Source organism: Anastrepha ludens, chromosome 6 (genome assembly GCF_028408465.1).
Source record: "Anastrepha ludens isolate Willacy chromosome 6, idAnaLude1.1, whole genome shotgun sequence".
NCBI classification, from domain to species: domain Eukaryota; kingdom Metazoa; phylum Arthropoda; class Insecta; order Diptera; family Tephritidae; genus Anastrepha; species Anastrepha ludens.
Window position 1 is genome coordinate 9,897,768 of NC_071502.1, and position 72,089 is coordinate 9,969,856.

The 72,089-nt window shown below is 37.5% G+C and overlaps 1 protein-coding gene across 2 annotated transcripts; it reads right to left on the minus strand.

Moving 5' to 3' along the window:
- Nucleotides 1–1,739: 1,739 nt before the first annotated feature.
- On the minus strand, nt 1,740–59,613 carry LOC128867687 (serine proteinase stubble-like). 2 transcript variants are annotated; one of them, XM_054109129.1, is made up of 6 exons: nt 34,714–34,939; nt 25,250–25,426; nt 6,239–6,826; nt 5,704–5,881; nt 2,291–2,588; nt 1,740–2,222 (listed from the first exon to the last, which is right to left on the minus strand). In XM_054109129.1, the coding sequence occupies exons 1-6, from the start codon at nt 34,937–34,939 to the stop codon at nt 1,926–1,928; spliced, it is 1,764 nt and encodes a 587-aa protein (XP_053965104.1). In that variant the 3' UTR covers nt 1,740–1,925. The 2 variants fall into 2 exon arrangements, with proteins under 2 accessions (XP_053965104.1, XP_053965103.1); XM_054109128.1 differs by lacking the exons at nt 6,239–6,826; nt 34,714–34,939 and adding an exon at nt 58,777–59,613.
- Between the last annotated feature and the right edge of the window lie 12,476 nt (nt 59,614–72,089).

Sequence of the window (72,089 nt, forward strand, 5' to 3'; positions counted from 1 at the left end):
ATTAGGAAGTAAATGGAACTTCCAAAGTGTGCGGTAGTGTCATGTGCATTACCGTTTTGTCTGTGTATGATATGGTCGTGAGTCATTAACTCAAGCGTCCGTATTTGTTGGCGGTATGTCTGAGGCGACCTTCTCTGGAACACTGTTTTATGTTAGCTTAAGCACTTGTCGGGATGTTCGGTATGATCAGACGCGGCACAGGGCGTTAATATTATTTTGCAAAATGCAAATAATACCAGTTAAATTAGTCTCACTTGGCTGTCTTCCAAGGATAGTGGCTAACTCCTTGCGTTCTCTTGCGAATCTTGGACAGTAGAAGTCGTGCATCTTCAACATTCTCTGGGCAGGCAGGATAGAGCGATGAAGCGGAGAGACCAAACCTATGCGGATAATACTGAAATCACACGTGTTCGCTCAACATCTGGAAGAGGAAGTAATCCACTTCTCCGTGTCTTCGCCGTAACTACGTGTTAAGACCTGACAACATTAAGAAATGACAGCAGAAGGCAGTTTAATAGAGCGAAAGCGACACGAGAGTGTAGAGACTGGGATTGCTAGTAAAGTAAACTAAGTATTTACAAAACAAAAGTTAGGAAAGCGAAAAGGGCTGGTTGGAGGACGTTCTATGGAGAAATCAAAGGAACCACAGAGGCTTCTAGACTGCGTAAGATCCTTTCAAAAAATCACTATTCCGCCGGATACCTCCAAAAACTGGATAAGAGCTGAACTATCTGGAGTGATGAAACTTTGAAGCAACGAATCACCTAATATATTAATCGACAATCGAATACAAAGATCTAATTCTGACGTACTCACTGAAACTAGGATACCCTGGGCAGCGAACACCTTTAAACCATTTAAGTCACCGGGTCCAGATGGATTATTCCCGTATTACAACATTCACTAAACTATATTATGGAGTGGTTAATGGCTATATTCAAGGCTGCCCTGTTCCATCAGTATGGAAAGAAGTAAAAGTTGTCTTTATTCGCAAGGCAGAAAAGAGTTCACACACAACGCCCCAGGAATTTAGGCCACTTAGCATCTCCTCCTTCTTGCTAAAAACATTAAAAAGAATAATAGAAGAGTATATTAAAGCTAACATCAAACCTAACAAGCTTAGTATCTTACAACAAGCGTACTGTAAAGGGAAATCTACAGAGAAAGAGTGCCTAACTCACTTGCTACAGAAATCGAGAGTTACTTTATAATAAGGAATACATACTTCCTTAATATCGAGGGCGCGTTTAACAACATTCTACCGAATACCATAATAAAGGCACTGACTGATTTCGGGATCTCCGAGGCTCTGGTTGAGTTCATCAGAACATGCTCATGAGCAAATTTGTGATCGCAACCCTAGGTGCAACGAAGATCAGAAAAAAAGTCAGTAGAGGAAGAACTCAGGACGGTGTGGTGTCCCCTCTCCTCTGGATGCTGGCAATGATGCGGGGTGTTCATGCTTATAGCGTTCACGTTATCGAGCGTGCGCTGTATAATAAAAAAATTGCTATAAAAAAATGGAACTGTGGATAATTTTACAAGCAATTATCAACAAAAGATATAGCGTTTTTTTAATATACATACATACATATATTTCGCTTTATTAATATTCACTTAAACCTATTAAAAATCGTACAAAACTCGCTAAACCTAATATAAATTATTAAGATACTCGGAAATATATTAATTCATATATTACTAATCTTTTCGGAATGAAATATGTTGGAAAATATGTAGTTGCTCAAAAAAGTTACAGTATTTTTGTATTTGCATATTTGTTGTGTAGTGTTGAGTTGAAGTTAGAAAACTATGAAAATTGAATTTTCGAACAATGCTGAAATAATTAAATTACAATTAAGTAACGAGTCAGGTGGCATATCAGAGCTCACTGCAGTCTTTGGCAAGTGTGAGCCCATGCAGCACTACGCATTGTCGTTGGCCATCACTTTGTTGATCCACGGCACAAATTTCTGTATATTCGTGTAAACACCCGGCAGATGTTCGCGGCCACAGCCAATACCCCAAGACACCAGGCCAATTAGCGTCTTTCGGCCATCCAATGTTAAGGTTAGCGGGCCACCAGAGTCACCTTGACATGAGTCACGTCCACCTTCCTTGTAGCCGGCACAAAGAAAAACATCGTGTATCGATTCACGGCGACCCGCCGCGCGAAACCAACGTTGACAACGATCATTCGAAAGCACCTCAACGTCGACTTCCTTTAATGTGAAAAGAAAGAAACAAATTTTATTTTCGGTCGTTACAAATTTGTTGTGTTCGCATTCACCTGCAGCACCGAGGGCACAGTGCTTTGGCCATGCCGCGTGCGTCCCCAACCAGCCACTGTGGCCATTTTGCCCACCAACTTGGTGGCCGGTGGTGGCAGACAGACAGGTATGATGTGCTGTTTGTAGACAACATTTCGATCAAGTCTGATTAGTGCCAAGTCGTTTTTGAAGTCTGCTGGATTGTAATGTGGATGGACTTCCTTGCGCTCGATGCCGTACTCCTCATGATTGAGTCGCTCTTCTTGGCCACGCACATCCCATTCGCCCAGACGGATTTTCATGTTCGAGTTGGCGGTGCTGAGAAGAAGAAGAGAGATGGTTCAAATTTATTTTTATCGAAATGTGCTAATGTCCACATTTATTATAAAATACTTTTGTATATCAGAGTGCATTGCTCGCCAAAAACAAAAATTAAAACAAAAAAAAAACAAAGAAACAGAAGAATCCATACAATTCCAGAAAATTAAAAAATTTATTACATTTGAAGACTTCCAACAAAATATTTCGAAACAATATAAATATTTATGCGAGATTAACACGTGGATGTAAATGACGTCTTTAGCCGTCCTATATAGGTACTTATTAATAAAAAACAATTATTAAAAGGTATATCATTGCTAAATTAATTGTCTCCTAAATCCTTAAACCTTCTTTTAATAATAAATGATGTAATATTGTGCGGTTATTGACACAGTTATATTGTTTCAATCAATTGCGATAAGAGCGCTGGTAGAATTTAACAACGTGAAAACAATTATAATTGTATTTTTTTTTTCAAATAAGCTATACTTAGTTTGCAGTCTCTTTTTGAATGCAGTTGGGGAAACTTCACAAATTGTGGTGAAATTTGCATTTCTGCTTTTTTCGTTTTTTTAAGTATCGTATTTTCTTGCCCTTATGAATCGTTGCGGAAGGAAAAGATTACTAATGAAGGATTGCTGCGAAAGTGAAAGGCTTTCCTCTTCAGATAGTGATAAAACTGAACAAAGTGCAGATATTTTTGTTTCTCGCCGTCGACAAAGAATTCCTACAGTTTATACTTCTGATAATGAAACGAGTAACAATAATGAACCAAGTGTTTAAATCTCTCTTACCTTCCGACAATTTGGAAGAAATTGAAGGTAGTATTCATTCCGAAAACGGGGAAATATTCACACTGCAAACCAAACGATTTCAGGGCCCATTAGCCTAACCTCTTTTTGCTTAAAGACTTTTGAAAAAGTCTTAGATGAGCAAATCAAAACCAAACTTGATACTAAGTTGATCTCTGAGGCACAACACGCCTACACTAAAGGGAAATCGACTGAAACGGCACTTCACTCACTGGTGCAAATACTGGAAACTTTCCTTCACAATAAGGAGTACTCTCTTGTCGCATTTATGGACATAGAAGGTGCTTTTAATAATATTGAACCCAACGCTATTCTGTCTGAAATTGCCAAATTGGGTTTTAATTACTCCATCCGGAAGATGATCGAACAAATGCTCGAAAATAGAATAATCACTTTAGAGCTTGGGTTATGCCGCATGAGAATGTACGCCGTCAAAGGCACTCCTCAAGGCGGAGTACTTTCACCCCTTCTCTGGAATCTCGCTGTAACCAGTTTGCTTCAAAATCTCGAAAAAGCAGGCTGCAAGGTTGTAGCCTATGCAGATGATATTGCTCTCTGCGTGTCAGGCAAACACCTGAATACCCTCACTGAGCTCATGCAACGCTCAATCACTATTCTGTCAAAATTGTGCACCGAATGCGGACTAAATGCGAATCCAGCAAAGACAGATCTTGTTCTCTTCAATAGGAAACAACAAAATCCTCCACTGCAAACAATAACTTTAAAAAGGGAATCATTACTTCTATCAGATTCAGCTATTTCAGAGTTATTCAAGATAGGAAGTTGAGTTGGAAAGTGAACATCGAAAACAGATGTAAAAAAGCTTTCACAGCTCTTTATACTTGTAAGAAAGCTATAGGCAAAACCTGGGGTTTTTCACCTCGGATCATTTATTGGATATATACCTCGATCATCAAATCGATACTCTTCTACGGTGTGGTTGTATGGTGCACAGCACTCGAAAAACGGTGTAGAGTAGCCACAATTGATTGAGTCCAAAGAACAGCCTGCCTCCTGATAACAGGATGCTTAAGTACAACACCTATTAAGGCTCTAAATACGTTGCTTCACTTGCTCCCTATCGATCTGGCTGGCAAAGCGATTGCAGCGAAAGCAGCGACACGCATGAATGCTACATCGAAATGGAATAAGTATCTTGGCCATTCGGCCATACTGAACAGGAATACTGTTATCTCTTCCGACATAGCCTATCATGTAAGTCTTCCATCATCACCCTTGCTATTCTCCTGTTCACTCCCAACTAGGGAAGATTGGAAGACAAATCTTACCGAAATCGATGGCCCTCTGATTATATATACAGATGATTCAAAATGAGACGGTAAAGTGGGTTTTGGAATCTTTTCCAATTCCCCTCACATCAATCTATAATTTAGATTACACGACTACTGTAGTGTATTCCAGGCGGAAGTATGCGCTATCTGGTACGAGTATGCTGCGAAAACTATCTTAGAAAAGAGAATATCACTAGAGGATATCCGCTTTTTCACTGACAGTCAAGCGGCCGTTCGAGCACTCAGCACTCCCCTTATACCCACTCAGATGTGGTTCGATCCTGTCTCTTATCTCTTAACGAAATAAGTGTTCAGAATTCTGTCCAAGTTATCTGGATACCGGGTCACAGTGGATTCGAAGGTAACTGCAAAGCTGATGAGCTCGCAAGAGCTGGAGCTGCGCAATCAAATGTTAGTAACTTACCCACAATCCACATTCCACTCTCAACATGTAAAATGATAATTGATCGAGAATTTCACAGCATTGCTGATCGGAGGTGGCGAGTGGAAACTATCTGCGTTACGACCAGGCAAATCTGGCCATCCTACAATCTGAAACAGACAAAAACCCTTATAAGTCTTTCGAAACACGAACTAAGGCATATAATATCTCTCATCACCGGTCACTGCCTTTTGGGCACTCACGCTCGTCGGCTCGGGGTTCCTCAAAACGACCTGTGCAAATACTGCGAGGACGAAGATTTCACAATCAATTTGAATTTTCTTTGTTTTATTTCAATTTAAAATCCGATACTTCAAAATTGATCACTCTTTGTATATGATACGCGTACTACTTCTCATTACTGTTATTATAATTAATTTACTCAAACTCACTTAGTCCAGTAGTTTAAACTAATTAGTGAAACTAAATAAATAATTAATTTTCTCTACTGTGAAAAAAAACCAACGAACTTCAAATGAAGCAGAGAGCCCAGGCGACTATGCCCCTCAATTATATGATACTTAAGCTGCGCTGCCATCTTTCCGCAATTGGCTTTTAATACTTACGTGGCTACACAATGCGCCGCCGTGACCACCCAGCGATTTGAGATAAGCGCACCACCACAGCTAAGCTTGCGCGAGAGAAAGCCACTTTTGATCAGCGCCACCTGCCAGGGATGTGAACCAAAGCCCGTCGAATGCCCGCCCACTATGCGATTGGAACGCGCGTACACTTCGCCACAGCCTGAAATAAGGAGAATAAAAAATGAAAAATCAAGTGAATAAAATTAGTTAAAAATTTACATATTTTATTACAAAACTTTCAAAGTAAAGACTGTGCAATGCGCGCAAACCATGAAATTCAGAAGTTCGAAAAATATGAAAATCTATATATGTAGGCGTGTCTACATAAGTGCAGAAGCGTTCAAGTGCAGTATAGAAGATATTTACATACAAAGAAAGAAAACTCTAAAGTGAAATTATTTATAAGTCAGAGAAATGAACACAAAGAGATGTACAGAGTTTCCCTTCAAACAACTTAAGAACCCAAAAAAATAGTAAAAAAGTGACAGATGTAGAAACATCAAAACTGCTTTGGTACCCGGCACTGGTCGATAGGTGCTTCCATCTGGATAAATGCTGCCGCCGCCGCCGCCATTGTAGTCTTCCGCCGCTTCGCCCGCATTCAAGTCCAACACATTGCCCACCGCATACGGCTGTGGATGTGGCAACAACTCATGCGGTCCAAGCTCGGCCGAATGCACAGGTGGCCGTTCCACATCGAAGAAAGTGTCCAAATGATTGGTGATGCCAGATGGCGAAGCGCCCAGGCCAAGATGATTTGTTTCATGCTCCCAGCTGCTCGATGATGCAATCGCGCCGCCGCCGCCGCCACCACCTGCCGGTCCTGGACGATAGATGTGTGGCTTATAGGGCCGTTTTGTGGCATACGCTGACTGCGTGACTTGATACTGATGATTGTTGATAGCGGTGGGGTAGGTATGGAGTGGTGGGCGTGACGCTATGTTTATTGAATGTGCGCTGCTACTTTGTGTCGCACCGTGGCTGTTGTGTAGATGGTGTGCGTGTGTGAGTGGCGAACTACTGCTGCTGCTGCCACCATGCAGCGGGTGCGTGTTATGGGCCGTCGCTAGGTCGGGGTAGATGTCGTGCAAGTGTATGATGTCACCTAGATTGGTCGAAGGGCGATTATATACATTAAGCGATATTTAGCGTTAGATATTTAGGTATTATAAGCAATTGTTTGAAAATAACTAAGGAGGTTTGCAGATTTCATAAGCAGAAAATATTTACATTTTTTGGCGCTTGACTAGCAATAAGGTAAGTTTGACTTTAAATATGCACGCGAAGAAAAAACATAGCACATCAAACATATTTGACTATTTCTTAATTAACTAATTAATTTATTTATTTTTTAATCTTAAATATAGGGTTTTTCAATAGGTGCGCTTAAACTTTTTTCCGATAGGGAGGGCGAACGACGCAATATTTTTTATTTTTCGCTTGTCATTTGTAAACGTCATTAGTATACATTTCATCATGGAACGCTACACACTTGAGCAACGATTGCAAATCGTGCAAATTTTTTATGAAAATAATCGTTCTGTTGCTACTACTTTAAGAGCATTACCGCCATTTTAAGGTCCATTTAACAAGCCGTCCCGTTTTGGCGTTATGTGAAGTCATTGGTCTACAGTAACAAGCCGGCGACGATTTGTGAGCTCAGATCCAATATTGAACGCGAAATTGCTGGAATTTCGGCCGATTTATGCAAAAGAGTGGTCGGAAATTGGGTTCAACGATTGGACTTCGTAAAACGTGCACGCAGTGGTCATGCAAAAGAAATCGAATTTCTTACTTAAATGTATATGTTCAACCCGATAATAAAAAAAAAATTAGTTAAAAAAGTCAATCTGTTTGTGTTTTATTCAAAAAAGTTCAAAAGTTGAAGCGCTCTTACTGAAAAACCCTATATTTCCTTCTAAAAATACAGCCCATTCCATAACAAAGACAATATTAATCCAGCCCTCAATCTTTGTACAAGATTTATAAAAAATCGTAAAATTTTCACCAAAATTTCAGAAAAATTTTAATCATCTTAGGGTGCATTGTTCTGTAGCCCTTTAAATTTTATGGCGATAAGCAAGTCTGGACTGGCTCAAAATTCTTGTTGATTTCTGATAATTTTTTCCATGACGGTATTGCGTATTTTATCCACATAAGAACCAATTTCGTGGATTTGTTTCATGGAGAAAATGCTCAGCACCGTCCGCGATAAAATCAGCGAGATTTTCTAACAACTCCAAACTCACACTTTATTAAACTAAAGGTGAATAAACTATAAAATTGCATATACTACATTTTCGAAGTGAAACTTCTTAGGCATCGATGGACGAGCGGGAATGGAGAATAAAATTTCAATCCCATGCAACGTTTTGGGCATTTTCGTTCCACAAGAGAGAAAAAAGATATAACGTAGAGGAAAAGGAGAGAGAGAGAGCTATACCTTATATATATATTAGATACACTTAAGGCTATTTTTCCTGAGTTGTCCTTGTGGCTGCTAATTTCTCTTGACAGGCTACTAACAGGCAGTACTTTTTGGCGCTTGTTTGTTGATGCAAACTTGTGGGAAATATATTTTTGGTGCCTACTTTTTGGCGTTATATTTCGTTGGTGCCTACTGTTTGGGGCGTTTTTTGGTCCCAATTTTATTTGGTTTTTTTTGTGCTTACTTTTTGGCGCTTACTTCCGTTTTCTGGCTAGTGCTTGTGCGTACTATAAAGAGCTATCCATTCCAGCGTCGGATCTATTGGTATTGCCTTGCGGTAATTTATGCCGTTGCTGCAGTCCTGGAATCGCTGCGTTTGTGCGGGTGATAAACGCTCGGATTAGTGCGCGTTGTTGTCACGGTTTGTGTCCGCCGTTTACCTACACCGGTCGACCCTTCTCCGTTTTTGTAAATTTTGTCTATTTGTATTCTCTGCAAATGTTGTGAATTTATTTAGATATATATTCTTTCTCTCTCTCTCTCTCTCATTCTCCCTCGGGTCTCTCCCTCTTTCCTTGCCTGCCTTGAGTGTTTCACTTCTGTTATGTGTACTACGCTAAACGCGCTTTTTTATTTTTTTTTCAAATACTGATAAAAAATTTTAAATTTCAATGAATTTTTTTCGAAATTTCTTTAACATTACACACAGTTTTAAACCGGCATTTATAATATTAGTTTATTATTATAGAAGAAACTATATTTAAAAAAATAGAATATATGTATGTAAAATATGTAGAATTGAAAAGTAAATAAATAATTATTCAAAACTGGTCAACATTTTGAGGTGCTATATTTTTTCGAGGCCTGTACTGCTTTAAATTCACAGCATTTGCTTAAGATAATTTTTTTAATTTTGATAAAAATAACATCGTGTATGGCCTTGGGAGTTTAGCGTAAGTGCACTAGGATGCCATCCCAGAGGTTGTGGGTTCGAGTCCCAAATAAAGCATGATCCTCGCACTTTTCCAAATTTACCTACTTTCCCTGTTTCTAAAAAAAAAAATCTTCCAATTCCATTCCTCAACCCAAAACACTTATCCTTTCCATTCTTACTCCCGTACAAAAGTCTGCACATTATTTGCATTCAGGCTGCTAAAACAAGCAAAAAACAAAGAAAAACACACAGTTACACATTGCATTAGTAGCGCCAGCAAGAGGAAGCGGCCAACAGCGGTAATAGCGCGGACACACCGAATTTAGTGAAGTCCTCAACCTGTGCGATCCTTCTGACAGAAAAATGTGAAACACAGATGGCGTACCAAGCAGTAACAAGGCGTTGTTCCTAAGCAACAACAGATGGGCATTTCCATGATTTAGGACTGGTAGCGGCAGGCTAATCACCTACCCTGTCGGAAATCAAAGCAGAATAACGAAACCAACGCAATACTGAGTCTTGTCGAGAGGAGTGAACGAGAAAAAAATATTAGATTTAGGTTGATTGGAAGTTTGCACTTCGACCTCATGGTCTTTATTATCCCCTACTCATCACAGTGTCTCATCCATACGCAGTTCCCTTATTAAACTTAAGATAGAGCTGGGTTGGACTGAACGTCTGTGTTTTCCTTCTGGCAACAAATGGCCGAGATGTCTCAACCTTCTCCGCGTTATTGCGCTGCACTCAAGGAGAAGGTGTTTGGTTGGTTTGGATTGATATGAGATTTTTAAACTTTTTTTGTTTGTATCGCCCCCATTACGACTTTCGTTTGGCATATCATCATAGTGTGGTGCTAGCTAACCTCTCTTAGCTTTAGCTCTTCACTCCTACACTTCTCCTTGATGATGCGTTGTCCCATGGCAAGGAAGGGCTGTTAATTATGAGGTCGCAGTCTCTATTGTCAATACATCTGCTACTTCGTTTCCCCCGTGTCCTGAGACCCAAATTCGCCAGATGCGATTGTGCATATCTAACGGAATCATTGTTTTTTTAACTCGAGAACCAATGAGGATTTCATTTCACAGGATAATCAACTTTAGTGGTGCCTGACTGTCGTTCAGAATGGAATTTGCTCGTTCCGGAAGTTCCTCTTATAAGTTTATTTCTGCATATAAACAGATGGCATACACCTTCGCTTGAAAACTGCATGGAAAACTACCCAACGGCACTTCTTTTCAAATTTGATCACCTTCGTGATATCGTCTGTGGATAGTTGGGTAAGTGGGAGCTGCAGAGTCACTAATTTCACATCCTTAGATGATATCCCTTTTCCTTTAACAAAGACTTCCCTAGTAATAATTAACAGTGCATGCTTTGCTGATTGCTGAATAACTGTATGAAGCGGCATCAGCTCGAGCATCACCACCATTGCAACCTGCTGCCCGCACTACCCAGAGAGGACTCTCAATATCCAAGCAACGCCTTCACATGTTATCATTGGTCTTACTACCATGGGGTACAACCATCAAAGCATACTTGAGATATCATACAAACCCAAGATTTTCCTGCAAGACGTTTACAGATCAAGAGAGATGTTCTTGCTTTGGACAAGGTGTATATATGGATTTTTGTATGGGATGGCAATATTAGCGGAACATTTTGCTTCGAAAATTTTATAGGGATGCATTTCGAAACTCACTTTTGGATATCCCTTTTTTAGTATGAGTAAAAATTCAATAACTAAACGCATTGTGATTGTATTTAAAAAAGATTCATATAAAAATGCCAATACAAGATACTTTTGCAAGTAATATTTAATATAATAAAGAAATATAAGACAAATACTAACAAAAATTTGTAAATTATAAAAAAAATTTAAACCGAAAAAAGTTCGACTAAATGAGTTGATGTATTTGTAAGTATTAATGATGCAGTTTTCCATTCAAATGTGTCATAAGAGTTGTATTGCTGCACAGCTATTTACAATGGCTAACAATGGTCAACAGGACAAGATCAATGAACAAAGTCATTACTCGGCGAGTAAGCACCGCCATCAAAACTGGTACAAATAATTTTCCCGCGGTCACTGCTCATTCATCTCACACGATGTGAGATTGAGGCATCTTTGAACATTAGTAGGACGAGCAATAATACGATTTTGCATAACCGCCTTGTGGTGAAAAATATGTTTTCTCATTAGATTCTATAGAATTTAATAAGCACCCTGGAAACACGACTAGACAAAGTGCTGCGAAAATAGGTTCCAATGAATTCAAAAGTGATGATGCAGAATGTTTTGAAAATCAAATTAGCCCCAAATATAATTGTTAGATTTATGTTTTTTTTACTCCTGCGTCACTTAGTGGATAGAAACAGACTTATAAACAATCACAAATATACTCACAGAAGCCCTCGAAACTTTAATTGACATCGGTTTAGCGATCATCAAACTGAACTCTGTGAAATTTTTTAAATGCTGATTACCGCACATGGAAAAACATATCGGAAGCCCATCTCATAGTTGGTTTGTACCCCCATATGTAGTTGGTTTGTACCCCAACCTAGTCCAACTTATCCTAATCTCATTCACTCTCTTCAAAATAAAATAAGGTTTTTTTTTTTGTATTTTATTAAAGGGTAACGCTTCAAATGGAATTCAATACTTACAACAATACTGATTTGCCACTGATATAAATTAACAATGTGAAATTAATCAGTTTTTTTTTTAACTGTAGACTTATGCCCGCAACGAATTTGATGGGCTGGTCAGTAGTAAAGCGTTTACCCTGTGCAACATTTGGCCTCACATAAAACAAAAACTTACGGCAATAGAAAATTAGCCAAACTTTCTTTGACAAAACACACACACTCCTTTCATTTTCGATGTCAGTACAGAAATTTTACATATATGTGTCTGTGACGAATGTGTTGAAAGATTTTATTAACATCCACTCAACCGCAAAATTAGCTACGCGTTCACCTCAAGTCAAATGGACGTCAATGTGACCTGAACTTCCGACAAATCGCAGAAAAAATTATGCAATGAGTTGAGTAATAGAAATGTAAAATACGAAAGGTGAAATATAATTATCGGTACTTTTTGGTGAAAAAAAGCTCTCTCTTCGTGTCGCAGCTGTAAATTGATATCAAAGTAAGAGGAGGTAATTTTTATAAAATAAACCAAAAAAAAAAAAACAGTAAATTTTCGCAATTTTTCACTGCAAAGGCTAATTAACAAGTAGCTGCCGAAAATTGTGACAAATATTATGACAGACGTAAAGTTGATTGAGCAGTTGGCCCAACTATTGTGTCATAATGAACTTCCGTGTGTAGCCTGGGAATTTTTGGTGCTAATTTGCCGTTGGATGCTCAAAACTATGCCCATTTCGTTGGCTGTGTGACAGAGAGTAATGTCTAAGCTATAAATAAATGGCTGTGTTATGTAAGAAATGGGCCAAAACCGAAATTAGTTGGAAGCTAGGCTTGTTAGATAATTATAATAATAACGGTACTCGTTTATTGCTTCGTATATTATTAAATTGTACTTAGGCCAAGCATCTCTAACAATTTGTGGTATGTACTTTGATGTGGGATAACAACAAGAGGATTTTGGACTTATCAAAACCTCCTTTAGAAAATTTCAAGGAATATAGTTTTGAAGCGCACTAAATTTTAGACCAATAAAGTATAAGTTTGTAGTCGCTCGAATCTCAAGTGGATATCCCACTTTTTGTTTTGTAGCCTAGGAAATTCTTTTTTGTAGAAAATTCTTTTCTTGCATATCACGCACATGTTCGGAAGTCTATTATATGGCAGAAGATGCTCAACATCTCAGCGAAAAAATTGTGAAGAGTCAACGTGTTGTTTGAGCAACTTCAAACTTACATATATTCTTATACCAGTATTGAATGAATGGCAATCAGAGACTATCCCCACTTGCGTGGAGAAGGACTTGGCTTCATTGGTGTGTCCAACTGCCGTCGGTTAGTAAAATTTCATACTCGGAACTTTCCTAGAAATGTTTATAAAATATTGTACAGTAAATTTTGTTTTATTTTTAAGTTTGTAGAATTTTTGTGAATTTTGTACAAAGTTTAGAGCTTTGATTTATATGGTTTTGTTGTAGAATACACTACACTACAGACACAAGTTTCTAATTTGCTGAAGTCTTTAAGTCGCTCAATAACTCATTGATTTTTTCCTAGGCTGTATTTCGTGTTTTAATATCTCTTGAAAAGTCATGAAGATTGCATAAATTACTGATAATAGCCTAAGCTCTTATTGAGGTTATTCTCCAAAGCTTCTCAAATATGTGGCTTTGCTAATAACCTAGTTAACCCTCCAAGAAGTACGAATGTTCTAAAAGAAATATTCCTAACACTCCAAATAAAAGCAAATTTCTTTCGATCAAAGATCGGTGAAAGGAAAACGAAATACATCGCAACACATTGAAAAAAAGCGCCAGACCTTACAATTGGTGGTCATAAACTTGAAAGCGTGGATCAAATTAAATACCTAGGACTGCTTCTCTGCAGAACGGATGGTACAACTATTATGGCACTATCCAAGAACGGGTGCAGGCTGCGAACACAGCGTATTTTGCCCACATTAAACTGTTAAAATGCGTGCTCTTGAGTAGAAGAACGAAAATCAAAATATACATATAACACACTGATTCGACCAGTGCCAGCATACGTATGTGAAACGTAGGCACTGAAAGTGGATACAATTTTAAACGGTGTGAACTTCAGCGATTTGTTAAATCGCAGCGCATCTGATGGCAAGGACACGTTTGCAGAATGCCAGATGAAATAATACTAATGCACGTATGGTGAAGAGTAAAGAAGGTGACCGCGGAATGTGGTTTAGACGACGTTGAGGGCGATCGACCAACTACCGTGGTATGGCTATGGATCGAGATGTATTGAGTAAAAGTGTGGGTGAAGCTAAGACTCACACCGCGTCTTTTTAAGTAAGCATTTTCGTGTAAGAGCAATAAGTACATTTTAGAACTAATCAAGTCCAATTGTGCACTAAAATTTCAACGTAATCTTTAGGTCGCATCTAGCCGAATAACAAGTATTGTACAAGGTGGCACAAAATTAATCATCCTTTTCGTGCACTCGAATGCAGCTTTGAAATCAAAGAAAAGATGGTGTGTGTCGATTCTTCTTTCATGGGTCTTTTCCAAGATTTGGCGTATTGTGAATATTTGGTCGATGATAGACTTCCCAGGTCTAAAGCCACACTGATAAGGTCCAATCAGTTGGTTGACGGTGGGCTTCAGTCTTTCACACAATACGTTCGCTAGAACCTTATAGGCGATATTTAGAAGACTAATTCCGCGGTAATTGGCACAGATTGCAGGATCGCCCTTCTCATGGATTGGGCAGAGCACACTTAAATTCCAATCGGCCGGCATGCTTTCATCCGACCATATTTTGCATAAGAGCTGATGCATGCACCTTACCAGCTCCTCGCCGCCATATTTTAATAGCTCAGTCGGCAGTCCGTCGGCGCCCGCGGCTTTGTTGTTCTTTAGCCGCGTTATCGCTATTCTCACCTCGTCATGGTCGGGTAACGAACGACAATTCCGTCGTCAACGATTGGGGTATCGTGATCCTCACATTCTCTGTGACATGCGCAGCTATCACTATTTAAAAGGTTCGAGAAGTGTTGCCTCCAGAATTTAAGTATGCTCTGGAGGTCAGTCCCCAGATCGCCGTCTTTGTTCTTACAGGAAAATGCCCCGGTCTTCTTTTCTTAGCTCTGGCTAATGAACTTAGAAAAGGCAAATATTCGATAGATAGGTCTATCCACAGACTTGCTACCAAACTAGGTTTGACTGCCTTTCGAGTATTTCTTATTTCCTGAGTTAAAGCTGTGCATACAGTAAATTTCATCGAAATCAGATAACTACTACACTGTGTTCAATAATTATTGCATATATTTGTTTCTTATTTCATATTAATATGAAAGTTTATATAAGAAAGGAAAATAAAAATCACATATCTTTCATCCGATTCCAAAAATTAAGCAATAATTAGTATAATCAATTATAATCGGTCTTGCTGAGTTCTAAGTCTAGCAGGGGGACCAAACTCAGTCAAAGTTGATACGAATTTGAGCGTCTCTTCCAGAACCCACGGCACGGTAAATATCGGAACTATAGTAGAATTAGAAAAAATTGTATTTTATTATTTGATGTTTTATATCCACAATGGGTTTCGAGTCCGGGTCGTACCGTATGATACTCACGCATGGTAACACGCATTCAGTTACGGCGGTCGTCGCTGCACTCTGTACCGCCCATTTTTATGGATACGTGAATCACTTATCCTACCATTTTTGGTACAAGAAGCCCCTATTATGGGCAACAATATAACCTAGCCTAACATTTATAACGACGATTCGTTAGTTTACTGTGTTTTAGGTATAAGTAGGTTGCTAGCCTTCCTGTTCTAGTTTGTTGATAGTTGAACTATCCATATCTCCAAGCAGGTGTTTGGCTGTTTTGTTCCATGAGTTGTATTTTATTTCCGACTTACCCCGCATAATGCCGAGGCTTCACCGATCTGGTGCCCTATACTCCAAATACTTAAAGGATCTTACTTATATTTATAATATTTATAAAGTGCGCTTCAGAACCAGTCATAGCAAAGGGACCTATTGACAATTGTCGCATTCTCAACATTTTTTTATATGGAGGAAAACGCCAACACTATCAGTAAACTAATTCTCATAAATAGACGTGATTTTTGAGCTGCAACAAGTATGAGGTTATTGTACCGAAACTCAATGGGGTGAATGGTAATATATAAAACTGCTTACTCTAATTTTTTCTACAAGTGCTGATTAAAAGAAAAAAAAAATGTATGAAGATTCTTAAACTTTTTTTAATTTACTCGAGGCTTGAAACTAAGATTTATATGCTTTTTTTAAGGTAGTCAATCATATTATAATAGAAAAATTATAATAATTAAATAAGAAAGAAATAAAATGCTAAAACTTGCCAATAAGCGCTAGTGCTAGAGTTATGAAGGGTACCTCATTTAATGCAAATATTTTAATCAACCAGGCAGTAAAATATTTCTAAATTTTTTTAAATTATTGTAAAAATTAAACGATAAAAGAACTACTTGAGCACCTCAAGCAAGCGATGTATATCAAAAAGTAACTACAATGAAATTTTATGCAAAACTTCACAAAATAAAAAAAAAGAATGGAAAATACCCGCACAAATTTCACTTTCAAATGCGGTAGAAAATGTTGAACGAAATTTGCAGCTGTTTATTTTATTTGCCCTAAAAGTAGGTGTTTTTTATTGTTTTTGTTTTTAATTACTTTAGGTTTAACATTCGGCTTAATCTCATTTTATAGCCAAAATTCGTGTCTGTATTTGTGTTGCTTTATTTATTTTATATTTAATTCTCTACTCACTCCAGTCACCGCTACAGTCGTCAATTTATGCTTCGGTGCCGCAGACAATTTCATTTATGTCCCAAACAAGACCTAACTGTTGATCCACGCGTACTTCACCTTCGTTGCCTGCGCTTCTGCTTTACCTGGTTTTTCACTTTTTATTTCCCTCAAAAAAAGTTTGCTTCTTCGGCCATTGTCTTGGCATTACATATGCACCCGCAGCTATAATAAAGCGAAAATTCCCAGAAAACTTCAAAGTTCACTCACACACACACACACACACACTCTCATGCGCTCGTTAAGCGGAAATGGCAAAGTCGTTGGAGAAGAAAGTGAAATTAAAAGATTAAACAACAAGATTAGTGGAGTGAAACAGAAAAAAAATTGAAAAGAAAAAAATATAAATTAAAATAAATAAAATTAAAAAAAAGTAGAATCTACTCCTTGTGGTTCGGAAAAGTGGTGTCGTAATAAAAATAATTCACTTCCGTTCACAAGTGGGAGACTTCATTTAGAGACGAGTAATAATCTTTATTGGTGTAAATAACAGTTATTTAAATTAACACAAAATTATTTCCAGCTTAAAAAAATTCCTGGTGCATTATGTGCCGACTCATAAGTGAAAAATTCAAATTTCCTCTTTCAAAATATTAGATTGTGTGAAAAGTTCTGAGCATTTTTTCTTTTTCTTTCGATGATTTGATTATAAATGTGGCCACATTTCTCTTCGCACCAGGTTCAGTGCTCTCTGTGAACATAAAATATCGCATGATAGAAAAAATTCTCTAATAGCGGTTGGCAAACGGCAGGCTATTTTTATAAAAGGTGGTTAAATTTCAAAGGCCGATATTGAATATAAACCACACCGAAACGTCAGTTTTTTCTGCATTTTATTTGACATTTTACAATTTCAGATTAATTCAATTTTAACCACGGAAAGATGCACAATCAAGCAATGCGTTAAAGTTATTCAGGCTTATTATGAAAACGGGCGTTCAAATCAAAATGCAAATCGGGCTCTTCGTGATTTTTTCGGTCAATTTAATCGTCCAAATGTGCGAAAAATTGTGCAAAAGTTTGAGCAAACCGGATCTGTAGGAGATGCAAAAACACGAGTGCATGCTGGTACAGCTCGTACTGCAGAAAATATTGCTGCTGTTCGCGATAGTGTGGTTGAAGAGGCGTCCACCTCAACTAGTCGTCGTGCCCAACAATTGCACCTCACGCTTACAAGGTGCAATTGACTCAAGACCTAAAGCCTCTTGACCATTTCAAGCGTCGTCAATGGTCAGAATGGTGGCAGGAAATGGCAACAATGAATGACCAATTTTCGAGGGAAATCATCTTCAGTGATGAGGCACATTTTCACCTCAGTGGATTCGTCAATAAGCAGAATTGCCGCATTTGGGCGAATGATAATCCAAGAGTGATGGCCGAAAAACCAACGCATCCACAAAGAGTGACTGTTTGGTGCGGTTTATGGGCCCGCGGCATCATTGGGCCGTATTTTTTTCCAAAATGAGGCCGGTCAGGCAGCTACTGTGAATAGTGTTCGCTATCGTGAGATGATAACGATCTTTTTATGGCCCGAATTGGAAGATATGGATGTGGACGATATTGGGTTCAACAGGATGGTGCCACTTGTCACACAGCTAACGAAACAATGGCTGAGTTGCGCGAAAAATTTTATTGCCGAATAATCTCACGTCGCGGCGATGTCAATTGGCCGGCAAAATCATGTGATTTCACACCGCTAAACTTCTTTCTATAGGGTTATTTGAAAAAAAGTGTACGTCGATAAGCCAGCAACAATTCAAGAGCTAAAGTATGAGATAGTTCGGTACATTAATGGCATAGAACCTCAATTATGCCTCAGCGTCATCGAAAATTTGGATCATCGGATGGAGGTGTGCCGCCGAGGCCGCGGCGGCCATTTGGCCGATATTTTGTTCTATTTGTAATTAAGCCATACCAATATTGTCATAATAAAGATAAATGGCAATAATTTCTTAAAAGAGTTATATTTTATTTAAACTCAACACCGGTCCTTGAAACTTAACCACCCTTTTTTAAGAAAAATATTTAAAGGCATATTAAAGTGACATACCTCTGATCAGAAAGTACGGGGAATGCTTAAATAAAACAAAACAGAGTTAAGTTTGAGGAAATTTCATTTTATCTCCTTCAAAATATGACCTGTCTGGAACAACACAAATGTGCCAACGTTTAACCCAGTCCTCCATGCACTCCTGGTAGGCCGACGAAGGGATGGCCTTCAGCTCCTTCGTCGCATTCTATTTGATCTCCTCTATCCATTGAAATCTCCTTCCAGGAAGTGGTAACTTCAGCTGGTATTTACTTGGTGGTCGGTCAAATTCGTATTCGCGTTATCATCATGAAAAATCCAAGAATTGGTTGCCCACATTTCCCGCCGTTTGCGACATACAACTCTCTCGAATGTTTCAAAACGGATAAATAATATTCTTGACTGACTGTCTGGTCCGACAACATAAGAAAAAAATATGGACCGGTTCTCGGTACTTTTTGATCATAGGGTATATTCCCATTTAGGTATGTATATAAAGGGTATAAGTATGTATGTCTATAAAAAATATTGTTTTGTGTGGCTATAGGCAGATATCTTCATGGGCGTATAAATAAAGTTCAGTAATAATTATTGTAAGACTCAACTATTATAAGCTCTGGAACCAAAAATGCTGTGCAAAAACAAAAATAAAATAAAATAATAAATAAAAAATAATTAAAAAATAAATAAATAAATAAATAAAAGAACAAAAGACATCCCAAAAATTGAGCTTCACGTTACAAAAGACTTAAGCGAGCAACTTGAAACGGCGCAAATTGTGGAAAAATTTTGATGGGAAAATAAACGCGCAACTTAGCGAGTGAAACAAATAAAAGAGCAATTAGAAAATAAAATGAAAAATATCAAAACCTAAACAGCCCTCATACGGGTATTGTGGAAAATAAAAACAAACTCAACAAATGCAACAAAAACACCAGTAAGCAAAAATATGGTGAAGAGCAATGCGTGGAAGTTATCAGAGCACAACGCCAATGCATGCGCTTTTATTGTTGTTGCTATTTTTGTTTTCCCCCATTGCTTTTGCTTATACGGCGCGCTCGCTGCTGGCATTTATTGATATTGTTACTATTTTATTGTGGTTATCGTACGGGTTTTTGTTTGTTTTTGTTTTGCTGTGTGATCGGTTGCATGCGCATCGAGTTTTATATAAGAAAAATGCTTTGTCTTAATGCAAAAGCTATCAAAGCAAATAAATAAAGGAAAATATGTAGCAAAGTAAAACTTAAAACTCGCGCTGACCAACGTTGAACTGTAGACGTCAATCAGATGTTCGTTGAAGTGGTCGCAGCGCAGCAGGGATGTTCAAACTTTGTTCAGACTTTGGCTGAAAAGGTAAACTTTTTTCAGACTTTCTTGAGATTTTGTATGTTATTTTGTGTAGATTTTTCAAACGTAAATTTTTAAATAAGTTATGCTGGCGAACATTACGAATGCATGTTGACTATTCTTTTAAGTATTATTTTAAATGCTATTATTTTTAGAGTTGAAATGTCAGTAAGAAAAAATATTGTTCTTGCTCTAACCAAAGCCATATAAATCGAACTTTGCACTAAATTAAAAACAAAAATCGGCAAATTTCGTTTAACACATTGAGTGCCATGTCGAAAGTTTTTGTGCGACAGCTAAACCTTCCTGGAGTGCCATGGCGTTCAAAACACATGACTGAGGTTTTTTAATATTACTGAAAATTTCATACGCTTGTGATGATTTTTACAGAACTGTCATATTTTATAAAATTAAGTATAAAATACAAAATTAACTACAACGCAAATCGTAGTGGCTCTGAACGAAATACATACCCTACAGCTCTCACACCATTTTCTAAGAAAAAATCTTGGGCTCCTGTGGAGATTTTTGCCAATCAGGCTTGTCTCTCCTCAATGTGTTACATTTATAAATTCTGCATGGAATTAGAAATGTATTTACTCAAATATTTGTATTTCAATAAATAATGAATCACATTTTTTAGAATTTGGTTCATTTATCTTAGCTCGTGTTATTATGTACTTATATTGTCCTAATTTTAAGATTGATACGCATTTAGATTAATATTGGCTGTGTGGTCTTTAAGAATATTTTTTGATCTCAGACTTGTAATAAAGAGAAGTAAATGTAGGTCTATATTATGTAAGGCTCTTGTAATTATAAATTCACTAAAAGAAAACTATTCATTAATTTTTTTCAATATGCCTTTTTCCCTATTTATTTATTATAAAGGTGCTTAGAAGTGCTATAGCACTACGACTTTCATAAAGTCAGTAAAAAAAAAAATAGTACACAATTATGAAAACTCATTTTCTCTCTCTTATTAGCCATACATCTTTTGAGCTCATTAACAACATCTTATGAAATACCCTAAGCTCATGACTGAGCATAACAGAGAGTTAGTGAAGAGGAAAGGGGTACGTCAAATAAAAAGGGATATTTATGCTTCAAATGAATATACTGCGACCCAGACCTCACATATACACCTTTAGATCACCAGTATATTACCAGAGCGAACACAAAAATAGTATCAGCAGCGACACCTTGTTTACGAGGGCTGAAACTTATTCCCATATCCAATAATTTCAAAAAACATATATATAATATATATTACGTAATTGTTTAGATATCTCATTGCGGAGAGATTTTAGCAAAAAGTTAGAGAAAATTACTGATTCCTATTAATTATTTTTATAATCTATCTGAATTATAATCTTAGTTTGTTAGGGTGTAATAACCCATTGATTTGCATAAATAAATTAAAAAAAGCGCAATCATCAAATCAATGTTCTCCATTTAAACTCTTCGTTTGCAGGTGATTGCTTCTCAGCTGCAGAAATAAAAAAAGAGCTCACTACGATTATGTTTACACCAAAGTAAAACTTGCCAGAAAAGTGTACGAGACACTACAATGGTAACGTACCAATGTTGATGCGCGCAACTAATGGCAAATGTTGGTAGTAACTCTTATGAATTTACTTTGATCAAAATCAAAGCGGATCTTATTCAATGTTGAACGATCAAGTTCTCATATTTTTAGTTTGCGATTGTGACTACGATTGATTTAACGCCTTATTTTTCTCGCATGTAATATCTCTCTCCTCTTAGAATCATGCTATCTACCCTTTTTGAAGGTGGCGTCTTTCAAAAGTGACGCCTAGATGTCAGTAGTGAATAATTCCTAGACTCAACCGTTGTTACGTTTTAATGTCATCTTTAGCATTTGTTAAATTTACAAGACAGATTAATGAGTTAAAATTATTGAACTTTGTTAATAAAATGGTTGATCTTAAGAACAGCATATCGCAAAAATCTTTTTTTTCTTCGGTGAAAATAATCGTTCAAATGTGTCAACAATTCAAGGATTCTGAGGAACATGAGAAAAGGACTGGCAGACCAAAAACTAGACGTTATGTTGAAAATATAGCTGCTGTGGCGCAAAATGTTGCTACAAAGCGTTCAACATCGGTACATCGATATCTCCGTCCAACAATTAGGCATTTATAAATCGATTGGTTCGCGGAGTTTACCTACAGTGTGCTCTTGGTGGACATTTAAATTATGCCATTTTTGACATATAATAGTTAAGCGCCATATATTGAATAAAAATAATGGAACCTGGAAGAATCTAAACTCTTAATTTAAAATTTTAAAATTACTTAATATTTCACTATTTCAATTTACTTAGTATAATAATGACACTCCTATATTTCGTCAGTTCACTAGTAATAGAAAGCATAGCAGCTGCTCTCTTTCTCAAGTAAGATTTGCTTTGTCATTCCTCTCTTTGTAAGTTCATCTTCGTACTCTTGCAAGCCAGGCTGAGTTAATTGGAATAAGCTTTCTGTGCTGCAGTTGATTTTGATGACGGTTGATACAAATTTTCGAATATTATTTTTAAATTTATTTATTTTATTTATTTTTAATTTGGGTAGACCGTAGAAATACATAAATACAAATCAGTTTGGACCTCCAATTTTTGCTTCTGTAGATGAATTAATCTGCTTTGATAAGGCAGGTAAATGTGACGATTTACGGCAGCATTTCAGGGAAACCAGTATGAATATGTACTGGATTTCTTATTAAAGTTATAATTTATCCGAGAGATGCCACCCTCAATGTCATCTACGCGGAGCCCTAAGAAAATGGCTAAGTTAGGTAAGTTGGTTTAATTGTGCAAGTGAATGCCATACGAAGCTCCTGCATGAGTCTGCTGGGATAATTTATAAATAGGTAAACCTATCACGGATATCCCGAGACAACTGAAGACAACAGGACAATAATTGGCATCCGAGTATAGCATTCTTCGGAATATAGTAGGTAAACATGGTGTTGGTTCCCCAATGAATATCGCACAAGGTCTGTCGATATTTAGATGGGCCCAGTGATTTTCACATATTTGATTTTTTCTCGAAAATTATATATTTATTCCTCAATATCTATTTTGTTCGCTGCAATTCTCCATTTCGCGCTTTTTTTGCTTTTCTCTTTCTGTTTTGGGAACAGAAAAATGTCGCAGGAGCACAAGTCCGCTAAAAATGATGGCTAGACATGATTACGGCCTTGCATTTTGCCAAAAGATGTAAATTCCGTGAAAAAAATGTTTTTAGTAGTAAATAGTCTTGAGCACATTGCAAAATGGCTGATAGTCGTAACATTTGTTAGCTACTTGACAAAAAAAAAGGGCGTGTAGCGTAGAACACATAACAGAAGTGAAACTTTCAAGGCAGACAAAGAAAGAGGGAGAGCCCCGAGAGAGAATGAGAGAGAGAGAGAGAGAGAAAGACCCGAGGGAGAGTGAGAGAGAAAGAGAAAGAAATAATATATATCTAAATAAATTCACACCATTTGCAGAGAATACAAATATACAAAATTTACAGAAACGGAGAAGGGTCAATTGGTGTAGGCAAACGCCGGACACAAACCGTGGCAACAACGCGCATTACTCCGAAAAAATTACCGCAAGGCAATACCAATAAATCCAACGCCGGAATGGATAGCACTTTATAGTACGCACAAGCACTAGCCAGGAAACGGAAATAAACACCAAAAAGTAGGCACACAAAAAAACCGCCATAAAAATTGGGACCAAAAACGCCCCAAACAGTAGGCACCAAGGAAATATAACGCCAAAAAGTAGGCACCAAAAATATATTTCCTACAAGGTTGCACCAACAAACAAGCGCCATAAAGTAGGCAGTGTTATTTCTCACTTGAAATTAGCAATCACAAGGAAAAACTCAGGAAAAATAGCCTAAAGTGTATATAAGGTATAGCTCTCTCTCTCCTTTTCCTCCACGTTATACCTTTTTTCTCTCTCGCGGAACAAAAATGTGCAAAACGTTGCATGACTTTGAAATGTTTCTCTCCATTCTCGCTTGTCCATCGACGCCTAAGAAGTTTCACTTCAAAAAAACAAAATTCCGCAAAATTTTAAAAGTTAATTTTTTTCTTTCAAAAACGTACTGCCGGGATTGATCAAAGCGATGATGGCTTCCCATAAGTCTAGAGTGCACTTCGACTACCCCCATGGATGCCCTTACTCACTCAAGCAGACCTCATTGTGTACGAGATGTACTCAGGACATCAGAAAATAGCTGGTTGTAGTCCTTAATGCGGTATTCTGGCACGCTTGTAGCTTTATCGATTACAGACTACTAATTACTGGTAGTCATTTATTCCAATTTAATTCGCACCCGATAGATTTTCTACAAGGTAAGTCTCGCCTATTTCACATAAAAAGTTCAAGACGGATCTCAAGTAAATGTCGAAGAGGAATTAATTCGAAAGTTTTAGAAAAGCGTACCAGAATATTACGCAAAACTTTGTAACCTCTGTTGAAATTGAATTTTGGCAATTTTATGAAAAAATGTAATTTAATTTTTGACAATGCCAGTGTCTTTAGGATATTATAACTCCCTTTAAAATTTAACAAAAATGTAGTTCTAATCCTCGAATGGCTCAAAGTATGACTCAAAGTCCTGAGAGTTTTATGGAGAGAAACGGAGAGATTGATTTTAATTATGTTATCTATGCACGGCATAATAATTTACCTTACAATCCGTCATAAGGCTAGAAAAGTAAGCTCATGGGGCCATCAATCAACAAATAGGCACATAACTATTTTTTATTTATTTTACAGAACACAAATAAAAAATTTTATAAGTATACTTTTGGCACTTTTCGCAAAAAGTTTGTGCACACCTGCCACTGCGCCAATGCGCGGTTCAAGCACCCACAGCCACCTTCAATCGAGCTCGTAGCGGCTGCGTATGCGCAATACATCGACTTAAAAAGTGCAGCACGTTGCATGCACGTTTCAATTGTGCCACATATTTACTTGTACGAGCGTACGTATGTAGTTGCTGCAACTGTTGTCATTTGCGAAACTTCGCTTCAAAAAGTGAACTGAATTAAATCTATTGCGCAAAACAATTCAACGAAATTATTCAGCCAAATTACATAAGCGCAATTCGCCAGCCATTATAGCATTTTACTTAGCATAAAATTCCAAATTATTTGCAGGCAAATTCAGAGTGCCTGCGCTACCGCGTTGCAAAATTACATTAAAGGCATTCAAGATTATTTCATACTTTTTTCTTTTGCTTCGACTATTCTAACTTTACGATCTGCTTCCACGCATTCTACTCACTTGTGTTATTCACTTGACCCGCATGCGTGTCCTCGGCATCGAGGTCTTTATCCACACAGCACGACCAAATCATGCCGCCCGAACAGAGGTCAAGCGGCTTACCGCCGCCCAGTACACACGAAATGGAAAGACCGCACTCGAATTTGTGTCCACGAAAGCGGCAAGTCTGCGGAATCACTGAAAAGGAAAAACAAGAAAACGGGGAGAAAAGGAGAAAAAGAAGAAATGAAAACGGGTTAATAGAAATTGAAACAGTGTGTGGTAAAGTGGTAATAAAGATATCTTGGAGTATAAAAGCTTGAATGCATGTACAGTGAGTGCCACTAAAAATCGTATAGCTGAGTTTCTGTGATGCTTTCGTATTTCTTTTGCTTTGAGTAATTTTTTATTAAAACACAAATTATAACATAAGAACTAGAGGACAAATCAATGTTATATATTAAATTTCAAAAAAGAAAAAAAAAATTTCCAAAAAAAAACTTATTAAATTTTCGAATCACGAAAAAGTTTGAAAACTTTTTCTAAAAAAAAGCTTATTAAATTTTCAAATCATGAAGAATTTCAACTGCTCAGCGGCAAAAAAAGAAGGGTTTTCTTCATCGCATCGTGACGAGTGATGAAAAATGGATTCATTACAGCAATCCAAAGAAAAGAAAGTCATAGGGACTGTCCGGTAATGCTCCTACATCGTCGGCTCGGCCGAATATTCACGCTGCCAAGGTTATGCTATGTATTTGGTGGGACCAAGTTGGTGTTATTTATTATGAACTGTTAAAACCAATCAAAACCATCACTGGGGATCGGTGTCGACTTCAGTTGATGCGATTGAGCCGAGCACTGCGCGGGAAGCGGCCGCAATACGCGGAGAGGCATGAAAAAGTGATTCTACAGCATGACAACGCTCGGCCTCACGTTGCCAAACCCGTTAAAACCTACCTGGAAACACTGAAATAGGAAATCCTAACCCACCCGCCATATCATCCAAATATTGCGCCGTCCGATTAGCACTTGTTCCGATCGATGGCACATGGTCTAGCTGACCAGCAGTTCCATTCATATGAAGACATCGAAAAATGGCTTGATCCGTGGATAGTCTCAAAAGATGAACAGTTTTACCGCAACGGTATACGGGATCTACCAGAAAGATGGGAAAAAGTAGTAGCGAGCGATGGGCAACGGTATACGGGATCTACCAGAAAGATGGGAAAAAGTAGTAGCGAGCGATGGGCAATACTTTCAATGAATAACTTGGTACCGAACAATTTTTGAAATAAAGAAATTGTATAGGCATTGTTTTAAGATCTTTCAAAACAGCATACTCCAAAAAAAAAAAAAAAAATGTAAAAAAATTTTTTGATTATGTATTAAAATTTTACACATGAAAAAAATATAATTTGGGCGAGGCCTATTTTTAATGATTGGTCAAACCCCTATTTTCAAAAAAAAAATGAAGAAACATTTTTGTGAAGCTGTTTTCAAGAATTCTCCAAACTATTAAAAATATGATGAAGGAATTTTGTCGAGTTTTTTTAATCACAGAAAAAAAATTTTGAACTACTTCAGACTTTATTTTATTTTATTTATTATTATCTCCTTATTATACCAAAATATTGTCTGGCTGCACCGAAATTTGATTTTTGTTTAATTCCGATAAAAAAGTTTCAAATTTCATTGAAAAGTTTTGAAGATATGAATAAATTCGATAAATTTTTTTTTCAATATTTTCCAAATTGCATTCTCAAACAAACGAGTCTTCATTTTGATTTTCTAAAACTTCCTGGTTTAAATAAAAAGCTGCAATTATAAATTTCATTTTCTACTTTTTTCAAGACTTAATAATAACTTCATTCTCTACAAGAATGGAAAAATGTATGACCATATTTGCCCTCACTTCTTTCAATATTTTCAAATGCTGCATTAAAAAAGTAATATTTAATGAATAATAAAAATTAGTATATAATGATAAAAAAGTAATAATTTTTATTTAAGGCAAAAAAATATGAAATACGACGAAATTTTGTCAGTTATTCTCTGAAGATTTGTTTAACCCCTTGCGATCGGCAAATTTCTCTTATGGGAGTACCAGCTAGTCGGAACATATTTGGCTTTTAAGAGTTTTTTCTCCCTTAGTGATTTAAAACAAATATATGAATGCCAGAAAACACACAATTTGTTGAAACTGATTCATAGCGTTAAATTTCAAAGCAAAATTACTGATCTGAACTCTACTGAGCCCGGAAATCTTTTCTGTTCTATTTATGACTTCTTGTCGCCCGACTGGCGCCATCGACTTTTACGACGTCTTGCGGCATCAAGGGCAAAGGGTTGAAACTTCATAATTAATAGAAAGAATAATAATTAAAATTTTGATCATTATGAAATTTTGTAGAATTTCCTCACTATTTTCCAGACTTACTCCAAACTGCAAGTTTCAGTTTTGACGAAATTTTGTCGAATTGTTTGAAAATGTTCAAAATTTTCTTATATAGAAACTATTGAAAAATTTTGAAGTATTACTGAATTTATTTTAAGACGCATCACAACTACAGCCTACAAAAAAAAAAATATGAAATATTTTTTGGAAAATTTAGCCCAATATTTTTCAATATTTTCCAAAACTGAATTCTCAAAAGGAGTTCTCAACTACGCTGAAATGTTGTCTCTTTTTTTTATAGATAGATTTGCAAAACTTATTCTCAAGGAAAATCCAATGTGAAATTTTTGGGCTTTATAATTTTAAAAAATGTTAAATACATTTTTTTTTAATATTCTTAAGCTGCATATTCACAAAAACAAAATTATTTCTTTAAAAAAATTGTATTATTAAAAAAATATAAAAAAATTTATGATAAAAAGAAATTTATTTAGAAAAAAAAATTTATTTAAAAAAAAAAAATTATAAAAAAAAATTATTAATATAAACAAATAAAAAAATTTATTAATATATAAAAAAAAGTTTATTAAAAAAAAAATAAAAAAATTGTATGTATAAAAAAATGTTTATTAAAAAACCATTTATTTATAAAAAAACTTTGTTAAAAAAAAAAAATTATTCAGAAAAAAATGTATTTACAAAAAAATTTTATTTGAAAAAAAAAATTTATTTAATATATATAAAAAATAATATATTTATTTATGAAAAACATTTAATAATATAAAAAACGTTTTATTAAAGAAATAAAATAAAAAAATTCTATGCATGAAAAATATTTATAAAAAAAAAAATTTATAACAAAAAATGTGTTTATAAAAAAAATTTTATTATAAAAAAAAATGTATTTATAAAAAAAAATTATCTATAAAAAAATTTTATTTATAAAAAAAATTTTTTGTTTATTAAAAAATTTAATTTAATAAACGAAAAAAAACAATTTTCGATGATGTAATAGTTATTTCTTTTAAACTACATTTTAAAACAAGAACTTTATTAGGGGTGGCATTTCGCTAATCAAAACAGAAAGAAAACAATATGCCTAATCAAATTTTGTCCTTTTTGAAGTTTTCTAAAAAGCTTTGATTAAGTTCGAATGTCAATTATTGTTTTATACACATATGTGGAAAGTATTACAAAGAATCCACTGTACGATTTTCAGTGAGCCTCACTGTATGTTCGTAACGCAAACGTTGATACGGGAAAATTATGAAAACTGGAAAAGCATAAAAAAATTACATGAAAATGAGAAATGTCTTTTTAGTGAAAAATAAGAGGTTGAAATTCACGTGCTTGAATGGCTAAGTGTTAGGCACACATACACACGAGAATGAGCAACACATATAGAGTACCAGCGAACAAATTTCATTTGGTAAATTTACACGCCAGCTCTTTCTTATTTAATGCGAATTTTGATTTTTACTTGGCAGTCTAATAATTTTTGAATCGTTCGATTTATTTAATTAACTTCTATTCATGTCTTGTGTCATGCCAATCACTTTATTGTATAACAAAGAGTTCAAGAGGTGAATGAAATAATAGCAGTTCAATGAATATTCAGTGGCAAATCGCTCTCTAATTAACATATCCATAATAATTATGAGCGGTCAAATAGTTTTGCGAAATGCGATATTGTTCACCGAGATTGAAATTATTGGATTTTTGAAACTTCTTTTACTGAATTGAATGCCATACTTTACTCAAAGGTAGATGTATATCTCCCTCAAAGATGAATTCAATGAATTTTTTTGGGTGATTTAGAAATGGGAAAGAAGTCAGAAATCAAGTAAAGGTGCAAGTTACTAGGGTGCTGCTTTTCTGGAACCTCGACAATTGAAGTATATTGATGCTGCAATGGCTGAATAAATTCTTCAAAACATCGAGCGGGTTCAAGGGCAAGTGAAAATAGTACTACAAAACGGTCAGTGCAGTGAACTTTCCTGGACAACAAGTCTCTATTGCCAAATTTTTCTGAGAGTGTACTTTTTAAGTTTCAGATGAAAGCGAGCACTGTTGTGCAAGGCGCATTGTTTTAATATCCAAAGAGTCTGGGTTGGACTCTGAACAATTAACAGCTTTGATCATTAAACAGTAAAATAAATGGCAAAATTTGTAGCAAAAGTTCAATCAAAGCCTTTCAAAAACTAGATACTTTTGATAGCGATGCGGTGTCTGACGTTACTCCCTAACCCGCCAGCTTAGAATGAAAGTAAAATAAATTATTTTTATAAGGAAAATTCGATTTCAATTAGCAAATCAAATTTAAGGTATAAAATAATTTTTGCATGTAATATCCATCTCTTTTTGCTATGGATAACTGCCTGGTGCATTTTTGCCCTGATAAAGGGTTCTCGTTAAAAGCATCACCGAAATCAAATAAGGCGGATACGAGAAATCAGAGGAGAAACTTGGACTGAATACTTTCAAACGATGTATGGGCAGCCTGTGGCTATTAAATCCACGTTCAGCAGAAAACAGTAAACTACTTGATAAGCGAGGCAGCTTAGCAGGATCTAACTATACCAGATATGATATTTGATACCTTATACATTCATGATCTTATACCTCTGTGTCTAACTTTTCTGCAACCGATAGGTAGGTAGGGAAATGGTCGAACTACCACTCTGGCACTCGCCAAGTAGCCTAAAATGCCGTTTTGAAGCCATTATGATACCTCTAAACAGCAGGTATCTACAGCCGGTCAAAGCTGTTGATGCACAGAAGAAGACTGATGGGATTTAGGTCGTTGGCGCAATACCCCAAACTGTCGAAGAAAGGAGCGTGAAGTGATCCTATTCGTCTAGCTACCCAAGGTGGACATTTGCAGAGAAAGTGCTCAACAATTTCCAACCCTGAAAGGTACCCACAGGGAATCGTCAGAGCTATCGGCGTCCTGTGTCTATCGTATTCGGGCCAAAGAGTTTTCGAAATAGCACACAAACGAATGAAGCCCCATCTGTCATGCGCTTTTCTGAGAAATAAGTTGTGTAATTTCCCTTTAACAACAGTCTGGATGATGCCGATGTCTGGGTAGGGGACCGCTGAGACCAACTCAGTGAACCCCTTCCTGGCAAGCTCATCAGCTCCTCAGCCAGCTCAACAATTTCATTTATTTCTATGTTCCTATGTCCTGAAACCCAGGTCAGAGAAATGCTACCTGCACACCCAAGAGATTTGATTTTCTACTTACAAAAGTTGACTAGTTTTGTTCTGCACCATGGCGTCGTCAGAGCCTTGATCGCGGCTTGACTATCGAAAAAAATGTTAATATCTGCCTAGCTCCCATGTTCCTTAAGTATTTTACATTCCTGCAGGATCGCAAAGACTTTTGCCTGAAAAAAACCTGCAGTTTTCGGCAGTTTTAAGGAGATAGAAAAATTGGCTGATTTAGAGAAAACCCCTGGTCCGGCTCCTGATTCCATCTTGGAGTCTTCAGTGAAGATAGAGGCTTTATTGCAGATTTTCCCCTCATTCCAATCCTGACTACTTGAAAAGATTGCCTTATCACGACCCTTAAACTACAGTTTGCGGATAGAGATATCTGTCCGAAGTTCAGAGAAATACGGTGTTAACTGCTTAAAAATGCTACTATGTCCCTTGGTAGAGGGAGATAGCCTCCAGAGGGCAACTTTCTTTAACCTGATTACATTTTGAGCATCGATGGAAACAACGTGAAAGTCTATGGGAAGTAAGTGCAAAACGGCCTTCAGGGCAGTACTGGGAAAAGTTCTACTTACTCCGGTGATAGAGTCTTTTGCATCTTCCCCAATACATAGAGTTCTTTGCACCTTCCTCAATTTAATGACATTGTAGCCCTTCTGAAGAGCTTGTCAGCTACGCTGATCATCCAAAGCAGGACCTGTGGCTTGAGTCCCCATTTTTTGTCCAACATAGATTTGCAGGAGTAGAAAGCTATGCTGGTCTTCTTTACTCGATTTTCAATGCGTAGCTTCCAATGGAGTTTGCAGTCAAGTATCACTCCAAGGTGCTAACTTCCGATGAAAGCGGAAGAACGTGGTTGTTTAATTTGAGAAGTCTAAAGTGTGTAGGTTTATATTTTCTGGTAAATATCACCAGCTCCGTTTTTTCGGAGTTGGCTTTCCAAACTTGAATAAAATCTCAGCTATGACTGAGGGAAACGGTCCCGATACCATTAGGACCACGTCAATGACATTACTACTTCCTTAATGTCACCCTTATTATCATTGTCAGAACTTCGTCAATAGCAAATAGCGAAAAGAGAGGCGAAAGGGCATCACCTTGCGGCGTCCTTCTGTGCACGAATCTAGTGACTTTAGTCCCATCTCCCACCGCATTAACCAAGCAGGGACGAGACCCAACAACAGATAGGTATTTTAGTCTTTAGTCTGTCTAACGCAGTGACGATTAACTCCGCCCTGATGTTGTTAAAAGCGCTCCCTATATTTATGAAGACGGTCAACATGAATTGTTTGCCCTGCAGAGATTTTTCCACAGTCTCTAAAACCTCGTGCAAAACTGTTCCCTTCAGGTGCGCGTGCTGCGCTGGAGATAGTTTGAATTCGATATACACTCGGATGTGATAATCAATCAATCTGTCAAACAATTTTAGAATACATGAGGTAAGAGTTATAAGCTGAAATCCTTGGATGAGTCGTGATTTAGGTATGAAAACAACCCTCATTGTGTTCCAGTTGGCGTGGACATAACTAAAAGTCATACACGCCATGTAGATTTCTTGCAGGGTAGGAACAACCAACGTATTTTATGCCACTCGTGAAAGCTGTTTTCTTTGGAGGATCATTACCGAAACAGTTTATCAACGTTTCCACGATTTTCACACCATTGAATCCATTTTTAATGCAAAATATAATACAAACTCAGTGTTGATAATTCACATCTATTTTTAGAACTAAAAAATCGAAAACACGTGCAGAGTTAGTATTTTTTAAGATGGCAACAATATTTAGAAATATCAAGCAATGGCGATGAAATTTTGGGGGGAATGTTAATCACAGGTGTGGCAGAACTGGCAGCAGAACTAAACAGAATCAGTTGACTTAGAGCGTCACCTGGCGGTTACTGGAACTTTTTGGTCAAGTTGGTACGAATGACCTACATCGCCACTTGTAAAAATGTCAACATTTTATGATAATTTCAGAAGGCAAAATAGATTAACGAAACCAACGCAAGGCTGAGTCTTGTCGACGCGCTATGCTCCCGAGTGGAGTGAACAAGGAAAAAAATGATAATTCTACGCCACGTGGTATACATATTCTCCGTTACTCCATTGCGGAACATCATAAAATCGCTTCAAAAAAGTGAAGAAATAAAATTTTTTTTGCGGAGTTAAAGCAACCAAAACTAACTGAATAAAAAAATTTTCGATCAGACACCACACGCAATAGATCAGATTATAATTGATTTAATATTATTTTAAATTTTGAAGCCTCATCCAATACTTCATTCCTCAGAGCAGCGAGTACGAGCTAACGAAATCCATAACCTTCTGTAGCACAGCCAAATTCGTGTGGTCAGAATGGAGCATGAGGAAACCGCAAAATTTAACGGAGTAGAAAAGATGTTTTAATATCCAAAGAGCTATTTTCAGACCAAATTCTTATAGGAAGACAGCGAGAATAACTAGGTTATATCAGATTGACTTTTGCATGATTTTTGCTAGGACAAAAAAAAGCTAAAAACTAGCAGCAATCTATTTTGCGACTGCCTTGCCCATGTAGCGTAATGCAAGAGTTTTGGGTGCCATTGCAAACCAAGTTGTCAAGTTATTCTACTCTACCGACTGCTTTAGAAAGTAGTAAGGGATCTATAAGCTCTTAGAGAGAAGAGTTTTGGGTTTAAGCGTGGCGAGAGAATTGTTAGCAGCCCACCAACCTAATCAAATCTAATCTGTGAATGCAAAGCAATCCTTAAAGATTGTTCAAGAATGTAAGAAGAAGCTAAATTTTGTTGCAAGATGAAATAAACTTATACTTATATGGGTTCTAGTACACTCCCTCGGTGACTTCAAGGAAAAGAAATTGCGGATGAATCGGCCAACTGCGAATCAGTGGTTACCCCACAGGGAACAGAGTCAATAATCTGACTCAGTTTTACAGGAATTGTGAATTGGATTAGCGATTATGTATTCAATTGACATAAAGAACAATGTTCCGGTCTAGAATGCTGCAGAACTGAAAGATGGTAGAAATGACGTTCTGTTGATGGTCGGTATTACCACAGCAAACAATTCATGGGGTCAGCGTATGAGCGTCATTGGAATCATTGATAACCCGATTTGCTTGTCTTTCTTAGAGGAGGCGGATAGCACTGTGCATTTTCTCTGTGAGTGTCCTGCCTTTGCTAGAACAAGACTACCAATTTTTGGTTTTAAGGTTAAGAGAATGAGTAATATTCGTTCTCTGAAACTGGAGGGTATTTTCTGATTTGTCAAAGGATCTGGAAAATTCTCACAGCACTAGCTATCTCTATCTCAGTCTCTGTTCTACTATACATTTTTCTGTCATTTCCCTCCTTTACTCCTTTCCTCCTTGACCATCTACCCTTTTACTTTCTAGCGCCTTGAACGCACTGGGCTTTTTAGCCTGAGTCTTTTAGGAGTTACCACTTCCTCGGTGCTACTTGGCTCGCCTTTTTCAAATTTCTATTTCAATCTGCGAAACAATCACCAGAGCCTTCTGCTCCCTGGCTTCCTATTAGTTTTCTTTTCTTCCTTATTTCCTTTGCAGTGGTATCACACAGGATGCATTTGATTTTCGTCCAAGTGCGCGCTCTCTCTCGGCGCAAGAATTTCATGAATTTCTGTGAAGCTAAGCTATTAGCGAACTAAAGTGGGCTGTGAAAAAAAAAATGAATTTTAGACTGAAAGTAGCTAAAAGCGATTAGAGCGGATTATACGACGCATCAAACCACTGAATTAAAAAAAAAACTGAACCCAATAACTGAATACCAAAAAGAAGTAGGTGGCACCAAAAAATTAAGTTTTTTCTTAATAAATAAAGCAAAAAAAAGTAAACACATTCTGTTAAACTACTTCTCGACAGCATTTCCATGACTGAACCCTCGCTATAGTAACCGCCACCGCTGCTGCTGCGTCTCGACAAGGCGTCCAATATCAGCATGTCGTGCTCCTGTGCTGGACTCGGATGCGCCAGAGCGCTTATGATGCAGGTGTGTAGTGTTAAGCAAAGCACAAGGGAAAACACTCGCAACCAAGTATCCATTTTGGCATACCGTTTTCGGCGAGTGAACTTTGACATTTTTGTAAATATTTTTTATATATTTTTTTTAATATAAAACAGTATATTTTTTATATTTATTAAATCCTTTTTCTTAATATTTGTTTTTTCTTAATACTTTTTTAATATTTTTTAAATAATATTTTTTTTAAATATTTTTTTAAATATATTTTTTATATTTTCTTTTAAAGTTCTTTTTTAAATTAGTTTTTCTTAAGCCCTTTTTAATATTTTTAAATAATATTTTGTTTTTAATATTTTTTTCAATTTATTTTTATATTTTTTTAAATTCCTTTATTTTTTAAATTAGTTTTTCTTAATACTTTTTTAATATTTTTAAATTATATTTTGTTTTTAATATTTTTTTAAATATATTTTTTATATTTCTTTAAACTCCTTTATTTTTAAAATTTGTTTTTCTTAATACTTTTTTAATATTTTTTAAAAAATACTTTTTTTTAATATTTTTTATCTTTTTTTAAATTCCTTTATTTTTAAAATTTGTTTTTCTTAATCCTTTTTTAATATTTTTAAATAATATTTTGTTTTTAATATTTTTTTAAATATATTTTTTATATTTTTTTAAATTCCTTTATTTTTTAAATTTGTTTTTTCTTAATTCTTCTTTAATATTTTTTAAATAATATTTTTTATTTTTTTATTTTAATTTTAATACACACAACACTTCACAGCAGCAATATTTTGAGACGCGAAAATTTACAATTTATAGTTGAAACTTAAAACACACTGCACGTTGAGTATCGCGAATTCCTGCGTAGCGAGGACTTTCACTTTCAATGCCGTCACTCGAGCATCAAAGCAAGAAATCACCGCAAACGACACCAGTGGTGTACGAACCGAAAGCAAAAGTAAAAACGGAGGCAATGGCTAAAAACGCGGCATGCGGCAAAAGTGGCAATAGCGATAACACAACAACACTGCGTAATTACACCGAAACTTTCTTTTCTTTATTTTGGGAAAATTTTATTATTTGTTTTTCGTTTTTGCAAAATAAATTAAGCAAGCCGAAGCTGACTTTTCGTGCGGTGGTGGTTTCAAGTAAATTTGTTTAATTTTCAAACATAGCTAAAGCCTTAGATCCTTGCTTTGTTGCACATCCCCTCACCTGCTTTTATGTTAAGCAATTTAAAAGCAGAAAATCATAACATTTTTTTCTATTTATTATCTAATTAAAATTAGTTAGATTTATTAAATTTGATAGCATTTTCTTATATCAACTTTTCGTTTGCCTTTTAAAATTCACCAACTCGCTACACTTGCCACCACCGCATGGCTTCGCTTGCCACAGTAACCTTTCGGTGGAAAACTCAAGTCAGAACTAAAGCCATGCAAACACATCCAACGAGCATGAGGCAGCTACACAACTGGCTTGCCACACAAACATGCAGCATTTACGCTGTCAGTAAAGTGGTAAAGAAATGAGTCAAAGCGCGATGCGTAAAAGGCAGCGAAGAAATCAAGTTAACACATTTAGCACAACTTAGGCTTTGTAACTTCTTTCGCCGCATTTCTTTCACTCATTTTGCCACTCAAACAGAGCAGCTACTACTCTTATTCTCTGGCACTTGCAAGTGGGAAAATAATGTTGGACAGCTGCCTTGAAAAGCTCTGCGTTTTCACTCGAGCAACAACTGTTGTGCTCAAGTAGCCTAAAAAGCGGTAGTTGTTGTTATTTTGTGCTTTGTTTCGACAGCATTCAATGCTTGATGCGCTCAAGTTCGTTGCCTAACTCTTTTGTTTACTTTGCTCACGCACAACAGCTGTGCATGGGAAAAAGCTGCCTTGCGGCGGAAATTAGCAGCTCACGGCATCATAACAATAACGCACACCTTAAAGGTTGAACAAGTTGGTGCTTATACAAATTATGTACACTACCTGGCCATTGAATTATGACCGATGATAAAAATTACATATTTATGGCTTTGAGAGCGAATAAAAAGCAAACGGTTTTAAAGCATTCAAAGAAGTTTACAGAAGTTAAAAGCTTCTTGATATTTTTGCATTAAAAATATTTATTTTAAACTAATATTTCGTAGCTCCCCCCCTGGCTACGACGGCCGCAATTGTGTTATCTTCATCTTAAGATTTTGGTCATTATACAGGGCCCGCCATCTATCGTTACGGATTTGAACTAGGTATTATTTGAAGAATGGTAACACTTAGCTGTCATCTGATTTGACAGAAAATTAGTTTTATTCTTCCACTGAACGAAAATGGTTGTGTATACGCTTAAAGAACGCTGGGAAATATTCGCTTCATGGGCTTGGGATCGGCTCGAAGAAGATGAAGACTTTTACCGAAATATCATCTTTTCGGATGAAGCTCATTTTCATCTCGGCAGGTATGTTAACAAGCAAAATTGCCGCATTTGGGGCTCAGAAAACCCGCACGCACTCGAAGAAAAGCCGATGCATTGCACTGTTTGGTGCGGATTTTGGTCGAGAGGCATCATTGGTCCATTTTTCTTCGAAAATGAGCGAGGAGTGGCCGTAACCGTCAATGGAGAGCGTTACCGGGCCACGTTGAACGAATTTTTGTTCCGAGAAATTGAAGAGGAGGATATTGGTGGCATTTGGTTCCAACAAGATGGCGCTACTTGCCGTCAAAGACCAGTGTTATGCCAACAAACCAGCAACAATTGATGCACTGAAGACCAACATACGCGATGTCATAGCTGAAATACAGCCGCATACAATCGAAAATGTGTTGAAAAATTGGACCGATCGTATGGGATGGTGCATGGCTAGCCGAGGCAGCCATATGAAAGAAGTTGTGTTCCATCATTAACCGGAAGGATTGTACTTCAAAATTAAAAAAAAAACAGTTTGGAAAAATATTGAGTAGTTTCTTTTTTATAGCATTTTTAATTTCGTAAAGTTATATGGCGGACCCTGTACCACACATCTTCGATGTTTTCCTTAAGCTGTTGCATTGCGGTATTATTTCGCTGGTATACTTCCGATTTGGGGTATGCCCAACAATTTTCGATGGGGTTAAGGTCCGGTGAATTGCCAGGCCATGGCAAAACCATTATTTCTATTGAATTCAGACAATTCATGCTCATCCTGGATGTGTGACATGGAGTTCCATCTTGCATAGAGGTGTATTCGCCTTTCGGACACTTTAGGGTCTCTAAATATGGTATCAAAACGTTTTCCAGCACCTCCAAGTACTGGACAGAGCGCACAATTCCCTCAACAAAATGTAGCGGATGAGGTCTCTCTGAGGTTATACAGCCCCAAACCATAACACTGGGAAGTATTTGACCCTTGGAAGCACACAATCTTCAGAATATCGTTCCCCGGCTCTTCTGCGAACAAAATTGAATGGTTTTGTGACCGCTTCCAATCGGCATTCATCGCTGAAGATAATCTGTAAGAAGAACAACACAACCACATCTTCTTACTACTGCTATTTGACAAAGGAAAAAAAAATGTTTTTTTAAACTTACTTTTTTCCAATATTCTGCGTCGAAGTCTCTCTGAAGTTGTGCCCTAATTTTCCGCCGATTTCGCATACAGGGTGTCAGTTGAGGCTTTTTTGTTGGTCGTATGCAAAAAAGTCCATTTTCGTATAAGCGTCGTCGTACCGTTCTTTCCGAAATATTTATTCCACATTCCTGAACCTCTCTTAAAATCATTCTACTTGAAGCATTTCTATTCCAGAGAACTGTTTGCACCATTTTGCGATCCTGCCTGGTTGAGGTGATGCATTCTCGGCGACAATTTTGACGAATGTTTGAAGTTACCGCTAAAACGTTGTTGGTATTTTTCAACTTTTGGCAACATTTACCACGTACGCCTCGGATATTCTAACGGTTCTCGCTATGTCTGCATAGCTCAGGTTCTTGGCTTTCAAAAGAGCTGCAATTTCTTGCTTTTGTCCCGATGTCAAATCCGACTTTCGGCGCATTTTCTAAAAAAAACTGGTAAAATTGAAAAAAGGATAAACCACGTGACAAATTCAAAAGATATGTATGTGTATTTTGTACTTACTGTTGTTATATTTTAGATGTATTAATATTCACTATTCAATTCTTTCACTTTTGAGACGCTCTCAATTAGTTTTTTTATGCTCCTCACATATGAACGAATTAATTCGCACTGGCACTTGCACACTTAACTCTTCACTTATAAGCAAAAAAACTGATCCTTTTCTAGTCGTCGCAGACCAATTGACCGTAAATTCTTAGAAACATCTAAGAACAGTTTAAAAACCTTTTAATACCCTTTTTTATTTGCAAGAGCCCAAATTAGATTGAAAATTTTACCTGATACTTGAAGTTTTCAGCAAAAATGCCATCGGTCATAATTCAATGGCCAGGTACTATATTATATATCTGTTGTTGTTATTGTAATGTGTTGAGTTAGGTTCCTAAGTTCGGTCGAACACTAGCGAACGCAGGTGAAATTTTTGCAAGATAACATTTCTTAGTTTTTGCTGCTTTATTTACGTTTATGTCATTCTGCATAAGCTTATTGACTTTTTTCGAAATAACTAAGTTTCTGTATTTTTTTTTTTGCTCTCGACATGCTTACTTTGTCTAGTTACGGGTGTGGTTTGTATTACATCTAATATAGATAAACTAACTTTCAGTCTTTCACTACTATTTTTGTAGGTAATTTGTCATTCGTAGAAGTTTTTTTCTTAATTTTCGCCAACAGCGAAATAGACGAATAGTTGGACCTCAAGCGTCAATTAGCTTTCAGTTTTTTTTGAGCATTTATCTGGTGTTTTCGTTTGTCTTGTTCTTTTTTACTCTATGTTTCGCTGTACGTACTTGGGCAAATGTGTGCTCATTAACATGAAGCGCTAAATAAATACCATCTTAATTTTTTCTTAGCATAATGGAATTTTCTCTTAAAATATAATTATTTAAGTACTTAATATTTTTTGTTCTACGGGACTTCTATGCCGCTACCAGTAATACAGTAAACGACTATTAGCACAGTAAAAGAAGTTTAGATTTTCTGATGTATGTGTATTAGTGTTCTGGAGATGGCGGCCACGCTCGGATTGACGATCAGGAACACAGAAGGAGTAACCACATTTAGAAAACCCGGTTGTGAAGGAACAGCGCCAGATATTACGCTCATGTCTGATCCTATTCCGAGTCCTAGTAAGGACATGGACCCGTGAGGAGTTGCCTGATCTCCCATCGGGCGCGTCCCACGTGGTGGATAGGGAAGCGGTGTGTGACCTTCCCTGATGGGGTAGGTTCAACACTGATGTGATGACTCCAAGTTGGCATAGAATCAGGGAACCATCCGCGAACTAAACTGGACAAAACTGATGAAGGGCATGGAAAGTCCTCGAAGACTTCACAGGCAGCGACCACCAATATATTTCGTTCAGAGTAGAACATAAGGGAATATCCGGGGAAAATATAAGGAAAAGTTGTATCCGGAAGTGGAATGTATCAAAGCTTAACCGAGAAGTGCTAATAGCCAGCGTTGATGGACATTCCTACAAAGACACAACCCTTAAAAGCGCCACACAAGTGGTGAGAACAGAAATGCGTCTAATCAAACAAGCGATGCCGACTCTGAGAACGAAAAAACATAAAAGCTTTGCTTGTTGGTGGACTGAGACGGACTGTCTTCGTCTCAGACTGAAATACACCAGAGCCAGATGAGTCGTCAAAGTCAGTGTGGATACAGAAGCATACAAGAGTGGAAAAAGGCCACTATTGCGAAAAGCAAGAAAGAAAAATGTGAGGAACTCCGGGCAGAGAGGGAATTTTTGCAGAAATCTGGAAAAAACAGCAACTTGTGCTAATAAGCAAGAAGAAAGGCAGCACGAACCTCCCATCAACATATCTGTCATATGCATGCTCGATAAAGCAGGCAAGCTCCTGGAAAGATTGATTGAGCTGCAATTGGCCGTAGCCATAGATAACGCCGGAGGACTATCAGCACGGACAGCACGGCTTTAGACGCGGAAAGTCTACAATAGAGACAATTGAAACTGTCATAAGCAGCATACGAGCAACGCAACAGGGCAGTATACAATCCAGAAGTATAGTCCTCCTTGACAACTTAGATGTTTGGAACGCTTCCAATAGCGTAAGATGGGCGGACATATTTGCCGCCTTAGAATTCAAGGTTCGAAATTCCGGCATACCTACAGCGCATAATAAGGAATTACTTACGAGACCGCAAACTCGTCTATCAAACCCAAGAGGATTCTCGTTGTATAGATGTCACATCCGGAACGGCATAATGATCAATTCTCGGTTTAGCATTGTGTAATATTAGTTACTGACGAGATATTCAATATAGAAATATCAGTTAGTACCTTTTTAATACGCAGACGAAATCGTAGCAGTCATCACAGCACGAAACATTGAAGAAGCTCATAGAAAACTTAACGAAGAAATGGTACGAACACAAACATAGATTCACGTAGCCTCCAGTAGCTACAGAGAAAACGGAGCTAATACTACTAACCAAGAACCACATCCCTTTGGAAGTTAGTTTGCATACTTGCTCAAATACGACAAGCACAAAAAAGTTTCTAAAATACCAGGCACAAGACTGGACTCAAGATTAACTTCAGGGTCCAAATAAAAATGAGAGCAGAGAAAGCCGCTAAGATGTCATACCTACTCAGTAGACTGAAGGCAAACAAATGGGATCCAATCTAAACGAAACAGGAAATAATGATGGCTACCACGCTCTCCATTCTCTTATACGAAGCTGAACTGTGGGCAGATGCACTACAGGTAAATCGCCGATGTAAGTTTTTACAATTGGTACAACGAATGGCAGTTCTGAGTGTTGTGTCCGCCTACCACACAGTATAAGGACCAGCTGTTCAAGTAATAAGCGGTTCAATGCCGATAGACTTACTAGCTTTTGAAAGGAAAAAGTTATGGGCTTTTAAGAAACAGGAAGTTAAAGAAAGAGTTAGCAAACCTGTAGTGCTCGAAATAAGGGATGTTTTCTTCCTAAGGCTATGGCAAGACCGCTGGATTAACGAAACACGCGGCAGATGGCCGGCTAGTCTCGTAAAAGACCTCGCCACATGGAACAATGGAACTTCGGCGAAGTAAATTTTTACACAACCCATTTACTTTCTGAGCACGGGTATTTCGAGAAATACCTGCGGAAAGCGAATACCCCACAAACATATAAAGGGATGTCACCGAAGATGACGCTGACCACACATTCTTCTATGCATACATTGGGAAATCGAACGCTGGAGAATGTACTCGGTCACATAACTACTAAAAATGTAAGCGACAAGATGCTAAGCAGCGAGGAAACGTGGGAGATCATCAGTGGTTTCGCGGGAAGAATGCTCCAGATAAAAAAGTGGAACCTGGACGCAGGCAGGTCATAGGCATAGACCTTTGTAATGCGGAAGATGGAACGCCACTCTGAAGTAATGCGAAAGCTGTTCCAGATTGGGCGACAGTTCTAAACGAAGGGAAGTTTTCTAGTCTCCGGACATACCATTGCTGCGACGGCAGCTTTGATGATGTTTTAGGCATTTGCAACCCCCGCATCCGGCCGGCTTTCTCTGCTGCGTATTTTATTTGGGCCCAGAAGGTTAATTCTGAGTGCATTCTTATGAACGGGTAGTCAATTTTATAATTTTAATATAATAAAGAGCAAATTTGAAGCCACTCAAAATTTTCGTTGATTCGTTCCATAATTTTCTTATTTTTTCTGTGACGTGCGTCCATTATTTGTAGAGAATGCGCAACCCCTGCACCCATTAGAAATGGAACCTATTCCCCATGTTAACCTACGAGCAGATGCATAAGATTTCCTGCAAACATACATACACACATACCTGCATTTCTCAGCGGTGTTAAAAAATGGTATATCAAAAGCGAATAGTCTTCTCATTCGCGGGGACTCACAAAAGAAATCGTACTCAGATATATCAAACCGTTGCGAACCCTTGACTTAGAACCATGTTTTTGGTGGTAATGAGGCGAAATGCCACTTGTGTTTACTAGCTTGCAAGGCAATAGCCGAGCTTACCTTAGCTCTCACCCTGATATAATTTAAAATTTTTCAAGAGGTGCGTTAGAATTTTGACACTGTACAGCAGCCATCTTGGAAAAGCTCAGCTCTTAAATTTGGCTCGATTACATATTTTGTCTTCATATTTAATCATAGAATTGTTAACATTTATTATCTAAATTAGCGCTTTATTCACCAAATACTATCCAAGGCACAGCCTGACTTTGAAATAGAAATTTACCTTCATCAATAAGCCTCATTTCTTGTTAAATGACTTCGTTTGGCGGACCCTTAGAAAAAGTGACTGTCTGGTGGACCAATTTTGGTGCCGCTTTCGGTGGCACTCACGATCAATGGGAACCGATATTGAACTGCGCTAATAAGCTGTTGTGTGACCTATGATGGATGCATGGATGTAACATGTAATTACAAGAGGTTGGCGCCACCGTACAACATGGGAAAATAGAAAATTTATTGAATAAGAAGTTCAAGAGCTTCATCACTTCGCGTAGCGGTCTCAAGCGCTGACCACCGAGATCGGGCGATTTAACGACGTTTGTCTGTTTTATGTGAGATTGCATGAAATTTCTGATCCATTCGAATGCATTACAAATAACTTTCCTCATAAAAGCCAACATGAATTGCATTCTTCATGAAACTGAGCCCAATCAAGGTAGAAGTCCACTAGGGCAACTCAAAGCAGATCCTTTCAATATTTTGTTATCGATTAAACCTAAGCAAAGTTGAAAAAAATACTTGATGACACAAAACTGCAGTTTGACAATGCTGACCTATCATTTCTGTGCCTACTGGATTTCTCTAAGGCATTCGATTCGGCAAATCAGGACGTTTGTTGTGAAAAGCTTGAGCACCTTTTCGGATTTTCTAATAGCTCTGTCAAGCTTGTGATCAGCTACCTTTCAGGAAGGACTCAAAGGGTAATATGCAAGACCAGCTCCTCCACGTCTTATTTTGTTCGCTGCTGATAGCGAGTAGATTTCAAGAAGTAATCAAATGCGCTAAAAAGGTAGGTAGGTAGGTGAAATGGTTGAAGTGCCGGTCTGGCACTCCTCAAGTAGCACTAAAGCGCCGTTTTGATACCACTATGCGACCTCCAACAGGCAGATATCTACAGCCAGCAAGAGCTGTTGGTGCAATTGGGAAGATTGATTGGATTTAGGTTGTCGCACTGCCTGCGAGCCCAAAAAAAAAAAAAAATGAAAATGGAAAACCCTAAAAAATGTACATAGTATTTATTATATTTTTCATAGTAGACCTACAACAAATGAAAGTAATAAATATATCCGTTACAGCGGCTGACAAATTGAAAGAGCTGTCGGGGCTGCTGTCAACAAAGTTGTGGCTGTCAAAAATGGCATCATGCGCTGTCCAATTTGTGGCAAATACAAATGTAATCGAGTTGGGGAAATATTTTTGTAACTGATATTTTTAACAAAAACCAGAAAAAGCGCATAGAGTTATTGTTGTACAGGTAATTTAATGCCACATCCACATGAGACTTATTTGGCCAGCAGTCGTGCATTGCAAAAAAAATAAGTGAAATAAAATATAATTACAACAACAGCTTCATTCCGCTGAATTAACTGAAACGGAAAATTAGAAGTGTCCAAATGTGGTTGACAAATGCCGCCGCCAACAATTATTTGTTGCAATGAATAGCGCCTTTGCTGCCAACTGCCATTGCTGGGACATGCGGCAGACACTTCCACATTGGCTTTGTTGGGGCATGAACAGCGACCGATTTATTGCCGCAAGTTGCGTTTTGTTACATGTTGCAACAACTACGTTGAGTTGTAGTAGCTGGGGTGCAGTTGCAATTGCAGTTGCTATGGCTGCTTGTGACTGCTACCCGATACATTTCTACATACACATAAACATAAATTGACGCCGGTTTTCCTTGATAGACTCGCTTGTTCGAGGTGCATTTTGAATGCGTGCTGTTTTTTTTTTGTTTCTTTATTTAATTTTGTTTTTGTTACACTCAACAGTTGCATGGCATTGAACTTGCAATTGTTTTTGTTTTCTGTTATCTGCATTTGCAGCAATTTGTGATTTCTTTTGCGCTTTTCTTTTCCCTGCTTTTGCGTGTTTGTTACTTCGTTAGTTATTGTTGTTGGTGGCGCCAAGTTTGCGTTTTGGAAAATGCATTGAAAGATGAAATTCATAACCAGTTAGCCGAGATGCGTATCCACTTCGCTATTTTTCTTCACTTTTCGTGATCAAAAAAACACAAAACGAAAAATATGATATTGAACTTAAGCAAAAACCGCAAAAAAATTGTATAAAACTACACAAAAAAATAATTGAATAAAAATATATTAATTAGCAAAAAAACTCTGTTGAGGTGTTATGATACACGAATTAACGCATAGCAATAAAAAAGTGATAAAAATATTTTGAAAAAACAAAAAAAAAAAAAAAAAAATATTTATGGGTACATCTCTCTTTCCCGCTTTGCGCAATTATGCAGCCTGCGAAGTTGGTTGAGTGCGCAAACAGGTGTTACAGCTGGTTTCCGGAATTTTGATTATTTTCGTTGTTGCTTAAAATTTTACATTAGGGTTGTGGGCATTACTACTTTTGCAAAATATTTACTATCCAACGTGCAAAAAATAAGTTTCGGGAAAGCTGAAGTGGGCTTAGAAAAATTATTTTACTTTATACTGCGGCCGCCACAGCCGACTGGGTTGGTGTGTGACTACCACTTGGAATTCGCAGAGAGAACGTAGGTTCGAATCTCGGTGAAACACGAAAATGAGGAAAAGCATTTTTCTAACAGCGGTGGCCCCTCGGCAGGCCATGGAAAACCTCCGAGTGTATTTCTGCCATGAAAAGCTCCTCATAAAAAATATCTGCCGTTCGGAGTCAACTTGAAACTGTAGGTCCCTCCATTTGTGGAACAACATCAAGACGCACACCACAAATAAGAATAGAAGCTCGGCCAAATACCTAAAAAGGGTGTACGCGCCAATTATATATACGAGGTGTGTTCAAAAAGTATCGCGAATTTAGAATTTTCGCAGGTTACGTATATTCGAATTTCGTTTTTTTTTGTGGCGATATGTTAGTACTCGTGTATCTCATTCATGCCGACGAGTTCGGCCATTTTGAATTTCCAGTTAATTGTTGACGGCTGCTTTGCTTGCACGTGCTTCGGCTCGTCTTCGCTTTTACATATACAAAAAGATGGATCAAAGAACCTGTATCAAATTTTGTGGGAAAAACGAAATTAAGTACATTCCGCAATGCCGTAGAGCCTTTGACAAAACTTGGGGTCTGAAACCTGCTGTGGTCCTATGGATATACACGGCACTTATCAGACCAATCATCACTTACGCTTCTGTGGTCTGGTGGCGACGGAGCATGGTTAAGTCCACAATCCGGGAACTATACAGGCTGCAAAGAAGTGTATGTTTATGCATCACGGGTGCCATAAGTACAACCTCTGGAGATGCCCTAAATGCTATGCTTGATTTGCTCCCCCTGGATCTTAAGATACAACAGGAAGCAATAAAAGCAATGTGTAGACTCCATAAGTATGGTTTCTGGCACGAAGATGGAACTTCGGGACACAGAGAAATCTTTAAGTTGCTGGCGGAGCAGTATACACTGTTTTTGGCACCTAAAGATGACCTGATACCCACAGTTTCATTCGGAAGGAAATTTGATGTCAGATTTCCATTGCGTGAGCAATGGAGCAATCCAGGAGGCATGCAGGGAGGTTTGACGGATATTTTCTTTACCGATGGGTCCAAGATGGTACTTAAACGATAGTAATAAGTATCACTACGCTATGGGGGGAATGGCAACTGTTTTTCAAACAGAAGTTTTTGCCATCCTAAAAGTAGCCGAATGGATAATCGAGAGGAGATGGAGCGGGAAACAGATTGGAGTCTTCAGTGACAGTCAGGCTGCATTGAAGGCCCTGGAGAACGCGAAGCAAACCTCAAAGATTGTTCAAGAATGTAAGAAGAAGCTTAATTCTGTCACAAGGCAAAACAGGCTTGTACTTATATGGGTTCCGAGACACTCCGGTGTTCAAGGAAACGAAATTGCCGACGAATTGGCCAACCGTGGATCAGCGGTGCCCCCACAGGGGCCAGAGCCAATAATCGGAATCAGTCACGCAGGAATCAAGAACTGGATCAACGATTATGTAGGCAATCTACATAAAGAGCGATGGTCCGGTCTAGAACGCTGCAGAACTGCAAAGTGTTTTGTGACAAGTCCGAACAGAAAACTGTCAAACTTTCTACTAAAACTTAGAAGGAACGACATTCGGTTGATGGTCGGCATCATTACAGGACACAACCCATGGGGTCAACATGCGATCACCATTGGTATCATTGAGAACCCGGTATGCCTGTCATGCTTGGAGGAGGCGGATAGCACTGAGCACTTTCTCTGTGAGTGTCCTGCCTTTGCTAGAGCGCGACTACGAGTATTGGGTTCCGATGTCATGAGAATGAGTAATATTCGTTCTCTAAAACTGGAGGATATTTACAGATTTGCCAAAGAATCTGGAAAATTCTCACAGGACTAACTATCTCTATCTCTGTCTCTATTCTTTCCTATCTCTTTCTATGATACTTTTCTCCCTCCCTCCTTGACTATCTACCCCCTTTCCAGAGCTTTAAATACAATGGGCTTTTTAGCCTGAGTGTTTTAGGAGCCACCAAATCTCCTGGTGCTCCTTGGCTCGACCTTTTCAAATTTCAATTTCAAGTGCATTCCGAATGTTGACTGTCTCATACGGAGAAGCTACTTTGGACCAAAGCAAAGTTTATCGGTGGTACAAAATGTTCTCAGAAGGCCGAGAAGATGTGAACGGCGAAAAGCGTGCCGGACACCCGAGCACTTCAACAACCGACGAGAACAGAAAAAATTGATGAAGTGAAGAAAATGGTATTGGCCAATCGTCGAATCACCGTTAGAGAAATTGCTGAGGACATGGGCATATCGATTGGCTCGTGCCATTCGATTTTTTTCAATGATTTGGGCGCCGCAAAATTCGCGTACCAAAACTGCTTAATTTCGCCCAAAAGCAGCATCGCATGCACATCGCTAATGAGACGTTGGACTCTGCCCGCGACGACCCAAATTTGCTCCAGAGGGTCATAACTGGTGACGAATCGTAGGTTTATGGTTATGACGTGGAAACCAAAGCTCAATCATCTCAATGGAAGCTGTCGCACGAACCAAGACCGAAAAACGAAAAAAGCGCGCCAAGTTCGGTCGAATGTAAAAGTTTTGCTTACCGTTTTCTTTGATTGCAGGGGCGTTGTGCATCATGAGTTCTTGCCACAGGGCAAAACGGTCAATGAGGAATATTATCTGCAAGTTATGCGCAATTTGCGCGAGGCAACCGGCCAGAAACGCCTGGATTTGTGGAAGAACAAATATTGGGTCTTGCATCACGATAACGCCCCTGCTCACACATCGTTGCTTGTGCGCGACTTTTTTGCCAAAAACAACGCACTAATGATGCCACAGCCACCGTATTCTCCAGAAAAGAATAGATAAAGACGGCATTGAAGGAGGAGCTGAACAAGATAAAAAAATGATTTTTTGAAGTGCTTCGAAGGTTGGAAAAAACGTTGGCACAAGTGCATAATATCTCATGGGACAAAATAGATATTAATGAATAAATAAATAATTTTTGAAAAAATACAACGTTCGAAATATGGCTAAATGTTAGAAAACAGATGGCAGTAAATAAATGGATTAAAAAAAGAAAAAAAAAAAAAATATGGTTTAACAAAAAAAAAATATCGGATAATAGGGATATTGCTCTTAAATAAAAAACATTTAAATATCGATCAAGAGAAAGCAAAAAACGAGATTAATTCATTTAAGAAAGGAAAACATTTATAAAGATATTTATATATTATATTATATATACAATATATTTTTTAATATTTGCAATTTATTTTAATTAATTATTCATATTTACTTTATAATTCGTCAGCCTTTTGTTTTATTTTTTGTAACACAATTTTGTTGCAATTTTTTTGTAACACAAGAAAATCGAAAAAATCTTCCTCAAACTTTAGTTATGCTTTTGAAGGTCAGCAGGCCTTACTTCAAGGCAGCAGGAGTGCGCACTAAGTCTTAAAAAATTGACTTCGCACTCTTACTGTTTCGAACACAAAACTTCATGCGTGCTAAATAAAAGTACATACGATTATTTTACGAGTGAGTCATTGCTTCAATTGCATTAAACTTTTTTCAGTCACCCATGCAAAATCCAAAAAACAAAAAACTAAAAAATTACAAAGAACACCCAAAAATATAGTACTCGACAATAGCCTCCACATTCAAGAAGCCACCCAATTAAAACGAAATTAAAATTTATATCTTCACTTTGCGAATTGCATGTAAGTAACTTTTCTAGTTCGTAGTTGAATGGCTTTAAACTACCTCTTTTCACTTTTTCACAGCTTCCAAATATTCGCCGTGCACAGCTGATTTATTTAAATTTTAATTATCGGTCAGAGTTTACGCGGTTATTTTAGCTGAATTTTACTACTTTTACCATTTTTTGGCTGATGATGTCTACATTATCTCTTTTGGATACAAAGCGTCTAGAAGTGGAAAGTACGTATGTACTTTCTTTTGATGCTCATTAATTCAAAAAGGCCAAGTGGAAGAGAACGAAGGTTATGCATCACCCTGACATGGTTTTTCGCTTCCCATTATCACAGTATATGTTTTACTTTTACTTACTTTACTTACAGTAACCCCCCTCACACTTGAGTATGCTGAATGAGATGAGTTCCTCTCACTTCACGGTCGCCGCCATGCCTTTTGTTGGTGAAATAGCTGGCTCTGTTAGTTTGAGAATTGCTTACACCCCGTGACAAACGACATTGCAACAACATTTTTGGCAGGTTCAACTTTTTTTTTAATATTAATTCTTTTGCATGAAAACATAGTTTATTGCCTAATAAATATCATATAAATCCGACTAGCAAACTTAGAAAAACAACACAAAAAAATATTATTAAAATATACAATATAAAAAAACTTTCGCCGTCAGTGATCGCATCAACACCGCCAACAAAGCGTACTACGCGCACCTTAACTTGTTCAAGTTCTGACTTTTGTCTACGAACTTCACTATGTACAAAACTCTTATTCGACCAATCCTAACATATGGTTGTGAGGTATGGACTCTTAAGGTTGATGATTGTGCTCAGATTGCTCGCATGGTAGGAACAAACTTAAGAAAGATCTTTGGCCCAATAAGAATGGATGATGGTACCTATGGAATCCGATTGAACTCTGAACTGAACGGTCTAACTCAGAACGAGACAGCGGTGCGTTTTGTTAAAGCGCAGCGCATAAGATGGCTAGGTCATGTGATCCGTGTGCCTGTTGACTGTACCGTCAAGAAAGCTTTGACAGGCAAGCTAATGGGCGTGAAGGCCAAAGGCAGACCGAGGAACCGTTGGATAGACGCAGTGGAACATGATCTTAAGAAGCTGGGAATACGTAACTACGAAGCACCAGCTCAGGATAGACCGCTTTGGAGGAGCATTTTGAAGGAAGCTTTGACGCACCCCGCGTTGTAACGCTATGAAAGAAGAAGATATAAAAAAAACATATAAATCTGACTAGCAAACTTAGAAAAAAAACATAAAAAATATTATTATAATAATAGGACTATAAATAAGTTCGTGCGGTTTTACAACAGATGGCGTAACTTGATTATTATTCCATCGATCCACATTTCCAAACATTCATTGGAGAGCTACTGTCGTAAGGCACAAACGTCAGTATAAGTTTTTTATTTGAAGCGTAAACAACAATATTTTTACCACACTTGAAAATGTCGAATTTCGTGCCAAATAATGTGTTTTTGCGGGGAATTCTTCTTCATTATTTTAATATGAAGAAAAAAGCAGCCGAAAGTCATCGTATCTTGGTGGAAGTTTATGGTGAGCATGCTCTATCTGAGCGAACGTGCCAGAAGTGGTTTGCACGCTTTAAAAGTGGTGATTTTGGCTTGGAAGACGAAGAACGCGAGGGTGCGCCGCCAAAGTTCATGGATACCGAATTGGAGGAATTGCTCGATCAAGATCCGGCTCAAACGCAAGAAGAGGTTGCAAAAACTTTGGGAGTTGATCAATCAACCATTTCCAAACGTTTAAAAGCCATGGGAATGATCCGAAAGGTAGGCCATTGGGTGCCGTATGAATTGAAGCCAAGAGACGTTGAACGCCGTTTTATGGCATGCGAACAACTGCTTCAACGGCACAAAAGAAAGGGTTTTTTGCATCGAATTGTGACTGGCGATGAAAAGTGGGTCCATTACGACAATCCAAAACGTCGGGCAACGTATGGATACCCTGGCCATGCTTCAACATCGACGTCGGCGCAGAATATTCATGGCCTGAAGGTTATGCTGTGTATCTGGTGGGACCAGCTGGGTGTTGTGTATTATGAGCTACTGAAACCGAATGAAACGATTACGGGGGATGTCTACCGACGACAATTGATGCGTTTGAGCCGAGCACTGCGAGAAAAACGGCCGCAATACGCCGATAGACACGACAAAGTTATTTTGCAACATGACAATGCTCGGCCACATGTTGCACAAGTGGTCAAAACATACTTAGAAACGCTCAAATGGAATGTCCTACCCCACCCGCCGTATAGTCCAGACCTTGCGCCATCCGATTACTATCTCTTCCGATCGATGCAACATGGCCTGGCTGACCAGCACTTCCGTAATTACGATGAAGTCAAAAAATGGATCGATTCGTGGATTGCGGCAAAACCGACCGAATTTTTCACAAAGGGAATCCGTGAATTGCCAGAAAGATGGGAAAAAGTAGTAGTAAGCGATGGACAATATTTTGAATATTAAATTTGTAACCATTTTACGTCAATAAAGTTTCAAATTTTGAAAAAAACCCGCACGAACTTATTCATAGTCCATTATATAAAAAATAATATTTTGAAAAAAAAAATTAATAAAAATTTCACAAACCCCATTCATGACAATTCCACGGTTTTCAATTAGAATCTCTAGAAAAATGTTTGGCATGCAGTTACAGGGTTTGATTGAAAAGTAATAAGCCTTATTTTATTTTAAGCAGTTTTATTAAACCTTTTGGCTTTTACAACTAGTATTCTTCAAAATAGGACCCTTGAGCGTCAATACACCGCTGGTAGCGGTCCTTCCACTGCAGGAAACATTTTTTAAACTCATCCGCGGGAATCGCGTTCAATTCGGCTGTCACAGTATTTTGGATCGCCTCGATGGAGTCGAAACGCCTCCCCTTCAGCTTTCTTTTCAGGCGCGGGAACAAGAAAAAGTCGGAGGGGACAGGTCTAGGCTGTAGGGAGGGTGGGGAAGCACCGGAACCTTGGCCAATGTAGAGGTGCAGAGGAAGGCGGTGTGCGCCGGTGCATTGTCGTGATGAATGGTCCAATTGTTGACGAGGTCGGGCTTGAACGACTTGTGCCACTGGACAGAGATTGGTCCCCGTAAGCCTTCTTGAGTAGCCCAATGGTCTCGGTTCTCATGAAACGGGGCCGGTTTCTAGTGGAAGAGGAAGGTCCAACGATCATTTTCCCCCACCAGCCGATTCGGTTGATCGCTTGGCCAACGCTCCGTGCGGGAAGGCTCATTATTTTTCAATCAAACCCTGTATAATCATTAAATTTAAAGTTGTTAAACAATCTCGTTGATTTTTCATATTTTTTTCCTGTGTTTCTCCGTATACAACTGCACGAATTTATTTTTCATATGGAGAAAATGTGCAACACCGTCAAAGAAAAAAAAGTTATAAAAAATCAGCAGGATTTTTTAGTAATTTCAAACTTGTACTTTATTTATGTATTTTAAAATTGAATATATAAGAAATTTAATGGACTATAAAACTGCATAGCAGAATTATTTCTGGAAATTTCAATTAAAAAGCGTAGACTTGGGATGTGAATTTTGTTAAATTTTTTTAGTTCCTGTATAAAATTTGAAACTTGGATCTATGTGGTGTATATTAGATGTACAAAACAAAAAAAAATGTATAATAATAAATCAAAAAAAAAAAAAGAGTGGTTGTGCTATCATTACAGCGTTCAGCCCGTTGTCTCTTAAATTATTGGAATTTTTCTTCATTCAGACTAACCAGTGTTGTTTTTTCAATAGTAGCCGATTAAAAAACTGCATTTTTGTTAGCATGCTTTGCGTGATTTTATCAAAAATAATAATAAATCCTCTGTAAATATCAGTAAAATGGAATGTCGCTCCCCAGACAACTACTTATCACATTTGATTATTTTGTTATTCATGAGCTCCATTCGAGACGTGTCCCGAACGTGGGGACTGACGGCCAAGAAATCGATCTCATCGGTCAAGAGTTATGGGTAAGTTATTCAGCTGATTGTCACTCTGAAGCCATTATTCATATCTGAAACTGCATTCGATGAATAAATATAAAGCGTAGTGAAATTCAAGCCCATGTGAGTAACTTATGTATCAAAGCCAAAGGGGAATATATTTATTACCCCTATTTACTAACAAAATCCAAGAAACAGACTACTCAATTCCCATGTAAAGTCGTGCGCTGAACGTGAATACGTACGCAAGCTTCTTTTTGTTGTGTAGCTTTCGAGACATGTGGCTTCTGTACCACATTGTTAACTTTGTAAATCTAAATTTTTGGAGTAAGCTACCGATTTAACACACGAATTGGATGGTTTTTTTCTTGGTTGTAAACAGGGGTAATAAAAATATTCACCTTAGGATGGGTAAAAAAATTATTAATAATTTTTTTTTTTATAAAAAATCTGTATAGCTGCATATCATTTTTACAAGTATGTCTAATGTTGCATATCAGGTTCAGATATCGATTGAGTCACATTATACTAGGTTCTTCAATAAGTTTTGCGGTTCGATAAGGGAGAGCGTTCCTACTAGCCAATGCTTTTTTTTTGTTGTAATGTTGGTGCACTCTTCAACGCATGTCAATCTGTAAATTCATTCTTTGTTTACAAGCTATTTAGTATCGATATGTCACAATGGAACAAATTAAGTATCGCGCAGTGCTTGAATTTTTATTTTTGGAAGGGTGAAAGTAAAGGAAATTTAAGAACGAATTTTGAAAGTGTCTTTTCCCCATAAATTAGTACAACAGAAAGTGGGTTGCTGGATTTAAACCACACACAAACCTTGAAGACGATCCATTTCAAAGACGTTCACCAGAAATCGTAGAAAAAATACAGAAAATCTTAGAAAAAATATAGGAAATCGAATTGGAAAATCGTCGAGTGACTGAAAGAGATTTAGTAGAAGCCATAGGCATCCCAAGGGGAGATTTTTGATGAAAGTATTGAGTTTCATAAAGCTGTGCGCGCAATGGGTGCCGCATTCGCGAACACCAGAACAACAACGCATTCGAATGCGACTTTCTCTGAAACATTTAGAGCGTTTTGGAACTGATAAAGTAGATTTCGTGAATCGATTCAATACCATGTATAAGGCTTGGGTCTATTACCAAGATCCCAAATCAAAATGAAAGGTTAAAGAGTAGTGTGAACATAGTTTTTCGGCTCTGAAACGAGTTCGTGTTCAGAAATCGGTCAAGAAGGTGTTAGCATTAGTGTTTTGGTATCCGGAAGGAATTTTGTTTGTGGATTACTTGCAAACTGGTAAGATAATGAATTCTGAATATTATTGTAACCTTTTAGAGCAGCCGAAGGAAAAAATTTGTGAAAAAGGCGCAGTTTGCAAAAACCAAAAAAATTTATTGTTCATCACAAGATCATTTTCACAATGGGTAAAATCCTTGAATTAAAGTTCGAACTGTTAAAGCATCCAGCAGATTTCAGTATTCGCCAGATTTGTCCCCTAGCGACTTCCACCTCCTTCCAGATCTGAAAATATACATGCGTGGAAAGCATTTGTTATCAAATGTTGACGTCATAGCAGCTGTGGGAGCGTTTTTTGCCCCTTTTCCAGATACTCACTTTAGGGATGGAATTCATAAATTGGAATCTTGTAGAAACAAGTGTGTTAATGTTCAGGGAGACTCTGCGGAATAACAAACTGTATTTCAAACCATAAAACTGTGTTTTTCTTATCGATCCGCAAAAGTTATTGAACAACCTAGTATATCCAAAATGTACGGATCACATAGTTTCCTAAGCAGATTTATTTATTTTGTTTATTTAGTCTAAGATTTTCCATAGCAATGTGCAAAAAGGTGTGAAAAGGCGATTCTTCCTAAAAAAATGTAAACCTATACCTTGAAGTCGTCGCCACACGTATACTTTTTTTGTCATGGCCGGAGCCTTGTTATCTTGAATACAGTTTGAACTGTTTGACAGTGTAATTTGAATGCTTGATAATTATTTTACAAACTCAAGGTCAATTTTTTTGTGTTTTTTTGCAAATTCGCAATTAGAGAATAGTCGTAGGCGATAGTGGCGCTAGCGGCGATGGCTGTTTGAGTACTTTTTCAGGAACTTTCCAGTTAACTTTATTACTTATTTTGTTGCTAAAAACAAGAAATATTAACAAATTCATTGAGTGGCATAATTCGATAAGTCAACTTATTTTTTGCAAAATTTCAACGAATAAAATTTAAGATAAATCACAGAGATAAAATATTGCAAAATACACGGGCTGGTACTTTTCGATACAAGCAACGCCATATACATGTCATCAATTACCAACATATTTATGTGTCAGCTTAAGCCAAAGGTTAACGACAACTTTTTCAACGCAAATCTTAAAGTGATTTTATTGATATTTCAATAATGAGGCCATCGCGCGATATTCAAACAGAAAGAAATATGCAAAGCCTTGGCTCATTTAACCTTGATCTTCAATCACAAATTCATAATTCGCTTACCATTTCATAACTACCTAAGCTGCTGTGGCTTTTTCGATTTTTTGATATTTTTGTTTTTATGCTTGCTTACACACACACACACACACACACATATGATTGCATATCAATGTCCGTGTAATTATTTCCCAAAAAGGTGGGCATCCAAATGTCATATTTGTTATGGAAGTAAGTAGATGCAAATATTACGCGGAGTAATGAACAGCACGGAGTAGGTCCTATAGCATTTGCTGCTTTTGGGCACTACCACTCATTTCAAATTTTTATTTTCACTCAAGGCCACTGATTTTGTCATTGATCCAGTATTTCGAAAATAAATTCAAGCAAATATCAGAAAATTGTATTTCTTTTAATTACTAGCTTGATCAATAAGTTTTGCGGTTCGATACGAAAAACACAATTTTATGGTTTGAAATGTACTTTATTAATTAGTAAAGTCTCCCTGAACATCAGCACACTTGTTTCTACAAGATTCCAATTTATGAATTCCATCCCTGAAGTGAGAATGTGGAAGGGCTGCAAAATATGCTTCCACCGCTGTTATGACCTCATCATTTGAAGAAAAACGCTTTCCATGCATGAACTTTTTTAGGGCTGGAAACGGATAGAAGTCGCTAAGGGCAAATTTGGTGAGTACTGAAATCTGGTAGATGTTCCAACAATTCGAACTCCAATTCATGGACTTTAGTCATTGACAAAGATCTCTTGTGACACGATGCATTGTCCTGATGAAGAATAATTTTTGTCTTTTACAGACTGTGTACTTTTTCATGAATTTTTTGCTTCGGCTGCTCTGGAAAAAATCAATATTATTCAGAATTTATTGTTTTACCAGTTTGCAAGTAATCCACAAACAAAATTCCTTTCGCATCAAAAAAAAAACTGATGCTTACACCTTCTTGACCGGTTTCTGGACGTGAACTCTTTCGCAGCCAAAGAATCAGGTTTACACCGTTCTTTAGCCTAGTGTTTTTATTAAGAATAATGGTGATAGACCCAAATCTTATTCATATTGATGAATCGATGCACAAAATGCACTTTATCTTTTCGAAAAGTCTTTTTATGTTGCTGAGAAAGTCGCATTCGAATGCGTTGTTGTTCCGGTGTTCGCGAATGAGGCACCCATTGCGCGCACAACTTTCTGAAACCCAACTCTTCAGTAAAAATATTGCTTACACTGCCCAATGAGATGCCGAGGGCTTCAACTAAATCTTTGTCAATCACTTGACGATTTTCCAATACGATTTCCTATATTTTTTCTAAGATTTTCTGTATTTTTTCTACGATTGGGATGTCCTTGACTTGAATCGGCTTCAAAGCTTGTACGACCACGTTTAAATCCAGCAATCCATCTATTTACTGTAGTAATTCATGGCAAAAAGATCTTATACACTTTCGACATTCAAAAATTTCCTTTGCTTTCAACCCTTCCGAAAATGAAAACTCAAATACTGCACGACATTTGATTTATTTTATTGTAGAAAATTCTGCGACACGCCGATACTAAATGGCTTGTAAACAAAGCGTGAATTGACAGATTAATATGAAACTTCACGTCCATTCATATAAATATTGCTAGTGCACTCAACATAACAAGCAAAATTCTGGCTAGCAGCAACGCTCTCTCTTACCGAACCGCAAAGCTTATTGAACAACCTAGTACTTAGGAAAGTTGACTTGAAAACGCTCAAATCCGAAAATCGGAAATGACGATAGCGATGGACAATATTTTAGATGAATAAACCGTTTGGCAAATGAAAATGGGTTTTCCGAGCCTTAAATCATTTATAGCAGAAAATTTCCATAATAACCATCACTTTTTAAATGTCACTTTAACTTTAAATAATTGACGACCGTCCGCGTGAAGGAAGGCCAAAAACCTTTGAAGACGCTGAATTGGAGGCATTGCTCAATGAGGACCCGTGACAAACGCAAGAAGAGCTTTGATTCAGTATTAAGAGTTACCTGCCAATCCAAATCCGAGAACTTAGCTGCGCACCTACATAACAAAAGCTGTTTTGCTATTTTGAAATAATTAGCTTTCCTATACCGGTTAGTAGGCGGAAGGTGGGGACACCTTTCAGCGGTAGTCGCAAATCACGCATGCACAACTCTCTCATGCATACGAATATCTTGTACCTTTTGTGGCAGTTATTTATAATTTTATGGCTTCTCCGCTATTTAAAAACCTATTCTAACGCCAATAAAATTTTAACATAAATAGCTTACAAAATTTATATTGTAAGCTAATTTTTGTATCTTCTTCTTCTTTATAAGGGGTGGTTAAGTTTTAAGGGTGGGTGTTGATTTTGAATAGAATAGAATATTTTTAGGAAATTATTATCATTTCTCTTTATTATGATAATACTGCTATGGCCAAATGACCGCCGCGGCCTCGGCGGCATACCTCCATCCGATGGTCCAAATTTTCGATGACGCTGAGGCATAATTGAGGTTCTATGCCGTTAATGTGCCAAATTATCTCATCCTTTAGCTCTTGAATTGTTGCTGGCTTATCGACGTACACCTTTTCTTTCAAAAAACCTCAAAGGGTGAAGTCCAACGGTGTCGTTGACGTTTAGATGTGGTTCACATTCAACATCGGCCCTTGAAATTTAACCACTCTTTCTATAAAAATTAATGTTTGTCTGTATGTCATCGATTAACTCAAAAACTACTGGATCGATTATTATAAAAATCGGTATATATATGCATTTTGCCACGGAGAAGGTTTGTAGAATATGGCCATTGCTGCCGCTCGCCACCAGGTGGCGCTGCAGAGTAGCAACTTCTGCCCCGTTCAACTGATTTTTTCGAAATAAACAAAATCAATAAAATGGTTTAAAATGAATTGTGAGCCGATTTTTCTTTAAAGTTATTTTTCTTAAATTTATTTTAGTTGTTGGCATAGCAACACGCGCCGGGTACAGCTAGTAAATATATACAAATTTTATTTATTTCATTTGCTTTAACTTACAATCCAGTTCGTCGAAGAATTTCGCCTCTTTCGGCTGCTCCTTTTTAATCGCGTTTTTGAGATCCGCCGTCACAACTTCATTGTAGACACTGTTGTAATTTTTCTCCGCACAACAAACACAAACGAATGTGTCCACGAGCAGCAGGAAGGCACAGATATTCAGTAGCACTTTCATAGGCTTCGTAGCGGCAGTGCCACCGATAGATACGCGCAACATAATGTGGGTGCCAACAACACTTTTTTATTATTTTTTTTTTATTACGAATTGTAAACTTCACTTTTATGATTTGAGATTTCAATGTTTTTATTTTGAGCTGCACGTGAAAAATTACCTCTTTTTAGTTTCAAAAAAATACAAATTTTACATTTTTATTTCCCATGCGAATGAGCAAAGGCAGGTGGATTCGAGTGGAAATGCGTGTGATTTAATGTTCACTTAAATTCACATCAAAATATTTTGCTAATTGCTTCTTTATTTCGGTTTGGTTGAGTTTTTGTCTGCTGCTATTTCTATTTTTTGCTTTTTCTTTGATGTTTTAAAAGACTTTTATTTATGTGGGTGTTGCCTAATTTGGTTGCGCCCCTTGCATAAGTAATGCAATTTCATTTAATATCATTCCGGAGTGAAGCGGAAATGAGCGCATGAAGTGGCGTTAAAAAAATGTATGCATATATATGTACATGTGTGTGTGTGTATAAGTAAGCACAAATTTCCACGATCAACTTTTAGTAATTCACAAATCTTTTAGAGCAGCGCAGCGTAGCTAATTTATATTCGCTTTTGCATATTTCGGTTGTGCGCTTGTTTTCAGCTGACTCATTTTGCGCCAATTACAAAGTTTGTATAAATTTATTGAAAAAAAAAATGTATATATTTTTCCCAAAACACAATGACAAACGCACTTTTTACACCACAATACTTCTTCAATTTTATTGCAATTTGCTATTTGCCATTTAAAATTTTATTTATTTATTTATTATTAATTTTTTTTTTTCATTTATTTTAAAATTTTCTTACTGTCCGCTCACCAACCCCATTTGCGCATGCGCACACTACAGTCGATTTTAAATTTTAATTTCGTCTTATTTCTGCACCGCGCGAAAATCGATCCCAGCACGAGCCACGCGCGTCAAAGTCGAAACGGTTAATAACAATGTCGCGCAAAGTTTCAAAATCGAAATACCACATAAAATCACATGTGAGTCGTACACACACGCACACATGCGCACAAATGTATGCTGCATATGCATGTGCGGAGCTACAGGTAGTTGGCGCTGAGCTATGCAACGAATCGATTACTCAGCCACAGGCAAATAAAGTAAAAAAATGACATAAAAACAAAACTCAAAGAAGTAGTTTTCAAAATAAAATATTAAGTTTTAAACGAGAAATTGAGTTATTGAGCTACTAACTATCTCTTACAAAAACAAAAACAAAAATATGTGTAAAAATTGTATTTAATATCTCTATCCCATGCACACACACCCACACACACACATCGAAATTTAGTTATTGCTTTTAACCATCACCACTGCGCGGTACGTCTCATTCGCGCTTGACTGCTCGCCTCCGCATCGTTCCCACAGCCGCAGTCATCGGGCACAGTTACAGTCACGCAATAGCCAACGAAATCGAAAGTGAAACGTAAACTTTGTGATTGCGATACCGCTTTGCCTGAAATACGCAGGCATACGCACACATATGCGCCTAACTATTTTGTTGTTATTATTTTACGATTGTCATAAACTGAGTGCCCGAGACCGCAATGCTTCGATTTTTCACTTAATGAGTGCAAGTATGAGTGTGTGTGTGTGTGTGTGTGTGTCATGAATCTCTTATTAGCGACCCAGAGTGTGCGGATTTCGTCAACTGAGAAGCCATAAAAGCGTAAATTTGTTGGGAGGAAGTGTTGTAAATCAGCAAAGAAATGCGAATGTATAGAGAAATTGGTGTATGTGCGCAGAGAAATAATTATTTGAACGTTGCGTGTTGAGAGTTTGGCAGGGGGACTCTGTCATGGAGAGTTGAGCTATTTAAGCTGAGCTTCAGATTTTGAAATAACATTAAAATATTTGTTTCTCTACATATAAAACAAAAAGCAAATCACCTGGTTGTACTAGCATTTCTCTAGCGAGCGTCAATTTGACTCACTAATACAAATAAAATTTAATGAGTGTCTGCTGTTCGCAATACCTGAATTTGCAGAGATAATTCTTGCACATAAACAATGAAATTTGGAGCAAAGCCATGCCAATCACAGGCGTGTGTCAGTTTTTTTCCTAAGCCGATAAAAAACGACCTATATATGAATATATCAGATAGTGGCTTCGTAGATTCGTGGAAGGTGATTTAATGCCTAAAGGCGACTTAATCTAGTCAAGGTAAAATAGCAATCAGAAGAAAAAGGGAGATATCTTAAAAGACATTAGACGTTTACATAAAATTTTACATTCGAAAAATATACCAAAAAAAAAAAAACATTGCTAAAAGTGTTCGTTCTAAGACCAAAGCGAGCGTCTTAGGTGCGTTATTGTTTTTATTATTTATTAAATATCTGCTTATTGCCTACTTAGTTCAAAGTGGTTAATACATGTATCGGCATACCCCAACAATTGTACGCTCTTATAGAAAATTGTTCTTGAACCATTAAGTTTTGCGGCGCGCACGATCTTTTCCAGCATCAGGTTAAAGAAGGCCTACGGCAGAGAGTCACCCTGTCTGAAACCTCGTTGGCTGCTCGGAGCGATCCTTCCCAATTCTGACGGCGCTGCTGTTATTGAGCAACGTCATCTTGCATAACCGTATTAGTTTCGCGGAGATACCAAATTCAGACATCGCGGCATACAGGCAACTCCTTTTCGTGCTGTCGAATGCAGCTTTGAAATCGACAAAAATATGGTGTGTGGCGAATTTCCTTTCATGAGTATTTTCCAGGACTTCGCGTATTGTGAATATCTGGTCGGTGGTAGACTTTCCAGGTCTAAATCCACACTGATAAGGTCCAATCAGTTGGTTGACGGTGGGCTTCAGCCTTACGCACAATACGATTGCTAGTCTCTTATACGCGATATTTAGAAGACTAATTCCGCCGAAATTGGCACAGATTGCAGGATTACGCTTCTTGTGGATTGGGCAGAGCACACATGAATTCCGTTCGGCAGGCATGCTGTCATCTGACCATATTTTGCACAGAAAATGCATGCACCTTACCAGCTCCTCGCCGCCAAGTTTGAATAGCTCAGCCGGCAGTCCGTCGGGGTCCGCGGCTTTGTTGTGGTTTAGCCGGATTATCGCTATTCTCACATTGTCATGGTTTGGTAGCGGAAGAACAGTTCTGTAGTCAACTATATGCGGTATCGGGATCTTCACATTCTCTTTGATATGCGCAGCTGTCACTATTTAACAGAGTCGAGAAGTGTTACCTCAATAATTTAAGCATACTTTGGATGTCAGTCATCAGACCGCCGTCTTTGTTCTTTTAAGTAGATTAATTTTATATATTGTATTTTTAAGCTATGTTATGTTATGTTATGTTATGTTATGTTATGTTATGTTATGTTATGTTATGTTATGTTATGTTATGTTATGTTATGTTATGTTATGTTATGTTATGTTATGTTTTGTTATGTTATGTTATGTTATGTTATGTTATGTTATGTTATGTTATGTTATGTTATGTTATGTTATGTTATGTTATGTTATGTTATGTTATGTTATGTTATGTTATGTTATGTTATGTTATGTTATGTTATGTTATGTTATGTTATGTTATGTTATGTTATGTTATGTTATGTTATGTTATGTTATGTTATGTTATGTTATGTTATGTTATGTTATGTTATGTTATGTTATGTTATGTTATGTCATGTTATGTTATTTTATGTTATGTTATGTTATTTTATGTTATGTTATGTTATGTTTGTTATGCTATATTATGTAATATTATGTTGTGTTATGTTACAATTTTATTTTATTTTTTATCATAAATAGTTCACAATTATATAATATATAATATTTTTAATGGACCTGTGATTAACCACAAGTAGCACTTAAATCTTTTCGCTCAAGCCAACTTCCCACCAATTCAACTTCACAATAGTGGAGACTTTGGTGCAATAAGTTGACATGTTTTAATGCAAGGTGGCGCAAAATTTGTCATTCAATTGGTTTTGACTAACTTTTTTACTAAAAAGAAAATATTTTATGTAATGGAAATATTTCTTTTTACTCTTATGGGCTTCATTACCTGTCTGTTTCACGCTGTCTAATTCACAAATGTCAAATATGACTCCCCTATGACGTTGTTGGCAAATATTATAACATCTTCCGATTAATTTTGCGCCACCTGAACACTTACACTTACACCATTTCTGCCCATTTTTCACCTACGCCTTATAATTCTTGAAATCATGTGAGGCTAGTAATCTATGCGATAAGCGATGAATAGCAGGAAAGTAATAACTCACTTCACATAACCCATTCACATTTTCTTATCACTTCTCTTTCCAGCAAGCCTCAGTTCTCCCTGAGCTAAGCTAGTTCGCCTTTCATAAATTAATTTTTCCTTTCCATTTTTCTTTTTCTTTTCTCATTAATATCATGTAATTATTGCGTTTGCTCAAGCGTATATCCGTATTACTTTTCACTTTATGACTGCCTTACTTTCATGCAAAGTAAATTTCATTAAATTTCGTACACTAAATTTGAGCCATGGTGGGAAAGTGGCGCCTATCGAGTTGGTTTCATATTTTTCAAACCAGATTAACCAAATCATTAATTGTAGATTTTTAACTATTTTATGTTTTAATGCTTATTAGGCGCATCACACTCAACTTTGGGTCTTCTCAATAGAAGTGTTTGAATAACCTTTGCTTTTTAAATACAAGCCGTTATGGGCCCAAAAACAACTTACATATGTTGAGGGAGAGTGCACTGTTATATGAAAGAGACGGCATCGTGCTCGTAGATGATGGCAGTGGTTAGTATGCGGTTTGCACAAAATGAGAATTAAGTTGGTGCACGGTTTTATTTTTTTTTATTGTTTAGACTGTTTGTTTGATGACAGGAGGTACTTCGTTTTGTCCTCGTTCACCACCTGTCCCATTCGCTTTGTTATCCAGTTTGGAGAAGGCTGAACTAACAGCGCGGTTGTTAAGACCGATGATCTCAACATCATCGGCATATGCCAACAATTGTTCGCTCTTATAAAAAAGTTGTGCCTGAGCGATTGAGTTCTGCGGCTCGTACGATACTTTCCAATATCAGATTAAAGAAGTCAGCGAGTCAGCCTGTCTGAAACCTTGTTTGGTATCAAACGGCTCGGAGAGATCCTTTCCAATTCTGACGGCGCTGCTGATGTTGAGCAACGTCATAGCCGTATTAGTTTTGCGGGGATACCAAAATGCAGACATCAGGCGACCAAATAAACGTAGAAGAAGCGAGCTCCGAATAAACAAATACCAAACCACGTCGTTTTCAGTCCAAAAAGAAAACGTTTTTCACGGTTTTTATGGACTACAATAGTGTTGCACACCACGAATTTTTGCCAGAAGTTCAGATAGTTAATAGTGACTATTATTTAGCTTTATGAGACGTTTATGTGGCAACATTTTCTGAGAATTTTTCACCTGGAAGGAAACGAATGTTATCCAACAGCCATCGAATTCACCTGCGATATCGATTCAAAAAACCACTACGGGCAACGCTTTTCAACAGCCGAAAGAAAGTAATGGAACAATCAAAGACGGCTCTGCTAGCTATACCCAAAATAGAGTTGCAGAAATCTTTCGATAGCTGGATCAAACGCTAGGGCGTTGCAGTTGATAAGGAGTACTTTGGAGATGATAATATCACTTTTAAGGAATAAACTTATATTTTGATTTTTGAATATATTCCGGAACTTTTTGATCAAGAGGAACTTCCATTAAAAAAACAAAAACAAATTATAATATTTTTTCATAATTTTTCTTTAAATCTGTCTTATTGTTAATTAAATAATGCTATTTTCACCGAGAAACAATCTTTTTCAAAGCTTTATTAATTCGTGCAGCAAAGGGTGGAGTAAAAGTTGTTAATTTAAGGAGGGAAACCGGTTTAATAGGCCGAAATTTTTGTGTTTTCGTGAATCTTTTTAACAAGGAAGGAATAATCAGAAATCGGTTAAACTGAGGGGGTATTTTATTCACATTTTTAAGTACACTTTTAAGTTTTTTCAAGCTATTTGCGCCGAAAGTCAAGTTATTCCGGAAATAGTGGCGTTAGAGCGTGCTGTTCATGGACGATTATCATCCGAGCATCTGGCTGGTGGGCATTCCTGAAGTTGTAATTCTTCTCTGTAATTAACAACATTTTTTTTTTTCGTTCACAAAATGTTTCTTAAGAAAATGAACCTAATTTTGATAAAATAATATTGAAAATTGCATGTTTTTGAGGCGCTTGAACACAATGTCATTTTTTTATACCATATATTTTCATCTATTTTGCGAAAAAAAATATTTTTAATGATAATATAATCCAAGAATTAGGTTCATATAATTTAGAATTGAATAAAGAACACTCCCCAAAAATTTCATAACGATTGGTCGATAACTTTTTGAGTTAGAGTGCCCACCAGTTGAAAAAAGTCGGTACGAGAAAATCGCCGCTCTAACTACCGCGCGCTATGGTGCCGAACCGACCGAAAAATAAGTTACTTGAAAAGGTTCTAAACTTCAGACTGTCACGAAAGCAACTAAGCGGGAATTTGAAAATCTGTTGGCATTTTTTGTGGAAAAATAAATATTAAATGGCATAAAAATTTTCGCAGAAAAGAACAGCTTTTAGCCAAAGAAAGCAAATGGCTGAAGTCTGAAATATATATGACCACATCACTAAAAGCTATTTTAAGCTGTTCCAGGTAACACTTTTGCTGAACAAAGCACTTCTCGTGGGAGACCTTATGTAGCTTTTGGGGACTCAAGTGAGAAGACTAAAAATAGGCGAATTGAAGAACTGAGGCGAATTGATGAGAATTTGATTTTTAAATTTTCTCAAATATTACGTGTTGTGTCTTCTGGAAAGCAAATTAATATCGACAATTTTTGAGAACTTTTAAATAATACCAGAGAGCTTTACATTGAATTATATGACTGGTTTTATATGCCTTCCAGTGCCCATAACTTATTAGTTCATGGCGAAGAGATCATTAAACATTTTGATTTACCAATAGGGCAACTGGCAGAAGACGCACTTGAAGCTAGGCATAAGGAGGTACGAAATAGTCGTTTTTATAATACACGAAAAAATTCTAGAATAAACACTAATAAAGATATTATGACATATTTACTAGTAACATCAGATTCTTTATATTTTCTCTGAGAAAGACCACCACTTCGCATTCTTTTAATTTTTCGGACATTAAAACCTATATTTTAGAGGAAAATGTAAATCAATATGATTTAGAAAATATTCCAGATAGTGACTAACTAAATCATTTTCTCTTTCTTCCTTTCCTATGTTAAGTATATTTTTTTGTACTGCTGTAAAATATTTTATTTTTTTTTTATTTTTTAAAGTTTATTATATAAAGTTGGTGAATGCGTTAAAAATATTCCTAGCTAATTAAAGAGGAAGCATAATTTTGATTTTTTGAAATGTATAGCAAAAATTATTGTTTTAAATAAATTAATATTATTAAAAGTTCAATGTTTAATATTCTAAAATTTTTCGTTTATACTTCCTGCCTCCTAACTCAGCCCATAACTTTTTTTTTCATGCTACAGTTGTAACTCTATACATGAGCTACACAACTGCTTTTATTAAATTAAAATCGGTAAAGTAATACAGGAGTAGTGATTTTTGTCCGATTAGCCCATATACCTGAATCACTGTGGCGACGGGCGCTCACTTAAGTGCTCATAGAATCGGGAAAAATGCGAATTTCCTTTTAAAATTTTTACCACATATTCTTGAGTAGTTATACTAACAATTTATGCAATAAAAAAATTTCGATTTTTTGAGCAGTCTAAACTGGTTTCCCCCCTTAAATCGCCATACGTTTTTTACACAGCATAAAAAGCGACTTTTGGACACTTCCGCAGTCATATTTCCAACAAAAAACATATTTTATCATAACAGTCGCAGTTAAAACTAACAAAAATTTAATTTTTATCATTAATTTCCCAAAAAAGCCTTCACTCCCTCACTACTTGCTGCCCATGCGATTGCGAATGACATTGGTTAAATAATTTTTAACTTTTGTTGCAATAACTGTAGTAGAACCGCGAACCGCAATTTGATTATCCAAGTTACGCACTATACCGCAATCAAACATTAATCATAGCATCCAACCGTCCAATCAGTCGATGGGGTGTTCAAAAAACCAAAAAAAAAAAAAAAAAAAAAAAAATAAAAAAACAACTTAAAGGCGCACATAAGTGTCAACAAATCACACAAAGTTGAACATTTGAAGGTCGCTTAAGAAACTTGTTGTTGTATTTCAGTATTAATACCTTACCATTGCTTTAATGCTATGATTTAACAGACTACCACGGCCACACCAAAAATAAGTGCAAGTGACGCCAGCGACGGGCGATGCACGCTTTATTGTTGCCCATAAACGTTTCAAAGCATTTAGCACTTTGGCTATTTACAAACACTGCTATAATTTGTCTAAATGTTATGTCATAGCGGCACTTTTAATGGCACACGTGAAGTGGTACCGCAAGCAAATTGGAAAAAATAAAGTTCACATTATTGCTGCTGTGAATTTAGAGAAAATTAGGCAAATGTCGAAATCGCCACACTTTTCCTATTCGAATTAGAGTAGCACAGCGACACAATTGTTTTAGGCAGCAAATATGAGTACGAGTATTTGTGAAAATATACATTCAATTTGTTGGTGCGTATTTGTACGGTATACTTATTAGTGTGTGTGTGTTTGTAGGCCTTTCAGGCCACGCTGTCTCAAAATTAAATGAGCGCCATAAATTACCACATTAACCCAAGCTAAGTGCAGTGGTTGGCGATAGCGGACGTTTGCGACTCACAAACACACCCACTCACACACTCACTCGCATTGCTCGTGTACCTACTCATTACTCTCTCTCTTCCATGCTGAATGACAAGTAAACTTACACGCACTCACTAAATTATGCAACCGATTTGTTATGCAGTGCACTTTTCTTTGTTGTTTAAATATTTTGCCATTGTTATTGTTTTTGTATTATACATACTCGTACATCTGTACCTTGTACTTGTTTTAGTTAAATACATTCGTTCGTCGCTGCTGCGTTCACATGAGTGTACATAGTTTTTTGTTTACTTATTTTTGCAATTTCTGTGTCAGTGCGAGATTGCGCTCTTTACCGCCAGTGCCTTTTTTTTAGTTCACGGCAATGCGCCAAAAATCACAACCAGAAATACAGAAACGTAGGTATGTATCACATTGCCGTTTAGGATAAGGGCATAATTGAATAATCAAAACGAAATACTTAAATTTACTTGCCTGTTTCTTCTTAGACTTGCCTTTTCGCGCTGCGTGAAATATTGCGAAATTAGGTTAGTCAGGTATTTTATGTGATTTTTTGCTCAGGAGAAAATTGGAATTGTTTTGACAAAAAAAAAAAAAAAAAAAAAAAAATTGTAATAGAGTTGGACGCTGTAGTCAGATAAATTGTTCGCAAATTTTTACTTGGAACCATTTTGGAAGATGAAAATTAACAAAACCAAAAATCGGTTTGTCGCTTACAGGGTTTGATTGAAAAGTAATGAGCCTTCCCGCGCGGAGCTTCTGCCAAGCGATCAACCGATTCGGCTGGTGGGGGGGATTGATCGTTGGACCTTCCCCTTCCACTAGAAAACGGTCCCAGTTCGCTGCCAACAGCGGTGCAGTCAACATCGCTCCGCGCGTGAAAGGTGTTTTAAAAGTGTGTTAGGATTTTGCAGTGGCGAAAATGCAGCGATCGTTGGAGCAACGATCAAATTTTGCGTAAGGCTAAACAAAACGAGTACCGAAACCATTGGGCTACTCAAAGAGGCTTACGGGGACCAATCTCTGTCCAGTGCCCAGATAAAACGGTGGCACAAGTCGTTCAAGGAAGGTTGAGAGGACGTCGAAGACGAACAGCGATCTGGAAGGCCTTCGACGACGCAAACAGACGAAGATGTGAACCGGGTTCGTGAATTTTTGAACATTGACCGTCTTGCTAGTCTACGTGAGATCAGTAAAGAGTTAAATTTAACTTATTACAATGTGTGGGAAATCGTGGCCGGAAAACTTGAAATGCGCAAAGTGTGTGGCAAATTGGCTCCAAAGGTTTTGACTGATGAACAAAAGCAATTGCGCGTGGAAAAGAGTCGTGAAGTATTGGATGGGGGTTCCGGAGCTTCCCCACCCTCCTTACAGCCCAGACCTGCCCCTCCCGACATCGTCTTGTCCCCCGTCTGAAAAGAAAGCTGAAGGGGAGGCATTTCGACTCCATCGAGGCGATCCAAAAAACTGTGACAGCCGAATTGAACGCGATTCCGGCGGATGAGTTTAAAAAATGTTTCCTGCAGTGGAAGAACCGCTACCAGCGGTGTATTGACGCTCAAGGGTCCTATTTTGAAGAATATTAGTTGTATAAGCCAAAAGGTTTAATAAAACTGCTTAAAAAAATAAGGCTCATTACTTTTCAATCAAACCCTGTAAATCTTTCTAAGATTCACGCACCGCTTCTAGTGGCAATGCGAGAGCAATTTTATGTTGAAGACTATTTACCTCTAAAATCATCACTGACTCCGTGCTGCATATTCAAGCACTGTAAAGAGACCTCAAAATTATTAAATGAGGAAGGCAAAATTCGCATTTCTTAAACGGGCGTTCGATCTACTAAGTATTTCAATAATAATTCACGTTGCCTCCTCCCATTGAGTTCCTCATTGGCTCCAGGATTTTTAAATGGTTTTCGAAAAATTGTTGTAAAGCTTCTCAGCATTGCAATGACCCCTCGCCTCTTGACTTCCATCATTTTTTAAGCAACCTCATTGATTTTTTCTGGTTGAGCAAAACGCAGTTCATTTTTAGCATTGAAATGTTTAGTCATCTTTTTGAAAATCATGCCATTTCTGCTCTTCAACCGATACTCTTCATTGTTTTCAATTACCACTTAAAAAGCAATACTTCCCGGTGATTCTAATAGCTAGAATTCTACGCCCAGTAGTATTTGAATGCATTCATGGTGAGATATTAAACTTTTTGTGAGATGCGCTGCTAGTTCTGCCTCTCCAGATCTGGATAAATTTCTGGCGGTGAACGAGGAAAACACGAAGTATCTGCTGTTGTCAAGCAAACAGTTGGTGCACTCGCGTATCGGCACTCACGTCACTGTTGACAGTTATGATTTCGAGTTTGTAAGAGACTTCTTATACTTAGGAACCAGCATTATCGCCGATAACAATGTCAGCCTTGAAATCCTACGTAGAATCTCTCTTGCCAACACGAGCTACTTTGGACTAAGTAGGCACTTGAGTAGTAAAGTCCTCTCTCGACGAACAAAACTAACACTCTAAAAGGCCTCTCAGTCTTATCATGCCCGTCCTAACGTATGGCGCAGAAGCGTGAATGATGACAACAACATTCGGTGAGTTGTTCTTGTTGTTGTTGTAGCAGCATAAACATTCCCCTTGCATATACAAAGAATGCTGCTGAACTGACAGTCCTTGGCCGGATACAAATGCGGGTCGTTCCGGTTACGTATAACGTACGACTGTCGTGGGATGTCTGATGAGTCGTCGCTTGGAGTGCTTGAAAGAAAAATTCTTCTGCAGATTTTTGTACCTTTGCACATTCGTGACGGCGGATATCGTAGGCGATGGCACAGTGAGATGTATGAGCTTTACGACGACATATACACAGCGCAGTAAATGAAGATCCAGCGGCTTCGTGTTCCGAATTGATACAAACCCTTCGGCTCTGAAAGTATCATACTTGATGCGGTACCTGCTGGACGTAACAGAGGAAGGCCACCTCTGCGTTGGAAAGATCAGGTGAAGGAGGACTTGAGTTCATCTGGTGTGTCCAACTGGTGCCGGTTGGCACGAAAAAGAAACGTCTGGCCCGCTTTGTTAAACTCGGCCAAAATCGTTTGGCCGGTTTTCGTACCATTTAAGAAGAAGAAGAAGAGATGATACGTGGTGATAGATGAAGTGCGAAGTTTTCAGAATTAAGTATACAGTACGATCTCCAGCCATCATCGTCAGTCTCCTCTAGCAGAGTGTTCAGGAAATGGCCTGCTTCGACAGGATGGAACCAAAGGGGGAGAAGTGTTTGCTGAGTAGGTTTAAGTAGGTATGTGAAAAGATGATTATGCCACGCGTGACTTCGTCAACTGCTGGATACATTTTAAGTATGTCTGCTATAGGTGGTGAGTGGACTCCAATAAGGAATGGATAATGCCGCACCTGCAACTAGCGGAGTGGCAGCGCAAAAATCAGAGAAAAAAAATCAGCTCTCGATAGGAGGTGGACTGTCTACAAACTGACGACAAATCACAGATGGTCGAGCCATGTGCTCACGACGACATAAGACGGTATAATATTAACGCAACATCTTCTTTGCTGCAGATGCAAAAGAAACCTCGACAGCGTATAACAACCATACGCCCATGTGCGAGGGACCTGAGAGCATGCCCCACGTACAACTGGTATGATGGCCCAGAGATATTATATTAGCAGATGAGCTTATAGCTTGGAGCTGGCTACAAATATGGTGGACCGAGACGTGGGTGAATAGTATTGGTCCATTTAATGGACACCGTTCCGAAGTAATGCAAGGTAGTTCCGGGAAGGTAGTCACCCCAGAAGAGGAGGAAGGATTGTTTTAGTGGCTGACGAGGGTCGCTGTAAGTGCGAAGGCATTCTCAATCCTCCTCATGGTGGACGAAGTTACTTGAAAAGGTTCTAAACTTCAGACTGTCACGAAAGCAACTAAGCGGGAATTTGAAAATCTGTTGGCATTTTTTGTGGAAAAATAAATATTAAATGGCATAAAAATTTTCGCAGAAAAGAACAGCTTTTAGCCAAAGAAAGCAAATGGCTGAAGTCTGAAATATATATGACCACATCACTAAAAGCTATTTTAAGCTGTTCCAGGTAACACTTTTGCTGAACAAAGCACTTCTCGTGGGAGACCTTATGTAGCTTTTGGGGACTCAAGTGAGAAGACTAAAAATAGGCGAATTGAAGAACTGAGGCGAATTGATGAGAATTTGATTTTTAAATTTTCTCAAATATTACGTGTTGTGTCTTCTGGAAAGCAAATTAATATCGACAATTTTTGAGAACTTTTAAATAA

Bases quoted from the DNA above. Each gene is read 5' to 3' on its own strand.
- LOC128867687 (XM_054109129.1), bottom strand. From the start codon at position 34,939: ATGTCAAAGTTCACTCGCCGAAAACGGTATGCCAAAATGGATACTTGG. The intron at 5,882-6,238 runs GTACCAAAGCAG...TCCTTATTTCAG, and splicing joins CACCTATCGACCAGTGCCGG to GCTGTGGCGAAGTGTACGCG. The intron at 2,223-2,290 runs GTGAATGCGAAC...TTCACATTAAAG, and splicing joins CTGTGCCCTCGGTGCTGCAG to GAAGTCGACGTTGAGGTGCT.